Here is a 71,556-nt window from a genome sequence, read left to right as displayed (position 1 = left end):
TAAAGAGTTAGACATGGATTTGGGCATGGTCACTGAGATAGAGCCAAGGTCTAGGATGAATAAATTTATCAAAAAGAAGTGCATTGGGGAATGGAGGTGGTGGCTGAGGGCTACAGCTGTGATTGTTAGGAGATTCGCTGTCAGGGCTGCCAGGTATGCTGCTAGGAAGAGGAGGAAGTGTAAGATCTGCAGCTCCCGAGTGTCAGAAAACCCCAGAAGGAGGAATCCTGTCCCTGCAGTTCTGTTGGACATTTTTCTCCTTGGTGCCTTGTACAAGGCTGGTGAAGGGAGAACAAAGGTAGCGATCAAGGTCAGAGCAACAAATGTACAAGGGAAGCTCACATCAGTAGTAACATCTCGACCAAAATGTCAAAGGTGCCCACGTGGGACTGCTGGGAACAGTTTAGTGGAAAGCAGCTTTTCTGGTTTTCACTTGTTGCGACTTTCTGTAAAAGTCGTTGCTTGTGACTGTACCTCTATAAACACCAAGGCATCTAAAAATAATATTTCAGGGAAAAACAGAGCATTTTATATTTTTTTTAATTGATCCTGTAATGCTTCATGGAGCATGTTATTTCATTGCCTCATTTCCCCTTCTCCTCCAAGGCATCACTATGAATAAACCCATCTCCCCTCTACAGACTGGAACACTGATGGGATATAGCCAGACCCGGGAACCAGCTGGGAAAGAAGAGCAGTGGCCTGAGGTGTTGAAACACTCAGCTATGAACCATCAGAAACAGCATTTCCAAAACAACCATCCATATGCTCTTTTTAGCAGGAAATAATTCTGCATTTGATATTTCCCTAACAGAAGCAAAAGCAAGAACTACAGCAACAATTAGTGGCCCAGGAACAGCGGTCTCTCATTACACCGAGTAGGGCTGTTAATTTTGTGAGATGTCTCCACAGCTCCTCACCATCAGCATGGATTTTACCAACTGGGATACTGAGTATCTTGTGGGAACACTGAGAATGGCCATTTAGCCCAACCCTTTGTTTCATGACATTTAACCAGATATACCCATGGGACTTATCATTTTATTCCTACTATCTTTTCTATCAAATTCCAGGGATAGAAGTGAAAAAACCTTGGGCTGTAGTTCCCAAGACGACTTCTGGAGCCCTTTTTTGAAGTTGGGTGTTGTGTTGTCAACCCGAAACTCTTCTGGTACGGAGGCCCTTGCTAGGTGACATGCTATGAACAGCAGCCCTGCAGTTTCACATATAATTCCTACACAACTCTCAGGAAAGATGATCAGGTCCCAGTCACTTGCTTACTGTTTTAATTTATGGATTTGCTTTTAAACCTCCTCCCTTGTCACTTCATTTTAATTTCTCTGCATTTATATAGCGTGGATCTAGCATGGGCATCTCCCCAGTATTTTCTACTGCCCAGTTTACTACCCAGCTTCTGATATACTTTTAAACAATTCTTCGTTCTTTCACAAAACACTTTTCAAATTCCCTTTTGGCCTACCTTACTATGCTTTACAATTGACCTGCTAGAATTGGCATGCTTTTCTGTTTTCCTCCTTGGGCCACAGCCCTACTCGAACCTCTCTTGGGTCGGAGTAGCTGCTGCTTAATATGTTTTCTCAACACAGTATTTTAAAGCATTTGTGTTTAGCTGGTAGTGCTGTGCTCAACAAAATGCTAACTCAGCCTCCTTTCCTCTTCCCAGGTGCATACAGCAGAGCTACAAGTAGCATCTAAGTGTCACCTTGTCCTTGCCACCTATTGTCACCCATCACCTCTGATCCTCACCATCAAGCAGTTGCATTTTCACAGACCTGCATTTTACACACTGGTTTCTATTCCATCCAGGGGAACAGAAAACACCATCACACTCTCCCTATGCCTGAAGAAAGGTTTTGTGCCCAAAAGCTTGCAAAAAAACATTTTTTTCAACTATTTAGTTGGTCTAATAAAAGGTATTACAAAGGACCTTGTCCAGAATGATTTATATTGAGCTCCATGTGCAGACCGCCTGCCACCTGGTTCTAACCCTTTACGTGATCCCAGCCCAACCGGAGTGCTAGCTGTGTGCCATCCCTGCCTAGTACCATCCCTCTGGTCCCCTAGACTCTGTCTCATTCATCTTTGCCATTTCTGTACAAGGATGGTAAACTGTTTTGGGAAAGGAGTGCATCTTACTATGTGTTTGCTCAGCGTGCTTCTTAGGTGCCCCCTGACACAGATTTTGGAGGCACTATGAGATGTAAAATAAATTTTGCTGGATATCAACAGTGCCGGTCCCTCCTCTGTTCTCCCTGCAAGCATTATTCTGGGGAACAAGAGATAATGCATGGAGGGGGTTGGAATTGGGCTATTTCTGAGCATTGCTGAGGCTCTCAAATCGGGCTTTGAATATAGAGCCGGAGGTCTGTTTCCATTAAAGTTTTCTGCTAAAAAGAAGTATTTTTCTAAACCTAGTCTTTGTCACAGTATTTCTATTTCTTCAAAACTATTCACTTACATAGAAACACTAATATTAAAACATAAAAAGGTTCAAAGAAGGAAAGAAGAAAATTTGATTTAAAATGTTATTTCTGCCAGTTTTGCTTGAAAATATCCAGTTGTCAAAAACTGAAATAATAAACGGATTCTTGGTGAAAAATTGAAATTTTCTGGGGGGAGGTTTTTTCTGGTTATTTTGTTTCATTTTGATAATTTTTCCCCCTGCCCAGCTAGAGCATTTTTAATACTTTTACATTGTCCTCTACGTTTCTAGGTTTAACTCATTTTCAAGTCCCTAAATGACGTGGGGATGGACACACACACACACACACACACATACACACATCTTTTAACCACCCAAATACATTTTGTTGCAATGACAAACTGCCTGCAGCTTACTTACTCAGGTTTTTCCTGGTTTGTGATCTGATTATCTAGACCCAGGAGTCTTTATTCACTTTCCTTCGATCAATCTATATAATTTCCCTTTTCCCTAACACAGTCTTATCTTGGTGTTAAATGCTCAGATATCTTACCTTCACTCCGTGGCTGACAGAACTAGACCCAAACCAGTTTGTCACTAGAGAGAATAGAAGACCTGAAGCTGCATGAAGGGGATTTAACCACGTCTCTCTTGGGCCACATGGGACCATTCCCTGGAATCCAGCTTAGCTTTGAAGCAGAGAACCAGAGGGAAACATTCCCAGATTGATATATTTAAAAAGTTTTAATTTTAATCTTTTGGTTAGACTACTATGTAGTTGTTTGTCCTGCTTTCGGGCCAAGATCTGTATCATAGGGAGGCCAGACTATCAAAGATATTTAGGCACCTAACAATTCAGAGGCACTCAGACACTTTCAGGAAATGTGTATTTTAGGCCCATCATCACCTCTGGTATACGTGGCTTGGCATCTTCCCTCTTGCCTTTTATGCCATGTGCTTCTTGGTGTTTTAATAAACATGTCACTATGTCCACCTTGTTCTGTCTCAAACTCTGGTCTTCTTGACTTTCAGATGAATTGTGAGATTAGCAAAGGATAGACAAGCCTGAGAAATGCAGATCTTCATTGCTGTGTTCCTTTAGACTCCATGAATGCCCTGTGCAAAAATGGCAACAGGCAGACAGAGGAAAAAGGCACTAGGGAGGACAGATAAAGATGGCTGCGACTCCTCAAAGCTGCCTATAACTCTTCAGCTAGCTCTTTTCAACTCAATAATGCAATTTTGATAACTTTCTTTGGGAATCTTTTAACTGTATGTTAACATAGCTGTCATCTTTAATTCAATGCCCCGTGTCTCTGATAGAGGCCAGGATCAGAAAATGGACCTCTTACAAACTAGACCATGGGCCATGGAACAGGGTGGGCCACCTGGGCCATGGCCAGTTACAAAAAATAGCTATACAGTTTTAACCAGTGGGACAATTGTGCATTTGTGGGTTATATAAACTAACATGCTAAAAGTTGGTCTGGGTGGCTCACCCCATTCTGCAGCCGATAAACTGGACCAGCTCCTGTAGAGATGCCTTGAATTGTATTCAAGGGTTATCTAGTGAAGGTGTTGCATGCAACTTGTGTTGTGGACTGGCCACATCTTCTCCTTGCAGCACGTGTAAACCTTTATCCCTGTGCGCCCCATGCAGCACAAACCCCTCCCCAGCACCGTGCACAGCATAAGTTGTGTGGGGCCAGTCCGGCGTATGTGCTGCACACAGAATGCAGGGCCTGTGTGGGGTGCATACTGCATGCAGCATTTGCACCACACTGACTGTGCACACTGGATCCTGCATGTAGGGTGGGTCAATGGGCCCAATCCAGAAAAACTCCCAAACAAGTACAGAGTGCTGGCCTGGCACAGGTGCCACATGAAACATCCTTCCCACTGCAGCCTCATGCCATGTACCGTCCATGGCAGGCAGGCTCCACAGGGAGCATCACGGCAAAAGAGACTCATTCATGGACCTGATTTCTCTTGATCCCAACCTGACAGGTGCCAGAGCCTGATGTGACAAAATGTGTCCCTTGCATTCAGCATCCATGCTAACATCCTCATCTGGGGTCTCCCAATTGGGCCTGTGGTAGGAGTCCAGCAGCTCGAAGGGAGAAATTTAAAGATATCCACATTTCCCAATTCCAGAATCAAGACCCTTGGAATTTGTTCACAAAAACAGAAGTCCCAAAATACATCTTTTTGACTTGATCAGTTTTGTCTGGGCTTTCTCCCAGAAGTTGGCAATCTATGGGCTTTGTGCACACAACATTTTTTGCCCTACAAAACCTTTGGCTTTGATCCCACAAAGCCATTGGCTCCAGCCTGTAGAGCAGGGTCTTTGTCTGCTTTTGATAACATGGGGCTTTACTTGTACTGTGCTGCGCTGTACTGCAGCTGGAAAATCCTGCTGACCCCCTGCTTTATCATATTGGCTTGTACATTATGTTGGTCACATGAATTACACAGACATCCCATAAGTCGTCCTTGCAACCTTCCAGGGAAAAACAGTTTTGATTTCCTAACGTGAAAGCCACCACTGACCATTCAGTGAAAGGCAGGGAGGTAAATGACTTCTGGTTTAGAAGACAGTTCGTATCACATGTCTTTGGATTGAAGGTTAGAAAGGCCATTCTGGTCAGTCTCCTCTAGGGATTTCTGTATTAAAAACACTAGACACATTTAATCATTCCTTGCATAGCCTCAGCTATAAATTAGTACCTACTTTGACCAACAGTTCCTATCCAGCTCCTTCCCTCATCATTCAAACCAGCTCTCACACCTGCACCTGCAATACCCATTTAGCCCCTCCCCGGTGATAGCCTTACCCCTTGCTCACAGCACCATACAGTTGGGTAGCCCCACCGTTGCCAATGCAACTCTCAGCATGTAAGACCCCTCCAGCCCATCTAGGATCAATCCAATCCCTGACACCTGGAGATCTCTAGTCATCAGCATTTTGTTCTGGAATAAAAAGCACGTATTCTGTGCAGAAGTTGCAGATAGAAAAATGAATAAAAGATAGTGTAGAGAGTTCTCTGTACACATTACAGGGTTTAATCCTAATTGACTTACATAGGTTTATAAATTTTAAAGTGATTCATACTGGAGCATCACATCAGTGTTTGCATGCACTGGGTTTTTGAAAAAATTAAACCCAGTCCCTGGCCGGTGCCATAGGAGAGTGAGACGGTTCTGGCTGCCCCACACTAACCCGGGGCCCCCAGCCCATGCCCTACCATGCAGCTGTGGGAGCAGGGGTCTGGCACATGGAAAAAAAAAAAAACAAACAAACAAAAAAAGCTGCAGCAATTCGAAGGGGTGAACTACAGAGAAGTCACTCCACCATCTGGTGGACCAAAAAACTTGTTTTATGTCATTGAGTGCCTTTGTGTTTGCAGTCTGCTGTTTTGATCCACTACATATTAGTGACTCATTTTAAATAATTACTAGCAAATTGCCCATTAAGAATGACGGGGAAGGGGGGCCAGTGGGAATGGAGCTCCCCATCCAGCCCCGCGCCCCGCGCCCCTAGCCTCACTCTCCACACTCTCCTCAGCTGGCCCCACCATTTCTAAAGGGTTCATGTCAATTTATTATTTTTTTTGCTTCTGTGGAGTTGGGGTGGAGGGAGCCACTGCACCAGAGGCTGCAGGAGAAGGTGGCACAGGAAAGGGGCTCCTGTTTTAACTCAGCTGGCCCAGCCCCTGGATACCCAGCCAATCGGCACATGCACAGTAAGGCAAAAGCTTTATGGATAGGCAGACAGACAGACAGATTAAGCCTTTTATTATATTAGAACAATAAAGTCAAAGGGTTAGAAGGGTCCTCAAGGGGTATGTGGTCTAAGCCCCTGTAAAAATGCAGGAATGTTACTCCTAAACCATCCCTGATGAGTGCCTATCCAGCTTCTTTTTGAAAAACTCCAATGAGGGAGACTCCACAGCTTCCCCAGGAAGTCTATTCCACTTCCTCACTATTCTAAAAACAAGGGTGCTTTTTTTCCCCAAAGTTTAATCTACTTCTACTTTGCTGTAATCTGAAGCTTGATATCCTTCCTTATGCAGCAAGGGAGAACAGCTGTTCACTCTCTTCTTCTTGGTAGCTTTTCAGATATTTGAAGATTGTTATGAATAGCTGCTTAATTGCCTTTTCTGCAAGCTAAATATGCCTAGTTCTCTTAACCTCTCCCTGCATGACTTGCCTTCCAGCCCTTTAGCATTCTTGACACCTATCTCTGAACTTCTCTAACTTCTCCATATTCCTTCTTAAAACATGCAGGCCAGAACATCACAAAATAGTTTAGGTGAAGCCTAACCAGCACCATGGAGAGTGGCCGCTGCAACCTCCCATGTTTTCATCTAATACCTCTGTTGTGGCAGCTCCAAACTGCATTCAGTTTTCTGCAGCTACATCACATTGCTGCCTCATGATGAGTCTGTGATCCGCCAGACTCCCCGGATCCTGTTCAATACTGCAGCCACCCAGGCATTTATAACCCAACCTGTATTTTGGCTTTTGATTATTCTTTGCTAGATGTAGCACCTTACATTTCTTTCTTTACAATTCACCCTGTTGTTTTTCGCCCATCTTTACAATCTATCCATATCTATTCTTATCCTACAAAGTGTTTGCAGTTCATCCCAGTTTCAGCTCAGTAGGATATTTACCTATATATTCTGTCATCCAAATAATTGATTATATCAATTAGTAAAATCAATCCTACAATTCTCCATAATTCTGGGACTTGGACTAGATTGGGGTTCTCAATCACTGGGCTGTGGCTGCTGGTCTGCAGCATGTTTGGCTGCTGGACCGGAAGTAGCCACAGACCGGCAAACCATGGTCCCCCCAGAGATCCCTTCAAATGCTAATTCCTATGATTCTCTGTCATTCTATGACCTTGCAATTGGTGGGGTTTATTTTTGGTGGGACAAAAAAAATTTGATGTATGGGATATTAGTTTTCCATTTCAAAACTGTTAATATAAAATGATCTGTGTAAAGTGTCATTGTCCTTACAATGTTACAAAATTTAGTCCAACAGCTTTATTTTTATAAGCAGGTTTCACACAATAGTATGAAAACAGTTCATCACAAAAATGTATATATAAGTAAATTGAAGGTCATGAAACAATGATGGACCTATTATTTCTGCAGTAGTTTCCACAAAGAAGCTTGGATCTCCTTGTTCCTCATGCTGTAGATGACCGGATTCATCAATGGAGGCACCACTGAATACAAAACAGCTGCCAGGAGATCCAGAGGGGACGGGGAGTCAGAGACGGGCTTCAAGTAGGCAATGCCGCAAGTGGAAAGAAACAGGGAGACCACAGTAAGGTGAGGAATGCAGGTGGAGAAGGCTTTCTGATGGCCCTGCTGAGAAGGGATTTTCAACACCGTGGTGAAGATCTGAACATACGACACAACAATGAAAGCAAAACAGCCTAAACATAAACACACACTGAAGGCAAGAGCTGCCAACTCTCTGCAGTATGTGTCAGAGCAGGAGAGCTTGAGCAACTGGGGCACTTCACAGAAGAACTGGTTGATGGTATCTGAGTGGCAGAAGGGGAGACTAAAGGTGTTCCCAGTGTGCAATGCAGAGTACATGACACTAGCAGCCCAAGCACTGGCAGCCATCTGGATGCAAGCTCTCCTGTTCATTATTATCCCATAATGCAGTGGCTTGCAGATGGCAACATATCGGTCATATGCCATAATTGTGAGAAGGGATAAATTTGCTGCCAAGAAGCAGAACAGACCAAAGACTTGGACAACACATCCAGAGTAGGAGATCGACCTGGTGTTTAATAGGGAATTAGACATGGATTTGGGCACAGTCACTGAGATGGAGCCAAGGTCCACAATGGACAAATTAATCAAGAAAAAGAACATGGGAGAATGAAGTTCACAGTTAAGAGTTACAATTGTGATGATGAGGAGATTTCCCATCAGGGCTGCCAAGTATGCTGCTAGAAAGATAACAAAGTGTAAGATCTGGAGCTCTCGAATACTGGAAAATCCCAGGAGCAGGAATTCAGTCACGGTGGTTTGGTTGGACATTTCCCTCTTCAGCACATTGTGCAAGGTCTGTGAAGGAAGGACAAGAATAGTTGCCAGGATCAGAGTTACAATTATAACAGGAGAGAATCTCATATTAGATACAGCTCATGAACCAACTGTCAGTACTGTCTATCTTGAAGTGCTGTAAAACTGCTAGTGGAAAGTATTATTGCTGGAAATACGGTTTTTCGAGTATAAAGAAATTCCACAAAAGTCCTAATCTGTGTGTGGTGGGGGTGGGGAGTGGTGGTGTATGTATATATGTGTGTGTGTATATATATATATATATATGTGTGTGTGTGTATTTAAATCACCCAAAAGTTAATATTTCACAAGAAAACAATGTTTATAATTATGAATATTGTTTATGCAATATCTCAGACAGTTTGCCTTTTAATTATTTCATGCTCTCATTCTCCTCATTTCAGATCTCACTATGAAACCATCTCCCTGCATCAAGTTGGCAGACCAGAGTGTGATATTTTGTATCTGATTTTTAAGAGCAACAACAGGAAAAGCAAGAAGCTCAGCAAACTTCAAGGTGAGGCACAGTGAACACAGCACTTGTGACTACAATCAGATGCTGGTTAATTAAATGCTAGCACATCCCCCCCTTCCTTCTTCCCTGGTATATACAGCATAAACATAGACAGCATCCTAAGTGTCACCTGGTCTGAAATGAATCTATAACATGATTATTAGCACATTTATACAGTCCCCATCCCCATCTGGACAGTCATCTCTATGCCATGATAGACCAATACCATTCTCCTGCTATGTCCACATTGTGTCATTGATCTTTGTCATTTGGGTACAAGAACTTTAAACTCTTTTGAGTAAGGGATGCTTCTCACTACGCATTTGCTCATCATACTTTGTTGGTTCCCCCGACCCTAATTTGAGAGGCACTCGGATATGTAAAAAACATTTTCAGGGGGATCAACTGTGGGGCTTACTGATTTCTCCCTTCTCCAGTCATTTTTTCTGGAAAAATGACAAAATCTGGATGCAATGACTGAGGTGGGATTGTAATTCAGGTGTTGTTGGGCAATACTGAATCTCTGCCATGGGGTTTAGAATTTAAGCCTAGAAAGATGTTTCTTATAAAAATGTCTTCTGCTAAACATATACTTGTTCACAATACATTTATTTTTTTGAGAACCATCAATTTATGGAGAAGAACTATCAATACAGGGCTGGAGGGATAAGTGGTGTAAATGTGCAGCCTCCAGGAGCTTTTGATTGAAAACTCTCAAGTTGTCAAAGCTGATCTATCTAATTTCTCCCTCTGCTGATCTATTTAATTTCTACACACATCCCTCTTCTTACCAACCACCCACAATTAATTTGAATAATAAACTTACAGCAATGTGAAGTTTTTCTCAGCTTGTGATCTGATCCTCCAGTGCCAGGAGTCTTTGCTTATTTTCCCTCTACTGAGCTATCTAATTTCCCTTTTCCCTGCCACTACCATATCTTCACAAGTCAAAATATCTTAGTAGGAGTTTTCTCTCCATGTCAAGACCGACCTGACAGAAGTAGATCCAAACCAGTTTCTCTCTGCAGAAGACGGTGAACTTCACTGGCTTGGAAGAACTGATGCTGCAGGAAGGTGATTTATCCACATCTCTCTTGTTAGGGCTCCTGGGACTTATTCCCTAGAGCCCAGCTTACCTCTGAAGCACAGAATCAGAAACAAGCCTTTCTAGATTCATGTCTTTTAAAGCAAAAAGTTATGTTTTGACTCTTTATTTTCATCATCTTTTATCTATTGTTTCCTATTTCTGGGCCAGGATTTGTATCATCTGTGGTAAACCTGTGTGAAGTGGCTAGTATTCACTTTGGATTAGGATTCATCCGGTTCTGGGGACAGTGATTCTATTCAGTGATTCAAATCACTGTCCCAAATCGTTTCAGCCAAATCTGATTTGGAGATTTGACCGCTGCCAAATTGTCCGAATCTTCGAAGTGAACAGACACAATCTCCCACCCACTCTCCCAGCCCCATCAATGGCTTCCCCGCCCAGCCCCAGCATCCTGGCACCTTAAATAAAAAAGAAGCAAAAAGCCCCGCACTCACTGGCTCCTGCCAGGCAGGGGGGAAATCCCCACTGCCCCCCACTACCCCGCACTAGGTGGGGGCTCTGCCATGAGGCCCCAGAGGCTGCGACAGCCGCTGCAGCAACTGATGAATGCAGGGCTTTTTTTAATTTTTTTTAAGTGTCAGTTAACCTAGAGCTTACTGTGCATTAAAAAAAGGGCCCAGTGGGTGCATCTACACAAGACTGCACTGTGGTTACTGCATATCTACTTAGTGCGTGTATAAGTTATGTATTAAATAAAAGCACAGTAACCAGAGTTACTAAACAGTAGCACCAGCAAACACCTTTTATGTGATGCTACTGTGCAGTAGCCTAATACTACAGTTAATTTCGCCGGCGCACTAGGCCGGGTGATATGCCAGTTTTCAGAGCCTTAAGGTGCCAGTAGCCCTGAGCCCTGGGACCTCCCTCAGGCAGATCTGCTGACTGGGGTGTGGCCCTCACCCTCACCATCCAAGCATTTACTTCAAACTCAATGAATGGATTGATTTCTTTATTTTATATATATATATATATATATATATATATATATATATATATATATATATATATACACACAGGAAGAGAGACAGATTAATGAAAAAGAAGGCATATATACATATATATATATTATCAATAGAGAATAATAAAACCAATCATTTGAATACAATCTAGCAATGTAAGTGTAATTGAATATTTCTTACACAGGGGATTGTTTCCTTTCTGCAGACTCCTGCACTGATAACGCTCACTTGGTCATATCCTTTTGATTAAAAAAAAAACAAACAGTTTCCTTTTAGAATTAAACCTCCCCTCTCATTGTAATAAATAGCAATACATTTATTGCTAGGATCTGCCAATAGATGCTGTGGACACAGCTCCTGTTATTTATGAGGCTCTGAACCCACTTCTGGGAGTGCTGTGACCATTTCCAGGAGTGCTGTGGCTGCTTCCCAATTGACAAGATTGGCTGTGTGGGGCCCACAGACCTCAATTGGTGAGACTGGCCATGAGGGGACCTCCACCCCCCGCAGTCACAGACTAGTTGCTGAGGGGGCATGTGTCCCCCCAACTAAGGTGACACCAGTCACCCATGCCTGCAGGGTTCTGACCTGGCAGCTCCCAAACAGCCTACCAGCTGAGGCTGGCCGTTCCCTTTCCTCTTCTCCTGGGGACACCTGTGTCCAGAAGCTGCACAGCTCCATGCCTGGTGAGGAGATTAGCTCCTGGTGGTGCTATACATGCTCTTCCTTGTCCTGATGTTGGCTTCCAGAGCAAGTCTCAGTCCCCGTTCCAGTGAGGGAGTGGGGGTATGTGCCTCTTCCCCTCTCTCTCAAAGTTGGAATTGGATCCTCCTCTCCTCAAGCAAGCACAACAACCAGAGCCCTCAGCTCACAGCGGGGGCTCTGATTACATTGCAAATGGTCCAATAAAAAGCATGCATGGTGCAAAGTGTATTTTCCTGCTTGGAAAAGCCATAGCACCCAATCATTTTCTGGCTTTTCTGCAAAGGGTACTAAACATGGCGCACCCACCGAGCTTGCAGCCCAGGAAGCTGTGCAGCTGTTACAGTCCTGTGCAGTAGCATCTCAGAACAATGTGGCAAAACAGTGTTGTCTGGTAAAAACTGTCAGCCTGCTGAACTGCACCTGGGTAGGTGTATACATATGCACCTGCATCAGGAACAGACCTGCTCCCAGTGGGAGCAGTTGAGTGCAGGGCTGTTCCTACCCTGCAGCAGCCAAGGGGAGCTCCAGGCTTCCCCGGTGCCAGCTCTGGGCTGGCAGGGGGCACAAGGGTCAGGCCTGAGTTTTGGAGACAAGGGGGAACTGTCCTGAAGTGAAGAACAGCTCCCAGTTGCATGGATCTTGGGATCCCAGGCCTTGTGATGCCCTGTGCCTGGCAGTGGGGCTAAGCAGCAGCGGGACTGCAGGGAGAGCATGGAAGTGGGTAAGAAGCTGGAAAACATATGCACCTTGTACTGCATGCCAGAAAACATAATTAGAGGGCTCTGAGCTGGGGCAAAGCCCTTGTCTTCTGAGCAGATCTGAAAGCAGCAGAAGCTCACATGTCCCTGCTGCAGGGGGATACCAAAATCAGCCTTCCCTTGAACGGGGCTGGGAACAGCTGGGGGCGGCACCCTGTGTATGTATATGCCTTTAAATGGAGCAGTGCTGCAGTGGGAAGCGGAGGAACCAGGCTCAGGCCCACCAGCCAGTTGGGGGACCTCATTTAGCAGGACGAGGGCATGATCCCTTCCTGACCCACCCTCCATGAGTCTGGCCTTCGATCCTCTTCATTACATGTGATCTTCATTTCCCACCTAGGCATGCTGATGGCGTCTCTAAGAAACGCTACAGGAAAGGCCTGGTGCTGCTTCCCCCTCATGTCTCCCCTCTCTCCGGTCCCACCAGTGCTTACCATCCCCACCCGCCTGCCCCCTCTGCCCCGTGCTCCCCACACTCAGGCTCAAGGCATCATCCTAAGCCAGCACCATCGAGCTGGACTGAGATCCTGATCTCCACACAGGAGCTATGGACAGGTCTCCCACCCCACCCCCTGTCCTTTGTGGCCCCCACTGCCTAGGGTGACTGGGAGCAAATTGCTAATCTAATGCCATCTACTCTAATTCTGCACCCAGGAACAAGAAACTCCAGCAAGAACTGTGCTGGAGTTCATTCGGCTGTGCTAATTGCATGAATAGATGCACCCAGAGAACAGCATTCTTGTATTAGGACCAAACAAATCATTGGAGGAGGCAATACTCTCCCTTCCAGTCCTAGGATCTTATGAATATTTTGAAACAGGCAAGTGAGTTTGAGACCTTTAAAGTAAGCACCTAACTGCCTTTAGGGAATTTTCTTAAAAACCACAACTTCTTTGAGCAGTGGTGAACAGATATCTATGGCCCTGAACCTTTTTTCCCTGATGATGTGGTATCCCTCCCTTACTATGATCAAAACACAGTAATGTGTTTTGTGATCAGTAGCAAAGTTGATCAGGACATTTCCTTAAAACTTGTTTAGAAAGTGCTGTGTTAGTATAACCGGAAAAGTTCACAAAACTTAGTCATGTCAACTCAAGTTCCAGCCCTTCACACATGCATGAACTATTAGGAGGACTAGTACCCATCTGTCTGCCTACTTTCCAAAAGGAAAAAGAAAATAAAAAGAGATTGCATAATAAACTCACAGTAACCCTACTGTCTCAGTGTCCATTCACTTGCAGTTGACTTTTTTAATCCACTGTATATTCATGATGCAATTACAATGACAATAATAATAAACTCATAGGGTTAGAAGGGATCATGTGGTCCACCCCCTGCACAAATGCAAGACTGTTAACTCCTAAATCATCCGTGAGCAATGACTATCCTCTTTTTGAAAACCTGAAATGAAGGAAACTCCACAACGTCCCTGGGCAGTCTATTCTACGTCCGCACTGATCTTGAAGCAAGGGTGCTTTTCCCTCTGAAATTTAATCTAAATCTACTTCACTGTCATATGAAGCTTGATGTGCTTCCCTATTCAACAGGGGAGAACCATTGTTCACCTTCTTCTTTACAGCAGTTTTTCAGGTATTTCAAGACTGCTCTGATTTGCCTCTTAATAACTTTTCTGCAAGCTAATATGTCTACTTCTCTCCATCTCTCCTTAACATGGCTTGTCTTCCAACCATTTATCATTTTTGTCACCTATCTCTGAACTTCTCTAACTTCTTCATATTCCTTCTTAAAATGTGAAGCCCAGAAATTCACACAGTAGTTTAGGTGAAGCATAACTAGCACCATGTTGAGTGGTTCTATCACCTCCCATGTTTTACATCTAATACTCCTGTTGCTGCAGCACAAAACTGCATTAATGCTTCTGTAGCTACATCAAATTGCTGATTCATTTTGTGTTTGTGATCCACCCAACCCTGCAGATCCTTTTCAGCATTCATACTACCAAACCATTTATAACCCAATTTGTATCTGTGCTTTTGATTTTTCTCTCCTAGGTGCAGCAACTGCATTTCTTTCCTTGGACTTCATCTTGTTGTTCCTAGCCCAGCTTCCCAATCTATCTGGACCCAACTGAATTCTATGCCTGTCCCCTAAAGTGTCTGCGATTCATCCCACCTTCCAGAATCTGGATATTTGTCTATATCCAAATAATGAATTAAACCAACTGGTAGACAAAATCTTCAATTCCTTATCTTGCAATTGGTGGCATTTATTGGAGGTGGAACAGACCATAAAATTGATGCATGAAACATTACTTTCCCGCTTCAAAATTTTTAACACAAAATGACCCACGTCAAGTGTCATTGTCTTTATGAAGCTACAGAACTAACCCACCACCTTCATTTTTTGTAAATAGGCTGCACACTATAGTATAAAAACAATGATTTCATGAGTTAATTATACAAGAAACTTAAATAAAGGAAAGTCATGAAACAGAGATGGGCCTATTGTTTTTGGAGAGGATCAGCCTGTGGAGCAGATCCTCAGGGTGGCTTGGATCTCCTTGTTCCTCATGCTGTAGATGACTTGGTTCATCAATGGAGGCACCACACAATACAGAACAGTTGCCAGGAGATCCAGAGGGGACGGGAAGTCATGGATGGGCTTCATGTAGGCAATGCTGCCAGTGGAAAGAAGCAGGGAGACCACGATAAGGTGAGGAATGCAGGTGGAGAAGGCTTTCTGCCGGCCCTGCTCGGAGGGGATAATCCACACTGCGGTGAAGATCTGAACATATGACACAACGATGAAAACAAAACAGCCTAGAAATAAAAACGCACTGAAGGCAAGAGCAGCCAGCTCTCTGTGATATGTGTCAGACCAGGAGAGCTTGAGCAGCTGGGGTATTTCACAGAAGAACTGGTTGATGATATTTGAGTGGCAGAAGGGGAGACTAAAGGTGTTCCCAGTGTGCAGTGCTGAATAAATGACACCAGCAACCCAAGCACTGGCAGCCATCTGGGTACAAGCTCTCCTGTTCATTATTTTCCCATAATGCAGTGGCTTGCAGATGGCAATGTATCAGTCATGTGCCATGATAGTTAGGAGTGCAAAACCAGGTGTACAAAAAAGGAACAAGTAAAAGACCTGGGACACACATCCAGCATAGGAAATTGTCCTGGTGTTTAAGAGAGAATTGGCCATGGATTTAGGGAGAATGACAGAGATGGATCCAAGGTCAAGGACAGACAAATTTGCCAAAAAGTAGTACTTGGGGCTGTGGAGGTGATGGTCCGTAGTTATAGCAGTGATAACAAGGAGGTTCCCCACCAGAGCTGCCAGGTACGCTGCCAGAAAGATGACAAAGTGTAAAATCTGCAGCTGCCAAGTGTCAGAGAAGCCCAGGAGGAGGAACTCGGTTACAGTGGTGCAGTTGGGCATCTTCCTTCCCAGGGCACCATGTAAGTCCTGGGTATAGTAGAACAAGGGCAGTGGTAAGGACGAGAGTAACCAACACAGTGGCTGTGATATTCCCATCAATAACATCCCCAGATTTCATGCTAAGAATGTAAATATTCCATTTTTTGCCTCATGGAAAATTTGATTTTAGTAAATTATTTTTCCCTGGCAAGATTCTACATAAAATAAAATATTTTGATATTCCATTTAGAATGTGAAGAAAATGTTAGCCCAGTCACAACTCAGGATTTTTTTTAATTTTTTTTAATCCAAAAGTCTATAATTTATCCATCTGACCTAGAAAATGTATGCTGGAAACAAATACAAGTGAAATAAATGATATATAAAATTTGACTTCCTTAGAGGTCCTATTCCCACCCCACCCTCCATCAGACTCCCAATAAGCTGTATAACTTTATCTGAATTAATAGCAAAAACAGTGAAATATTCTTCATTCACTCTTGTAGCTTTGAGTATATTATACATAAAATGCAGTATGATTTCTGTAGCCAGGTTTTCCAACTTGCATGTTTTTAATTGTCCTCTGCATCTTCCTAAGACACGACACTTCACTGATGCAGAAAACTTATTGAAATTGTTTCTGTGGAAGTTTCCTTATCTCTTGTGTCATAAACAGGCTTCCCCTGCAGAGATCCTTGCTCTTGTCCAGTTGATCTCTCAGATTTCCTCTGCACCAACCACTAGTCTAGGTCCCCAGAAGCACAGCTAACTCAGAGGTCTTTCTCTGCTCCCTCTGTCACTGAGCAACTGGAGTAAATCCAACCAGGTTTCTGGCTGTGCAGCTGACCTCAACTATGCCTTGTAGAAAAGGAGTGAAGCAAGACAGCAATTTTGCCCTTGTTTTCTTCCAAAGGCTCCTGGGACTCATTCCCTGGAGTCCTGCACAGCTCAGAAGGAAAAGCCCAGGTGAGGAATGCAGGTGGAGAAGGCTTTCTGATGGCCCTGCTCAGAGGGGATTCTCCACACTGCGGTGAAGATCTGAACATACAGCATGGGGAACAGCAAGGGTAAGGGGAGATCCTAACAATATAGCTGCTGACTTGTCCAAAAGCAATGCAGCAGCAGCTACAGCACGCAGGCAGGTGGAAATCCTTGTGCAACAGGATCAAGCAAGGAAGAAAAATAAGCAATTGGTTTGTGAAAAGAACCAAAAGGTTGAGTGAGAACTCCAGAAGCAACACCTTCTCTTTCATGACAGTACAAAGTAAAGGGCTTATCGTAGTCAGGGCGTCCCAATGCTGGTGCAGAGGCTAGGGCTGCCTTTAAATCAACAAATGCCTGTTCGTGGTGTTCGGTCCACGGGAGAGGATTATCAGCAGAATTGTCCTAGTAAGCTCGTTTAAGGGTTTTGCCAGTAAGGAAAAGTTGGGTGTCCATTGTTGACAATATGAAGCAGAGCCTAGAAACCCTCTGAGTTGTTTCTTGGTAGTAGGTTTGGGGAGAGAAAGAACAGCATAAATGCGCTCTGTGGTTAAATGTCTATGCCCCTTGGAGATTTCGTGCCCCAAATATATAACTTTTGGCTGGCAAAACTGCAACTTGGCTTTGCAAGCTTTATGACCTTGTTGGTCTAAACATTTTAGAAGGTGAACTGTATCTATAACACAGGTGATTTCAGTTTCTGAAGCAATCATAAGATCATCAATATACTGAATGAGTACTGAATTACAAGGTAACGTGATAGTATCTAAATCTTTCTTTAGCGCTTGAGAAAATATGGAAGGGCTTTCAGTAAACCCTTGAGGCAATCGTGTCCATGTATATTGCCTTCCTTTGTAAGTGAACGCAAACAGAAATTGGGAGTTAGGGTGTATGGGGATAGAGAAAAAGGCAGAACATAAATCAACAACAGAAATGAAAGCAGCAGAGGCAGGAATCATGCTGAGGATAGTAGAAGGGTTTGGCACAACAGGATGAGAAGGAATAACAAATTGATTAATTTTTGTTAAATCTTGTACAAAGCGATAAACAGGTTTTCCATGCTTGTCTAATTTCCCGGGTTTGTTTACAGGTAGGATAGGGCTGTTACAGGGAGAGCGAATTGGAATCAAAACACCCTGTTGCAACAGTGCATCTATGACTGTACCGGGGCAATACCTACCTCAGCTTCTCGGGAAAGGGGATACTGATCTACAGCAGGAAAAGGTTTGTGTGTATTATAAGTCAATTGAACTGGCTCAGTGTTCAAGAGCTTCCCCGTTTCACTGAGGTGGGAAGCCCCCAAGGACTCTGGAACATCCGAAAGAGATGGAGAGTTGGAAGAGTCACCATCTATTTGGTTATTCTCAGGTTCTGTAGAGAACAAGAGCATTAAATTTTGGGTCTGATCAGAGGGCAGATCTAAATACACACCCTCAGGGGAACAGTAGATTGTGGCACCCAATTTACACAACAAATCTCTTTCTAATAGATTTACTGGAGCAGTAGGACTTAACAAGAAAGCATGTTCAGCAGACAATGGCCCAATGTTGACTGTAGCTGGACTAGCATATTTATACGGAATGATTTATCCCCTACTCCAATTGCATTGACTGTTTCATTGGTGCATATTAGTCTTTCAGCTTCTTCACATTTTATAGTAGACATAGAGGCCCCTGTATCTACAAGGAAACTATGAGATTTGTCATTAACAGTCACAGTTACGCTGGCATCTTTAGAGGTTTTGATGAGAGAATGCAACGCAGCACATCCTGGCAACACAGAGGTCGTGCTGAACCGTCATTGAGTAGAGCTTGAGGGACAGGAAACAGATGGGCCATTACGCTGGGGCCAGTCTGGGCAATTATTTTTCCAGTGTCCCTTTTGTTTACAGTAATTACAAACATCGTCAGGACGCGGTCCACGTTGGAAAAAAAAAAGGAGGTACATTTGATCTTGAGTTAACTTGTGAATGAGGGTTTTGATCAGACACTGGGGCCCCAGGATAAAAGTTTTTGCGAGGTTGGACGTATGGGCGAGAACCAGTACACTGTTTTTGTTCTAAGTCTTGGATTTGCAAAGCCATAAAGCTAGTTTTAAGTTCTTTTCTTTTTTCCTTTTCTGCCTGCTGTTGTTCCCATAAATCTACACAAGCCTGAACAATCTCAGCCATGGTTTTACCCTTGCAGCCCAGGACTAAGTGCTGTAGTTTATCTTCTAGGTTTGACTGTAAATTCTTTACATAAGTGGTAACTATTAACCCTGGCATATTTTCTGCACCAGGATCAATGTCAGTATGTCTTTGAATTGCTGCACAAAGTTGATTTTGAAAATCGGCTGGATGCTCGTCAGGATTTTGTTTGCAATTTTCTACCTTTGTCCAAGCTACATGATTCTGAGCTACTTTGGTAATGGTGTTTAACAGAGTGGCCCTTGCATTTTGCAAATCTTGCAATCCCTGATTGTTCTCGTAGTTGTAATCATTTTGTGGCCACGGAGTGCCGTTCTGTATGTTTCGGGTTTCAGCAATAAGAAGCCGCTTTTGCTCTGAGTTTAAAAGACTGTTTAAGAGCCAATCAACATCTGACACAGTGGGATTATAGATATTAAAAACTTGTTGCAACTTTTCTCTAAAGTCTGAGGGACTTTTTCTCAGTTTTGGAAAGGTATTGCAAAAGGTGGTGATGTCACTAGCAGTCCAAGGAACATGAACAATAGTCCTTTGGCCACCGTGCATTTGAGGCGGGTATTGTCACAATGGGCAGAGAACAGTTGATTTAAAATACCAAGGGTCTCCGAAGGTGGTTACAATCAATCTTCCTCCCTCTTGGGCATATAGGGTTATTACAGTCTACCTATTTGGACCCCTTTCGATATTTTTAATGTCATACAATGGTCTTAGTTCAGACTTTAAATTTTTCTTAACATCATGGACAGTGGGCAGGTCATCCTCATATGAACTTGAGTCAGTAGAAGGTGGGGGAGAGAAGGGAACAGTTGGTGTTTTAGCAGAATTTTGTCTGGCGCTGCTTTCAGAGGTAACGGACCCCTCTGCAGGAACTGGAGGTGGAGGTGGAGGAGCTTGACTGGGTACCCAGGAGTCTAGCAAAACTTCTGTGTCTTCTGGAGTGGTATCGTTGGGCACCGGAATACTGGGGTACAGTTTTTTATAGGTAGGAGGATCAGGTGGGGGAATGCTAGGGCTGGATTTTGCCTCTTTTAAAGTAGCCAATTGTTTTTTCAATTTTTTGTTTGAATCTCTGAGACTAGCCTCAATTGATTTTTGTTTTCTTTTAGAAGCTTCATTATCCCATAGGTACCAATATTCCATTTGCTTTGGATTGGGTATTTCTAGGAAACCCCTCAGATAATTTAATTTGTCAGGGTCAAAGGTTCCTTCATCAGGGAACTGTAACTCGGGGTTTTTGTAAGTATGCCCATTCCAAGCATGTGCCAATTCAACTAAGTGCTTTTGCTTCTTGGAACCCAGTTGAGTTCCATAAGTCTTACACATATAACCCAAGGGTGTTTTTGGGTCCAGGCAAGAGGATCCCTGACCCATTTCTTTTGTCTTCAGTTAAGGAAGAGAACGGGAACTTAAATATAATAATTGTAACCAAGAGTAGTACACAAAGCGGCGTTTTATGTTTACCCGCTGACTAGTCAGACAGCCCGTTCATGAATGAGGAGAAAGGAAAGGGAGGAGAACCTGTCCGCTGGATCACGAGGTTCGAGCTGAGCCCCCTTGCTTTCAAGTCTGCTTTGTGGGCAGCCTTGGGGCAGCTAGACTCAGCCTTAGTCTCAGATCTGGTCAGCAGCTCATTATCATTTTAAAGGATAGCACTGAGGCATGGGGTTCAAGAAATTTTTCTTTAGTCCCAGCCTTGGTCAGCGAAGGTATGGATAATGTTCATAGTACTTTCGAGTATTCAATATCCCTTAGTCTATAGTAATCTAATATAAACCCGGTTCCCCACTACACTTGTAGAAAGATAACAAGTTTGTTAAATCAAATTTTAGCCTGAGGACAGGAACTGCTAAAGCCAGTAGGCAAAGGGATAGGCAGAGAAGAGTCCGGGCGTCCCCATCCAAGTCAGAGTAGTCTACCTGTCAGGGATCCCATATATTCAGTTTCAGATAAAGTATCCTGTTACAAATTTCAGTCAGTCAGATAAAGAAAGTCTTAAACTCTACATCAATAACGTAGGGAGCGCTTACTGCCAAGAGACGTAACTCGTCCAGGCTAGGGAGCACTGAGACCCGTTAAGTGAGATTTTTCAATTAGGATCTCTTACCTCTGTGTTTGGCGCCACGGGTGTCAGCTGTGTCCTCAAACTGTTCAAGCCGTCAGCTCGGTGTTCCGCCACATCCCAACGCTGACACCCGAAAACTGTTGGGGAAAACGTGTCCCCGGGTTCATTAGGAGGAGGCTCAGACGAACAACAACATAAGTTTAAAGACTTGATTTATTAAAGAATGCATTCTGAACAGGCAACTGCCCCGAGAGGAAACTGTCTGTTGTTCTACTTCGCGCGCAGCTTGATTATATAGCAAGTATGATATAGGAAGTATGACATCATATGCATAGTAACAGATGAATCAATCTATTTAATAGCCACACTCTTTCTATACCAGTATCCTGTTTTTACTAAACTAAAATTGTTCCAATTTGTGCTTAGCCTAGCAGTTTGGGGTCATGCCCTTTGACTTCCTCATAGCTTAAGCTGTGTACGTGACCTGCTCGCTTACACATAATGGCGATTGACTCCGTTCTGTTCCCCTTCACATATACACAGTCGAATTGTGGCACACTGTGACCTGCCGGACAGCTGACTCCCCAGGTACCTCTGCACTTTTACCTGAGCTGCTACATCCCCCTATTCCCCCCTCTCCCAACCCCAGTCTGTCCCTCACCCCCGGACACCTCCATTTCCATTTTCAATGACTGACTTTCTTGCCTGCGTTGCATGCCAGGCCAGCCTCCACCTTTGTTTTTTATATGTAGGATTCACACAATACTATGAAAAAACTCATATTTTTCTTTTATAATTAATTCAGGAAATAAGTAAAGCAAAGTCATGAAAGAAAGATAGACATATTGTTCGTGGAGCGGATCAGCCTGTGGAGAAGTTGCTTGAGGGCAGCTTGGATCTCCTTGTTCCTCATGCTGTAGATGACTGGATTCATCAATGGAGGCACCACACAATACAGAACAGCTGCCAGGAGATCCAGAGGGGACGGGGAGTGAGAGATGGGCTTCAAGTAGGCAATGACAGCAGTGGAAAGAAACAGGGAGACCACGATAAGATGAGGAATGCAGGTGGAGAAGACTTTCTGCCGGCCCTGCTCTGAGGGGATTCTCCACACTGCGGTGAAGATCTGAACATACGACACAATGATGAAAACAAAACAGCCTAATGCTAAAAATATATTCAAGACAATTGCTGCCAGCTCTCTGCGGTATGTGTCAGAGCAGGAGAGCTTGAGCAGTTGGGGCACTTCACAGAAGAACTGGTTGATGATATTTGAGTGGCAGAAGGGGAGACTAAAGGTGTTCCCAGTGTGCAGGGCAGAGTTGATGGCACCAGCAGCCCAAGCACTGGCAGCCATCTGGATGCAAGCTCTTCTGTTCATTATTATCCCATAATGCAGTGGCTTGCAGATGGCAATGTATCGGTCATATGCCATAACTGTGAGAAGAGATAAATTTGCTACCAAGAAGGAGAAGAGACAAAACACTTGGGCAACACATCCAGAGTAGGAGATCGACCTGGTGTTCAGTAGGGAATTAGACATGGATTTGGGCATGGTCACTGAGATGGAGCCAAGGTCCACGATGGACAAATTAATCAAGAAAAAGAACATGGGAGAATGAAGTTCACAGTTTAGTGTTACAGTTGTGATGATGAGCAGATTCCCCATCAGGGCTGCCAAGTACGCTGCGAGAAAGATAACAAAGTGTAAGATCTGGAGCTCCCGAATATCAGAAAAGCCCAGAAGCAGGAATTCAGTCACGGTGGTTTGGTTGGACATTTCCCTCTTCAGCGCATAGTGCAAGGCCTGTGAAGGAAGGACAATGATAGTGGTCAGGATCGGAGCTATGAATATAACAGGAGGGAATCTCACATCAGAAACAGCTCATGAACAAACTGCCAGTACTGTCTATCTTTAAGTGCTGTAAAATTGTCAGTGGAAAGTATTATTGCTGGCAATATGGTTTTATGAGTATAAAGAAATTCCACAAAATTCCTTATCCGTGGGTATATTTCAATATATATATAATCAAAACACCCAAAAGAGAATATATCAGAAGACAATATTTATATATGAATATTCATCATGCAATATCTCAGAGGTTTCGCCTTTCAATTGCTTCATGCTCTCATTCTCCTCATTTCAGATCTCCCTTTGAAACCATCTCCCTTCATGAAGTTTCAGACCAGAGGGTGGCATTTTGTATTTGTTTTTTAATAGCAACAACAGGAAAAGCAAGAAGCTCAGCAGACTTCAAGGCCACAGCAAGATCAGACACACTGAACACAGCACTTGTGACTACAATAAGATGCTGATCAATAAACGCTAGCACACCCCCCTTCCTCTTCCCTGGTATATACAGCATAAGCATAGACAGCAATCTAAGCGTCACCTTGTTTGAAATGAATCTTATTGAGTTCTGCCTGCCACGGGGTTATTAGCTGATTTACATAGTCCTCATCTGTATCTGGACGGTCATCTCTATGCCATGATAAGCCAATACCATCCTCCTGTTATCTCCACATTGTGTCATTGATCTTTGTCATTTGGGTACAAGAACTTGAAGGTATTTTGGGCAAGGTATGCTTCTCACTATTCATTTCCTCATCACACTTTGTTGGTCCCCCAATCCTAATTTGAGAGGCACTCGGATATGTCAAGTACATTTCCAGGGGGATCAACTGTGGGGCTTACTGAGTTCTCCCTCCTCAAGGAATTTTTCTGGAAAACAACCAAATCTGGATGCAATAACTGAGGTGGGATTGTAATCCTGATGTTGCTGGGCAATACTGAATCTCTGTCGTGGGGCTTAGAATTTAAGCCTAGAAAGATCTTTCTCATAAAAAGGTCTTTTGCTAACCATATACTTTTTCACAATACATGTATTTTCTTCAGAACCATCAATCTATGAAGAAGAACCATCAATACCAGGGTGGAGGGATAATCTGGTGTAAAAGTGCAACCTCCAGGAGCTTTTGACTGAAAAAATCTCAAATTGCTGAAATGCTACAAATCGGAACTTCCTACCAAGAACCCACACATTTCAAAGGGAGCTGTTTTCTTTCCTTTCTTGCCTTTTTTTCCTTTGACCAGTTAAGTATTTTGAATACCTTACTATTAAGATGCTGAGAGCTTTCCAGCTGAATGTCATATTCAGGTTCTTCAATACCCCACACATCGCCCTTCTTGCCACCCAACCATATTTAATTGCAATTAAAAACTTACTGCAGCATTCCTTTGGAAGTTTTTCTCAGCTTACGAGAGATCCTCCAGATTCTTAGCTTATTCTCCCTCTACTGATCTATCTAACCTCTACACACGTCCCTCTTCTTACCAACCAACCACAGTTAATTTGACTAATACACTTACAGTAATGTGAAGTTTTTCTCAGCTTGTGATCTGATCCTCCAGTGCCAGGAGTCTTTGCTTATTTTCCCTCTACTGATCTATCTAATTTCCCTTTTCCCTGCCACTACCAAATCTTCAGAAGTCAAAGTATCTTAGTAGGAGCTACCTCCACTCCAAGACTAACCTGACAGAAGTAGATCCAAACCAGTTTCTCGCTGCAGAAGACAGGGAACCTCACTGGTTTGGAAGAACTGATGCTGCAGGCATGTGCTTTATCCACATCTCTCTTGTTAGGGCTTCTGGGACTTGTTCCCTAGAGCCCAGCTTACCTCTGAAGCACAGAATCAGAAACAAGCCTTCCTGGGTTCATGTATTATAAAGCAAAAAAGTTTAGTTTTGATTCTTTACTTTGATAATCTTTTTGGTATTGTTTTCTACTTCTGGCCCTGGATATGTGTCATCTGTGGTAGGCCTGTGCAAAACGACTAGTATTCACTTCGGATTCAGTTTTGTCCGGTTCAGGGGACAGTGGTTGGATTCAGTGATTCAAATCGCTGTCCCAAATTGATTCAGCCAAATCTGATTTGGAGATTCGGTCGCTGCCAAATTGGCTTAATCTCCGAACTGAACAGGCCTGATCTTCCATCCATTCTCCCACCCCATCTGTGGCCACCCTGTCCGACCCCAGCATCCTGGCACCTTAAACAAACAAAAAAAAGCCCCACACTTACTGTCTCCTGCCAGGAAGGGGGCAATCCCTACTGTCCTACACTACCCCATGCTGTGTGTGTGTGTGGGGGGGGGGCTCAGCCATGAGCTCCCAGAGGCTAGACAGCTGCTGCAGCAGCCAATGAGTGCATAGCTTTTTTTTTTTTTAATTGGTGTTTAATGTGATCAGTAGAAAAGCTCATCAGGAAATTTCCCTTCAAATCCTTTTTGTTTGGAAAGTGCTGTGTTAATATAACCGGAAAAGTTCACAAAACCTGAGTCATGTCAACTCAAGTTCCAGCTGTTCACACATGCATGAACGATTAGGAGGACTAGTACCCAACTGTCTGTATACCCTCTAAAAGGAAAAAGGAAATAAAAGATATTGTGTAATAAGACATACAGTAACCCTACTGTCTCAGTGTCCATTCACTTGCAGTTGACTGTTTTAATCCACTGTATATTCATGATGCTATTACAATGATAATAATAATAAACTCATAGGGTTAGAAGGGGCCTCAAGGATCATATGGTCCACCCCCTACACAAATGCAAGACTGTTACTCCTAAATCATTTGTGAGCAATGACTATCCTCTTTTTGAAAACCTGAAAAGAAGGAAACTCCACAACTTCCCTGGGCAGTCTATTCCACGTTCGCACTGATCTAGAAACAAGGGTGCTTTTCCCCCTGAAATCTAATCTAAATCTACTTCACTGTCATCTGAAGCTTGATGTTCTTCCCTATTCAACAAGGGAGATTAATTGTTCACCCTCTTCTTCTTGGCAGTTTTTCAGCTTTTTCAAGACTGCTATGATCTGCCTCTTAATTATCTTTTTTGCAAGCTAAATATGCCTACTTCTCTCCATCTCTCCTTGACATGGCTTGTCTTCCAACCATTTATCATTTTCGTCACCTATCTCTGAACTTTTTTAACTTCTTCATATTCCTTCTTAAAGTGTGAACCCCAGAAATTCACACAGTAGTCTAGGTGAAGCCAAACTAGCACCATGTGGATTGGTACTATCACCTCCTATGTTTTACATCTTTCTTAGCAAGCTTGCTGGTTCATATTGAGTCTGGGATCCACCTTTTCAACTATGATACCACCCAGGCATTTATAATCCAAGCTGTATTTGTGCTTTTTTTTTATTCTCCCCTATGTGCAGCAACTTGCATTTGTTTCTAGGCCTTCATCTTATTGTTTCAGGCCCAGCGCCCCAATCTATCCGCATCCATCTGAACTCTATCCCTGTCCCCTAAAGTACTTGCACTTCATTCCAGTTTCACGTCATCTGGAGAGTTGCCTGTATATTCTGTCATCCGAATAATTGATTGCACCAATTAGTAAACAAAAGACTAGAATTCTTCATTATCTTGCAATTGATTGCTATATTTTAGATGGTGCAAAAACGCGAAAATTGATGCATGAAACATTACTTTCCCACTTCAACAGTGTCAACGAAAATGATAAAAGCCAAGTCTTTGACCTTACAAAGTTACAGAATTAACCCACCACCTTCATTTTAAATCTGTAAGATTCACACAATACTATGAAAAAAACTAATTTCATGTGTAAATTAGAAAAGAAAAATATATGAAAAGGAAGTCATGAAAGAAAAATGGACATATTGTTCTTGGAGGGGATCAGCCTATGGAGCAGTTGCTTGAGGTCAGCCTGGATCTCCTTGTTTCTTATGTTATAGATGACCTGATTTATCAATGGAGGCACCACACAATACAGAACAGCTGCCAGGAGATCCAGAGGGGACGGGGAGTCAGAGACGGGATACCACAGTCAGATGAGGAATGCAGGTGGAGAAGGCTTTCTGCCGGCTCTGATCAGCGGGGATTCTCCACACTGCAGTGAAGATCTGAACATATGACACATCACATTGAAGGCTCATGTTCATCTTGTGGTCAATCATGACCCCCAAGTCCCTTTCATCTGTAGTGCTAACCAGCAAACTGGTACAAACTGCAATGGCTCAGTTGGTGTTGTCTTAAGTGTAGCTGCCTTCCTCACAAAAGTATGGTCTGGGTATGGCCACCATTTTGAAAGAGATATGTACATTGCCATCTTCATCCAACTGTAAGAGATTTGGGATTCCAAAACATGTCATCACAGCAATGAAAGGGTCTGTGACACTTAGGGGCATGTCAGGTGTCCTAAAACTATGCATAATGGAGAAAGAAGAACCCACCTCTTTTCCAGCAACCTAGTACTCAGAGCACTTTCTCATTACTCATCCTCATACTCAGTTGCCTTGGAAAGTGAGAGATCTGCTTCCAGAACCATCTTGGCCACAGGAAGTTTGAACCCATATGACCCTCTTCTTGGACATGTATCCCATCATTACTAAAAGTTTATGTGCTTCATTTTATCAATCATTGAACAAATACATTGCTCAAAATCAGAACTCTTTAAAGAAAATGGTCGCTCCCAACAACATCAACAGGATCAACATGTAATATTATTCTTCAGTCATAGGTTGTCTTAGGAAATACTGTATGTCCTTGTCTTCCAAAATGCCTTTCCATCATGCTAAAATTGACACAGCATGCATGTATTTAGCCACTTGGGTTTAACAAGAGAAAAGGACACATATGTAAGATTGTAGGTTCATATTAACACATGGCTAAACATGCAGTAAGGTCCAACCAGCATTAATATAGTCTTTTAACTGGAGATGTGCCCATCCAGAAACCTACAGAAACTCTTTTCTTGATATTTAATATTGGAAGGAAATACTGATGATGTCATTCTTTAACCCAAGGATGCCATGATATTTACACTAAAATCGACAGGGCATGAGTGGACAATCACTTGTGCAAGCCCTGGAAGAATCAGGGCAACCACAGAATCAGGAGGTCAGGTAACACAAAGGCTCTCACTCCTACCCCAGCCCTAGGATGAGACTCTTCTAAGAGCACCAGGAATCCCAGAGCTTCCGATGGCAGGCTTAGCTTCCTGTACACAACTGCCAGGAGCATGGGGTCAAACAGGAGAAACTGGCCCTTTTGGTAACCAAAAATGAATATGATCTCATAGGGATAATGGAGGAGGGGCAGGGGTGTAGCTCTCTATGTGAAGGAGCAGTACACTTCACTACAGGCAGAGATTGGCACTCAAGGAGTGTGACTTGACACCCTCTGGGTTACAATACGGGGAGACCATGGTGCAGGTGTTATAACTGTAGGAGTCTATTACAGACCTCCTAACCAGGAGGAAGAGCTTGACCATGAATTTGCTAGGGAACTGGCAGAAGCTGCACATTTTCAGTGCGTGGTCATCATGTGTGACTTCAACCACCCTGACATCTCATGGGAAGAGCATTCAGCCAAATCCGATCAGTCACAAAGCTTCCTCACTTGCATTGAGGAGCTCTATTTGACTGAAGAAGCCTACGGGCTGACAAGAGGTCCATTGTTTAAATCCCCTACCTATTAGTGATGCAATTAATAATACTAGAATCACAAGTCTATTATTCTAATAATTTTAATAATAATAGAATCTCAGTTAATAACAATAGAATAGAAGAGGCCTCAAGAATCATGTGATCTCATCCCTGCACAAATGCAAGACTACTACTCCAAAATTATCCCTGGCCAATGTTCATCCAACCTCTTCTTGAAAACCTCCAATGAAGAAGACTCCACAACTTCCCTGAGAAATCTATTAAATGTCCTCACTCCTCTAAAAACAAGAGTGCTTTTTTCCTCAAATCTAATCTAAAATTACTTTTCTTTAATTGGAAGCTTGACATCCTTCCCTATGCAGCAATGAAGAACTGTTGCTTTCCACCCACTGTTGCATGGCACTTATTCAGATATTTCAAGACTGCTGTGATGTGCCCACATAATTGCCTTTTCTGCCACCTAGATATGCCTAGTTCTCTCAACCTCTCCTTGCATGGCTTGCATTCCAACCCATTATCATTCATGTCACCTATCTCTGAACTTCCCTAACTTTCCAATATTTTTTCTTACAACATGGAGCCCAGAACTTCACATAATAGTCTAGATGATGCCTAACCAGGAGCAGGTCGATTGACTGTATAGAGCCATAGAAACATAGAACTGGAAGGGACCTGTAAGATCATCAAGTCCAGTCCCCTGCCATGGGCTGGAAGTTTTTGGACTCAGATGTGCTCCTTTCCAGCCTCATCTTGAATACCTCCAAGGAGGTTGACTGCACCTGGTGACCCTTACAGAGAAGAAGTTTTTCCTTATGTTCAACCTGAAGTTACCCTTTATTAATTTATGCCCATGAGTCCTCATCCTCCCTTGAGGTGCCCTCCTGAATAGTCACTCTCCTACTTCTTGATGCTCCCCCCGATGTGCTTGTAAGCAGCTATCAAGTCAGCTCTCAGCCTTTTCTTACTCAGCCTGAACAGGTCCAGTTCCCAGAGTCTCTCCTCATAGGGCTTACCCTCCATGCCCTTACCCAAATGAGTGGCCCTTCTTTGTACCTTCTTGAACTTATCCACATTTTTCTTGAAGTGTGGTGCCCAGAACTGGCACAGGACTCCAGCTGAGGCTGACTAGAGATGGAGGAGCCCCTTCCTGGATCTATTGGCCACACATTAGTTGATGCATGCCAGAATTTTGTTTTACCTTCTAGCAGCCTCAACACACAGTTGGCTTATATATGCTCGTGTTCCAGTTGATTGTGACCCCCAGGTCTGATTCAGATGCTGTGCCAGCCAGTGGACCACCACTCATTGTATAGTTGTGGTGAGGGTTCTCCCTACCCAGGTGAAGGACCTTGCACTTCTCCCTCCCTGTTAAGCCTCATCTGATTTTGTTCCACCCATAAATCCAGTCTTCCAAGGTCATCCTGACCTTCACCCTATCTTACAGTACATCCGTGTATCTGAACAGCTTGGTATTGTCTGCTAACTTAATCATTGAGCTTTCCACCCCCTCGTCCATATAATTAAAGAATATATTGAATAGCATTGGTCCAAGCACTAATTCCTACCACCTCCCATATTTTCTAACTAATACTCCTGTTGTTGCAGCCCAAAATTGCATTCATGTTTTTGTGGCTACATCAAATTGATGACTCACGTTGAGTCTGTGAGGCACCAGATCCCGAGGATCCATGTATTCATAGATGCTAGGGTCAGAAGGGACCTCAACAGATTATCAAATCTGACCCCCTGCCTAGGCAGGAAAGAGTGCTGGGGTCTGATAACCCCAGCCAGATGCCTATCCAGGGTTCTCTTACAGACCCCCAAGTTAGGGGAGAGCACCACCTCCCTTGGAAGCAATATCCAAAGTTTGGCCACACTTACCGTTCAAGATCCTTTTCAACAATGCTGCCACACAGTTATTTATAACCCAGGTTGTATTTGTGCTTTTAATTATTCTTCCTTAGATGCAACAACTTGCATTTCTTTCCTTGGACTTCATTCTGTTGTTTCTAGCCCAGCTTCCCAGTCTATCCAGGTCCATCTGAATTCTGTGCCTGCCCTCTAAAGTGTCTGCAGCTCATCCCAGTGGCACAGAATCTGGATATTTGCCTATATCCAAATAATGGATTACACCAACTTCCATTCATCATCTTGTAATTGATGGCATTTATTTTAGGTGGCACAGACAGTAAAATTGATGCATGAAACATTACTTTCCTGCTTCAATGATGTTAACACAAAATGATCCAAGTCAAGTGGCATTGTACGTACAAAGCTACAGAATTAACCTACCACCTTAATTTTTTGTAAATAGTTAGCACATTATAGTATGAAAACACTAATTCCATTAGTTAAGTATAAAAGAAACATAAGTAAAGCAAAGTCATGGAAATTTTGTTCTTGGAGTGGATCAGCCTGTGGAGCAGTTTCCTCAGGGCAGCATGGATCTCCCTGTTCCTCATGCTGTAGATGACTGGATTCATCAATGGAGGCACCACACAATACAGAACAGCTGCCAGGAGATCCAGAGGGGACAGGGAGTCAGAGATGGGTTTCAAGTAGGCAATGCCACCAGTGGAAAGAAACAGGGAGACCACAATCAGATGAGGAATGCAGGTGGAGAAGGCTTTCTGATGGCCCTGCTCAGAGGGGATCCTCCACACTGCGGTGAAGATCTGAACATATAACACAACAATGAAAACAAAACAGCCTAGAACTAAAAACATACTTAAGACAATTGCTGCCAGCTCTCTGCGGTATGTGTCAGAGCAGGAGAGCTTGAGCAGCTGGGGTATTTCACAGAAGAACTGGTTGATGGTATTTGAGTGGCAGAAGGGGAGACTAAAGGTTCTCACAGTGTGCAGTGCAGAGTAGATGACACCAGCAGTCCAAGCACAACCAGCCATCTGGATGCAAGCTCTTCTGTTCATTATTATCCCATAATGCAGTGGTTTGCAGACAGCAATGTATCGGTCATATGCCATAACCGTGAGAAAGGATAAATTTGCTACCAAGAAGCAGAAGAGACAAAACACTTGGGCAACACATGCAGAGTAGGAGATTGACCTGGTATTCAATAATGAGTTAGACATGTGTTTGGGAATGGTCATTGCAATAGAGCCAAGGTCCACAATGGACAAATTAATCAAGAAAAAGAACATGGGAGAATGAAGTTCACAGTTAAGAGTTACAGTTGTGATGATGAGGAGATTCCCCGTCAGGGCTGCCAAGTACACTGCGAGAAAGATAACGAAGTGTAAGATCTGGAGCTCCCTAATATCAGAAAAGCCCAGGAGCAGGAATTCAGTAACGGTGGTTTGGTTAGACATTTCCCTCTTCAGCGCATAGTGCAAGGCCCGTGAAGGAAGGACAAGAATAGTTGCCAGGATTAATGTTACATATATAAAAGGAGGCAATCTCATATCAGATACGGCTCATGAACTAACTGTCAGTACTGTCTTTAAGTGCTGTAAAATTGTCAGTGGAAAGTATTATTGCTGGGAATACGTCTTTTTGTGTATAAAAGAGCTTCACAAACATCCTTAACAGTGGTTTTATAGATATAAAACCAAACCACACAAAAGAGACTCTTCCAGAACAAAACAAGTTTTATAAGTATGAATATTGGTTATGCAACATCTCAGTGGGTTTGCCTTTTCATTGCTTCATGCTCTCATTCACCTCATTTCAGATCTCACTATGAAGCCATCTCCCTTCATCAAATTGGCAGACCAGAGTACAGCATTTTTATTTGATTTTTAATAGCAACAACAAGAACAGCAAGAAGCTCAGCAAACATCAAGGTCAGGCAACACAGCACTTGTGACTACAATAAGAAGCTGGTCAATAAACTGGTAGCACACCCACCTTTCCCCTTCCTTGGTATATACTGCATATGCATAGACACCATCCTAAGTGTCACCTCGTCTGAAATGAATCTGAGTAGTGCCTGCCATGTGGTTATTTGCCAATTTATATGGTCCCTATCCCCATCTGGACAGTCATCTCTATGCCATGATAGGCCAATGCCATCCGCCTGTTATCTCCACATTGTGTCATTAATATTTGTCATTTGGATACAAGAACTTGAAAGTATTTTGAGCAAGGGATGCTTCTCACTATGCATTTCCTCATCTGACTTTCTTGCATCCCCCAACCCTAATTTGAGAGGCACTCAGATATGTAAAAGACATTTTCAGGGGGATCAACTGTGGGACTTACTGAGTTCTCCCTCCTCCAGGCATTTTTTCTGGAAAACAACCAAATCTGGATTCAATGACTGAGGTGGGATTGTAAATCTGGTGTTGCTGGGCAAGACTGATTCTCTGCCATGGAGCTTAGAATTTAAGCCTAGAAAGATGATTCTTATAAAAATGTATTCTGTTAAATATATCCTTTCTCACAATACATGCATTTTCTTCAAAACAATCAATTTTTGAAGAAGAACTATCAATATGGGGGTGGAGGAATACATTGGTTTAAAATAGGCAGCCTCCAGGAGCTTTTGATTGAAAAAGAAAATCTCAAGTTGCTGAAACACTGCAATGTGTGGGTACTTGATGGCAATTTCAGCTTTCTAAAGGGAGCTGTTTTCTTTTCTTTCTTTTCTTTTTTCCTTTGACCAGCTGAAGAATTTTGAATACCTTGCTATTAACATGCTGAGAGCTTTCCACTTCAATGTCATTTTCAGGTTCTTAAATACCCCACACACCGCCCTTCTTGTCAACCAACCACATTTAATTGCAATTAAAAACTTAAGCAAAGAATCTGGAGGATTGATCTTAAACTGAGAAAAACTTCACAAAGAATGTTGCATGATTTTCCCTCTACTGATCTATCTAATTTCCACACACATCCCTCTTACCAACCAACCACCCACATTGCTGTAAGTTTATTATACAAATTCATGTGAAGTTTTTTCTCAGCTTGTGATCTCATCCTCAAGTGCCAGGAGTCTTTGCTTTATTTCCTTCTACTGAGCTGTTTGCTTTCCCTTTTCCCTGCCACTACCAAACCTTCACAAGTCAAAATATCTTAGTAGGAGCTTTTTCTCCGCTCCAAGACTGACCTGACAGAAGTAGATCCAAACCAGTTTCTCTCTGCAGAAGACGGTGAACTTCACTGATTTGGAAGAACTGATGCTGCAGGAAGGTGATTTATCCACATCTCTCTTCTTAGGGCTTCTGGGACTTATTTGCCTTGAAAGACATGAACCCAGGAAGATTTGTTTCTGATTCTGTGCTTCAGAGGTAAGCTGGGCTCTAGGGAACAAGTTTTGTTTTGGTTCTTTACTTTGATCATCTTTTATCTATTGTTTCCTACTTCTGGGCCAGAATTTGTGTCATCTGTGGTAGGCCTGTACAAAGCGGCTAGTATTTACTTTGGATTCGGATTCGTCCGGTTCCGAAACAGTGATTCAATTCAGTGATTCAAATCACTATCCTGAATCAATTCAGCCAAATCTGAGTTGGAGATTCAACGGATGCCATCTTGGCCAAATCTCTGAACTAAACAGGCCTGATCCCCTACCCACTCTCCCAGCCCCATCAATGGCCGCCCCACCTGGCTCCAGTGTCCCAGCACCTTAAAAAAACCCCAAAATAACCTGCATTCACTGGTTCTTGCCAGGCAGAGGGGCAATCCCCAGAGCTCCACCACTACTCCACGCTCTATGTGTGTGGGGGAAAGGGGTGGGCTCTGCCATTAGCCCCCAGATGCTATGACAGCTGCTGCAGCAGCCAATGAGTGCAGGGTTTTTTGTTTTTTTTTTACGTGTAGGTTAACCTCAAAGTTACTGTGCATTAAAAAAAGGTCAAGTGGGTGCATCTACACAAGACAGTACTGCACAGTGGTTACTGAATATTTATTTAGTGCTTGTATAAGTGAAGTAATAAATAAATTCACAGTAACAAGAGTTACTACAGAGTAGCACCAGCAAACACCTTTTAAGTAACACTGCTGTGCAGTAGCCTTATACTACTGTAACCTTTGCCGGCGCACTAGGCTGGGCGATATGTTAGATTTCAGATCCTCAAGGTGCCAGTAGCCCTGGGATCTCCCTCAGGCAGATCTGCTGATGGGTGTCCATGAGAGCGGGTTTGGCCCTCACCCTCCCTGCCCAAGCATTTATTTGAAGCCCAATGAACAGATGGGTTTCTTTATTATATATATAACTATATACAGGAAGAGAAAGAGATTAATCAAAAAGAAGGCTTATACACATATATATATTATCAATAGAGAATATTAAAACGAATCATTTGAATACAATCTAGCAATGTAACTGTAAGTGAAAAATTGTAATATAGGGGGTTGTTCCCTTACAGCAGACTCCGGCACTGATTACACTCGCATGGTCATATCCTTTTGATAAAAACAAAACAGTTTCCTTTTAAAATTTAACCTCCTCTCTCATTGTAATAAATAGCAACACATTTATTGTGAGGATCTGCCACTACCTGGTGAGAACACAGCTCCTGTTCTTCTTGAGGCTCTGAACTCCTTTCATCAGTGCCGCAGCCACTACCAGAAGTGCTGCAGCCACTTCTAGGAGTGCCATGGCTGCTTCCCGGTCAATGTGATCAGCCATGGGGAAATGCTCCCTTCCTCTCACCCCACCCCCGTCGGCAAGATTGGCTGTGAGGGGACCCCCACTCCACCTCCCAGTCTCTGACTGGTCACTGGCGTGTCAGTTCCTGGAGCAAGCCTCAGATCCCATTCCAGTGGAGGAGTGGGGGGCTGCGCCTCTGCCCCTGTCTCTCTCAAAGCTGGAATTGGATCCTACTCTCGACCTTTCCCACATTATGGGTGCTTTAAAGCACAAGCACAGCCAATTGGAGCCCTCAGTTTGCAGCAAGGGCTTGAATTACATTGCAGATGGTCCAATAAATAGCATGCATGGTGCATAGTGTATTTTCCTGCTTGGAAAAGCCATGGCACAAAGGCAAGCATTTGCCGGCCTTTATGCAAAGGGTACTAGACATGGTGCGTCCACCAAGCTTGCAGCCCAGTGAGATATACAGATGTTACACTGCTCTGCAGTAGCATCTCAGCACAATATGGCAAAAAGTGTTGCATGGTAAAAACTATCAACCCACTAAATTGCACCTGGGCATGTGTATAAATATGCACCTGCATCAGGAGCAAATCTGCTCCCAGTGGGAGCAGTTGAATACAGGGCTGTTCCTGTACAGCTGCCCTGCTTCCCCGGTGCCAGCCCTGGGCTGGCAGGGGGCACAGGGGACAAGCCTGAGTTTTGGAGAGAGGCGGGAACTGTCCTGAAGTGGGGGACAGCTCCCAACTGCACGGATCTTGGGATCCCAGGTCCTCTGATGCCTTAGGCCTGGCAGTGGGGCTAAGCAGCAATGGGACTGCAGGGAGAAGATGTGAGGGGGTAAGAAGCTGGACAACATCTACACCTTGTACTGCATGCCAGAAAACATAAATAGAGGGCTCTGAGCTGGGGCAAAGCCCTTGTCTTCTGAGCAGATCTGAAAGCAGCAGAAGCTCACACGTCCCTGTTGCAGGGGGATACCAAAATCAGCCTTCCCTTGAATGGGGCTGGGAACAGCTGGGGGCGGCACCCTGTGCATGTATACCCCTTTATATTGAGCAGTGCTGCAGTGGGGAGAGGAGGAACCAGGCTCAGACCCAGCAGCCAGCTGGGGGACCTCATTTAGCAGGATGAGGGCACGATCCCTCCCCGACCCACCCACCATGGGTCTGGCCTTCGATCCTTTTTGTTACATGGGATCTTCATTTCCCACCTAGGCATGCTGATGGTGTATTTAACAAACCCTACAAGAAAGGCCTGGTGCTGCTTCCCCCTCATGTCTCCCCTCTCCCCAGTCCCAGCAGTGCTTACCACCCCTGCCCACTCCCCACACTCGGGCACAAGGCATCACCCCAAGCCAGCACCATCGAGCTGGACTGAGATCCTGATCTCCACACAAGAGCCATGGACAGGTCTCCCACCCCACCCCCTGTCCTCTGTGGCCCCACCACTGCCAAGGATTATTCAGAGCAGATTGCTAATCTAATGCCATCTACTCTAATTCTGCACCCAGGAACAAGAAACTCCAGTAAGAACTGTAAGACTGCTAATTTCATGAATAGATGCACCCAAGGCTCAGCGTTTTTGTATTTGGACCATATTATAGGAGGAAGCAATACTCTCCCTTCCAGTCCTAGGATCCTATGAATATTTTGAAACAGGCAAGTGAGTTTGAGACTTGAAATCTCATTTAAAGTAAGCACCTAACTTCCTTTAGGGGTTTGGCTTTTTTAAAATCTCAACCTGTTTAAACAGTGGTGAACAGGTATTTATGGCCCTGATTTTTTTTTTTTTTTCCAGTGATCTGGTAACTCTCCCTTACTTTGATCAAAACACAGTACTAAGGTTTGGAGCTAATGAGACAGCTGTTTCCAAACCAGCCAAATGTAGTTAGGCACCCAACAATGCCAAAGCACTTTTGAATGTGCTAGCCCTCTAAACACTGGATCTCAAGGCTTTGGTGGAAAATGATGTGCTCTAACACAGATTAATGAGAAACTGTTCATCAATAGTATGCCTTCCTCAGCCTTGAATCACTCCTTTTCCCATTTGGAAAAAAAACCCTCTGTCTGCATCACAAATAAAAATGTCCCCATAAGCAGATCTATATGAATGTTCTCCTTGGGTATCCTCTTCCCTGTGGTGCAAAAAAGGTTTGTTTCATGGCTTACTATGGGCCCAAACTGAGCTTCCTAATGTCTGTAGTTCTCATCCTTTCTATGAAACCTTGCAGTCAGAGCCTGGAGAGAAAAAAAAAAAATGAAGGAGCGCTTGGGAGATATGGGCAAGGTATCATATTCTGAGATGGAAAGAGAGCTTTGCCATACCGAGGTTTAGACAGGGTATTTCTGTATTCAAAGCTTATTTACAGTAGTTAAGACACGGGTTAATTCCAGAAAGTTTTGTGTGATCAGTAGCAAAGCTGATCAGGACATTTCCTTTAAAACACTTTTTATTTGGAACATGCTGTGTTGATATAACCCAGTGACTGGGGAGATGGTGGTCCAATTGCCCAGGGATCCTGCTGCTCATTAGCCAGAGCAGGGCAGGAAGCAAACAACAGCACACACTGCTCGCAGAAGCTTTATTCAGAACAGAGATGGCTTTGGGCGAGCTCCCTTACTGACCGAATACGGGGAGCAGCCCCGAACAACAGTTCTTTTCAATATTTATACATCTGGTCTATACATATTTCCACCCATGACCTTCCTTTGGTTCCACCCATTTCTCCTCCCATCTCCAGCTCCACCTGTTTACTGTTTGCCTCCTTAGCTTGGTATTGCCTATGCATTTCATTCATTTACATGCTAAGAGCACATGCATAAAACTTTTGACCCCTATCTTCTTCCGGTCACTTTGCAGTTTCTCACCGGTTCTTGCTGGTTTTCTTGCTGACTTCTCCATATCCAAAGCTGTATCTTTGCTGTTGTCTCCTGGCACTAGTTGCTTAACACATCATGTACTTTGCACTCTATCCTGTTGTTAAGAATCCGCTTACTTAAACACTAGCTAAATTGGTTGCTTTTAATATGTCAGCTAGCCTTGTGACCACTAGCTTTTCCTGAGGTTACCTTTGAATATATCAACCAATCTTGTGTCCAGCAGCTTTTTGCTGAGACACAGATAAATGCCTTCATTCAGCTGCACGCTCAGCACTCCCCAAATTCCCTATCGTTACTCCAGCATCCAAAATCCATATTGTTACCCTAACAATGTCAACTCGAGTTCCAGCAGTTCACACGTGCATGAAATATTAGGAAGACTAGTACCCATCTGTTTGTCTACCCTCTAAAAAGAAGGTGCGTGCTCTTCCTGGCTTTTAAACCCAAATGCTTGCTATGAAAAATGTTTCCAAATATTTAAGTTGGTCTAATGAAAAGTATCATATTCATGCTAAGTACCTTGTCTGCCTGTGTCCTTAGACCAACACGGCTACAACCTACACCCTTGTTTTACATCTAATACTCCTGTTGTTGCAGCCCAAAACTGCATTAATGTTTCTGTAGTTGCATCAAATTGCTGGTTCATATTGAGTGTGTGACCCACCTTTTCAACCATGATACCACCCATTTATAACCCAAGCTGTATTTGTGCTTTTGATTATTCTCCTCTCTGTGCACCAACTTGCATTTATTTCCTTGGCCTTGGTCTTATTGTTTCAAGCCCATCTTCCCAATCTATCCACATCCATCTGAACTCTATCTCTGTCCTCTAAAGTACTTGCACTTCATTTGAGTTTCACATCATCTGGAGATTTGCCTGTATATTCTGTCATGTGAATAATCGATTGCACCAAGTAGTAAACAAAACTCTTTTTAATTCTTCATTGTCTTGCAATTGATGGGATATATTTTAGATGGTGCAAAGACAGTAAAAATGATGCATGAAACATTACTTTCCCACTTCAACAGTGTCAACATATAATGATAAAAGCCAGGTCTTTGACATTACAGAGTTACAGAATTAACCCAGCAACTTCATTTTATATATGGAGGATTCACACAATACTATGAAAAAACTAATTTCATGTGTAAATTAGAAAAGAAAAACATAAGTAAAGCAAAGTCATGAAAGAAAGATGGACAGACTGTTCTTGGAGCGGATCAGCCTGTGGAGCAGTTTCCTGCCCAGGGCAGCTTGGATCTCCCTGTTCCTCATGCTGTAGATGACTGGATTCATCAATGGAGGCACCACAGAATACAGGACAGCTGCCAGGAGATCCAGAGGGGACGGGGAGTCAGAGACGGGCTTCGTGTAGGCAATGCTGGTAGTGGAAAGAAGCAGGGAGACAACAGTAAGGTGAGGAATGCAGGTGGAGAAGGCTTTCTGCCGGCCCTGCTCCGAGGGGATTCTCCACACTGCGGTGAAGATCTGAACATACGACACAATTATGAAAATAAAACAGCCTAAACATAAAAACACACTGAAGGCAAGAGCTGTCAGCTCCCTGCGGTATGTGTCAGAGCAGGAGAGCTTGAGCAGCTGGGGCACTTCACAGAAGAACTGGTTGATGATATTTGAGTGGCAGAAGGGGAGACTAAAGGTGTTCCCAGTGTGCAGTGCAGAGTTGATGGCACCAGCAGCCCAAGCACTGGCAGCCATCTGGATGCAAGCTCTCCTGTTCAATATTATCTCGTAATGCAGTGGCTTGCAGATGGCAACGTACCAGTCATATGCCATGAAGGTGAGGAATGAAAAATCAGCTGAAGAAAAGAGGAAGAAGAGAAAGACCTGGGACACACATCCAGCATAGGAAATTGTCCTGGTGTTTAAGAGAGAATTGGCAATGGATTTAGGGACAATGACGGAGATAGATCCAAGGTCAAGGATGGACAAATTTGCCAAAAAGTAGTACATGGGGCTGTGGAGGCGGTGGTCGGTAGTTACAGCAGTGATAACAAGGAGGTTCCCCACCGGAGCTGCCAGGTACGCTGCGAGAAAGATGACAAAGTGTAAGATCTGCAGCTGCCGAGTGTCAGAGAAGCCCAGGAGGAGGAACTCGGTTACAGTGGTCCAGTTGGGCATCTTCCTTCCCAGGGCACCGTGCAAGTCCTGGGTATAGTAGAACACGGGCAGTGGTAAGGAGGAGAGTAACAAACTCAGTGGGTTTGATATTCCCATCAATAATGTCTCCAAATTCCATGCTAAGAATGTAAATACTCCATTTTTTGCCTCATGGAAAATTTGATTTTAATAAATTATTTTTCCCTGGCAAGATCCTACATAAAATAAAATATCTTAATATTCCATTTAGAAAGTGAAGAAAATCTTAGCCCAGCCACAACTCAGGAATTTTAGTTTTTTATTTTTATTTATTTAAATCCAAAAGTCTATAATTTATCCAGCTCACCTAGAAAATGTATTCTGGAAACAAATGTATGTGAAATAAAAGATATATAAAATTTGCCAAAATCTGAACATACGACACAACTCCCAATAAGCTATATAACTTTATCTGAATTAATAGCAAAAACAGTGAAATATTCTTCATTCACTCTTGTAGCTTTGAGTCTCACCTAGAAAATGTGTGCTGGAAATAAATGCACATGAAATAAAAGATATATAAAATTTGACTTCCTTAGAGGTCCTATTGCCACCCCACCCTCCACCCCACCCCCAATAAGCTGTATAACTTTATCGGAATTAATAGCAAAAACAGTGTAACATTCTTCATTGACTCTTGTAGCTTTGAATCTATTATACATACAATGCAGTATGACTTTTGTAGCCAGGTTTTCCAACTTGAATGTTTTTAATTGTCTTCTGCATCTTCCTAAGACACGACACTTCACTGATGCAGAAAACTTACTGGAATTGTTTTTGTGGAAGTTTCCTTGTCTCTTGTGTCACATTCAGGCTTCCCCTGCCAAGATCCTTTGCTCTTGTCCAGCTGATCTCTCAGATCTCCTCTGCCCCAACCACTAGTCTAGGTCCCCAGAAGCACAGCTAACTCAGAGGTCTTTCTCTGCTCCCTCTGGCACTGAGTGACTGGCGTAAATCCAACCAGGTTTCTGAGTGTGCAGCTGACCTCAACTATGCCTTGTAGAAAAGGAGTGAAGCAAGACGGCAATTTTTCAGGTTTTTTTTTTTTCCCAAAGGCTCATGGGACTCATTCCCTGAAGTCCTGTACAGCTCAGAAGGAAAAGCCCAGATGTAAACAGTCTGAGCTCTACAGATGGTAGCGGAAAAGCAGAGCCGTGCTCTGGTTTAATCTCCCTCACAACACAAGTCATGAGATCTCTGAGAAGGCCCTGAGCTTCTCTATCTGGCTCTGTTGTCCCAGTTAGCCAGCCTGGGCACCTTAGCATGCAGGGAGGCACCAAGTTGCAGTTGGGTTACTTCCTATGTAGTTTTGCATAAGAACATAACATGAGAATAAAAGTCAGGTTGTCAGGTGCAAAAAAATAATTCTGAATATAATTAACGTATTCCATGACTCAGACAAACAAGCTCCATTGCAAGGCATCACATTGAAAAAATATTAGGTCAGCAATCATTAGCAAGGTCATGATTCTGAATCTACTGTCATGAATATGACAGCCCCAAGGACCACTTTCCCCTGACTCGTCTATCCCAGGTCCCAGCTCCCCAGCATTTCTTCCACCATCAGCTTCCCCTGAATGCAGCGGTGTCAAACACAGATGGACCCCATCTGCCAGGTCAAGCCCACAGGGGTGGTCCAGTGGAGGCACTGCATGCAATGTGCATTGTGGGCTGGCTACATCTGGTGCTTGCACCATGTGTACAGCCGTAGCCCTGCACACCACACGCAACACAACCCGGCCCCAGCACCATGCACAGCATAAGATGTGAGGAATCAGTTTGCGGCACATGGTCCCCACAGCAGGTCAGTGGGGTGCGTGTTGCATGTGGCATTGGTGATGCGTAGGGGGTATATGTGGGAGCACATGCACCCCCTGACAATGGCAGTTCTCCCCATTTAAGAAACACCACTGGTGCCTGTGGGCAGTTGCCACTTGCCAGTTCCCACCCCCCCCCCCCCCCCTTCCCCGACTGCCAACACTGCCGACAGTATCTGCAGACAGTCACTCATCGCCTCTGGCCACTTCCAACATTGCTGGTGATGTCTGCGGGTGGTTGATGACCACTGGTCACTACTTGCCACTCCCCTCGCCTCCGCTGCCAACACTACCATGGCTACCTGGAGGTGCTTCCTATTTGCTGCCACCACCGCCACCTGCAGGTAGTCGCCATTCCCCGCCAGCTTCCACGGGCACGTGTCGCTCATGGCATGTGGCATTTGCATCAGGCTAGGTGTGTCTATACGATATGCTAGGTCACTGCAGCGATGCGTTACAGCGATATCATTCATCCCAACATAGCATTCACGGGCACTAACTATGATGCCACTGCTACTGTGCAGTAGCAATGAGCTCCTGAGCATTACCTCATTGGTACTGTGTAGTAGCATTTGAAATGACCTGTGCACCTTCAGGACTGCGCAGTCTTGTCAGGTTCTGGGCATTCATTTAGTTCTCGTTAAAGCAAGTACTACGTGACTGCACAGTAAAAACTGCCCAGTGGGGCAGACATGTAGCTGACTGTGCACGCTGGATCCTGCATTCAGGGTGGGTCAATGGGCCCAATGCAGACAGACTCCCTGTCTAGTACACAGGGCTAGCCTGGCACAGGTGCCACATGAAGCATACATCCCCATGCAGCCTCATGCCATGTACAGCCAATGCCAGGCAGTCTCCACAAGGAGCATCAAGAGGTCAGAGACTCATTCATGGACCTGATTTCTGTTGATCTGAACCTGACAGATGCCAGAGCCTGATGTGACAAAATGTGTCTCTGTCCTTCAGCCTCCATGATAATTTACTGTACTGGCAACTCCCACTTGGGACAGGGGTTGGTTGGAGTGCAGCAGCTGGAAGATTTGTGGTGTTTGGAATTCACTCTCTTCATGGATGTTCCCATGGCCAGAAACTATGATCCCGTCATGAGAGAAATATTAAAATATCAGCTTTCTCAATCCCCAGTTTGGGATTTATTTTACTTTTTCATGAACCAAGCAGTCTGAAAATATTTAATTTTGACCTTATCAGTTTTGTTTGGACTTCATTACAGCAGTTGGCAATCTAGAGCCCATGACCCCATTGTATCCACCCTTTGAAGGAAGGTCTTTTGCTAACAAAGGCCTTCTCTGACCCTGCGCTGTGCTGTACTGCAGCTGGGCAGCAAAAAGAAGCAGCACTGAGGAAAAGTGGTAGTAGTCACCTGGTTTTGGTATCAGCCTAGTTTTCCCCTGAGCTGGGTCAATCTTGCCTAAAAATGGAAAATGTTGGTGATCCCCTGCTGTATCATATTGATGTGTCCAGTACATAGTGTTACACAGATATCCCAATAGCCCTTCTTGCAACCTTCAAGAAAAAAGTGGCTTTGTCTTCCCAATGTGAAAGCCATAACTTTCTGATGGCATCTCTGATTGGGAATCTCCTTGATATCATGGTTATCATTCTTGACCACCATCTCCACAGCCCCATGCACTTCCTCCTGATGAATCTTTCTATCCCAGACCTTGGAACGATCTCTGTCACCAGCTCAGTATCCTTAGCCAATTCTCTGCTGAACACCAGGTCCATGTTCTGTGCTGGATGTGTCTTCCAAGTCCTTTTCTTCTTGTTCTTCCTTGCAGCTAACTTCCCTTTCCTCACTATCACAGCACATGATTGATGCACTGTCATCTGCAAAACACTGCACTATGAGACAATCTTGAACAGGAGAGCTTGCATCTAAATGGCAGCCAGTGCATGGATCTGTGGTTTTCTATATTCTGCCCTGCACACTGGTAACACCTTTAATGTATCTTTCCAGGAAGCTAATATCATCAACCAGTTCTTCTGTGAAATCCCTCAGCTAATCAAGCTCACTTGCTCTGACTTGTACCATACACACCTTGAGATAATTGCTGTTGGTGTTTGCATAACTTTAGACCTGTTTACTTTTCATAATGGTATCTTACATTCAGATCTTCAACACAGTGCCCATCTGAGCAAGGACAGCACAAAGACTTCTCACCTTCCTCCCTCACCTCATTCTGGTCTCCTTGCTTATAAGCATGTGTACCTTTCCCTATATGAAACCTATCTCCAGCTCCCCATCAGCTCTTGACTTCATAGAAACCATAATCTATTCCATGGTGGATCCAATAATCAATCCAGTTATGTACAGCAGTGGGGTGGGGAGAGGTGGGAGGGCTGTTGGTGGGGGCAGTGGGAGCAGTTGAGTGCAGGGCTGTTCCTGCCCATCTGCCCCACTTTGACCCCTGCAGCAGCCAGAGGGAGCTCCAGGCTGGGAATGGCTGGGGGCTGCACACACTGTACATATTCCCCTTTAAATTGAGCAGTGCTGCAGAGGGGAGAGGAGTAACCAGGTTCAGACCCACCAGCCAGTTGGGGGACCTCATTCAGCAGGACCAGCCATGACCACTCTGCCACCCACCCACCCTCCATGGGTCTGGCCTTCAATCCTCTTCGTGACTTGTAATCCTTGTTTCCCACATAGGCATGCTGATGGTGTCTTTAACAAACCGTACAGGAAAGTCCTGTTCCCGCTTCCCCTTCATGTCTCCCCTCTCCCCAGTCCCGGCAGTGCTTACTGCCCCCCTCCCCAACTCCACACACACTCGGGCACAAGACATCACCCCAAGCCAGCACCATTGAGCTGGACTGAGAACCTGATCTCCACACAGGGGTCATGAACAGGTCTCCCACCCCACCCCCTGTCCTCTGTGGCCCCTCCACTGCCTAAAGTGACTGGGAGCAAATTGCCAATCTAATGCCATCAACTCTAATTCTGAACCCAGGAACAAGAAGCTCCAGCAAGAAGTGTGCTGGAGTTCATTTGGCTGTGCTAATTGCATGAATAGATGCACCCGGAGAACAGCGTTCTTGTATTAGGACTGAACATATCATTGGAGGAAGCAATACTCTCCCTTCCAGCCCTAGGGTTTTATGAATATTTTGAAACAGGAAAGTGAGTTTGAGACCTTAAATCTCATTTAAAGTAAGCACCTAACTTTCTTTAAGGATTTTTTTAAAAAAACACAACTTGTTTAAGCAGTGGTGAACAGATATCTATGGCCCTAATTTTTTTTCTTTTTGTAAAAACGTATTTACTTGTCTGACAAACTGAAGAAATGTTATTACATGGAGAATAAAACTCTCAAACAATTCTTAATTGTCATTTATATTTCTGTTCCAAATGTTCCTCTGTCTCAATACCCAAACTTATTGAATTGAATATTTTACTTACTGTGCTCGTCTTAATGGTTTTGTCTTTGGTTTCCTACATTAGATCCTTGAACACCAGGACGGTTTGGTTACTGACTGTCTTCTACTGTATCTAATCCCTTGTCCCCCTATCACTACACTAGCGAGATGCCAGGGGCACGGGTTTTGCAGTCATCCACCCCTCACTCCATGAGAGAACAGAGAGGGGGAGATCAACATGATTTCTCTCTGAGAAAGAGCTCTGGGTGCAGCTCACATGGAGCCTTGCTGGAATAAAAGGACTGAAGCATCAGCGCAGTGATTTCTCTATGAATCTTTCCTAAGAGCTCATGGGACTCGGTCCCTAGAGCCTTGCACAGCTCACAAGCAGAGACCAGGGACAAACACCCTTGGATTCACTGATTAGACACGGATTCACCGAGTCACTGGAATAGACTCCCCCTGTTGTGGTGCAAGCACCAGCTCTGAACACTTTTAAGAAACATTTAGATGCTTATCATGCTGGGATCCTTTGCCCCTACCTTTGTCCCTTGGGCAAGGGGCTGGACCCGATGATCTGACAAGGTCCCTTCCAGCCCTAATGTCTATGAAATCTGTAATTTTGAATCCAGAAGGAGTGTCATGATTATCTCATTTGACCTACTGCTGACCACACGTCAGAGGACTTCACTCTGGCTTCTAACTTAGGCCGTGTCTATCAATGGGCCAATGTTTCTGGGCTTTGCTAATAGCCGCAAGAGGCTGGTGAGGATTTTTCCTCCCTCCCATTGCTACAAGTGTTGGGCTTCACTTCACCCCACAATCCTGCTTTCTTCACAAGCAGTCAGTACTGGCTGCTAATTGGTAGTATTTAGCCATACCTAAAAGGTCTACCCTCCCTGCCTCTGGTCCACTCATATTCATGCCAGTCATCACATTTGAGATCAGGAGGGAATTTTATTGCAGAGTGGGATTGGTGGAGACTTGTGGGGAGACGGGGGTCCTTGCTCTGTACTACAGGGCATGGCTGCCTTACGTGCATCTCCTGAAGGTGTTTTAAACCCCTTGCAGCAGCAGGACACGGAGAGTCTTCATCTCCCTCTTTTACCTGTGGCAGATTTCAGTTGTTTTAGTGTGTGTGGGCAATATACCTTGTAGTAGTGTGACAGGGAGACTGCAAGGTTTTAAAAACAGTTTAAATAAGGTTACATATGTGATCGTTTGGATAGGGAAGATGCTGCCTTGAGCAGGAAGCTGGACCTCCAGAGCTGCTTCCAGTCCTAGGTTTCTGCTACTCTGTGATTTATCACATTTGGCTTGTACATGGGACCATCCCGGGATCTATTGTCCAATGTGGACTCTAACTGAGACTTCTCCTGGGAGCGAGATGGTGTTCATCTTTCCAGTTCTCTTTGCTTTTTCTTCATAAGGACTGCAAAGGAGAAGAGCCCACAAGCCCAGGAGGATGCAGGTGTGGAAAGAGAGGGTACAATGGCATGGCAGCATTTGGTAGACGAGCAGATGAGGGTGGCACATAATGACCGGAGCTGGGGGGAAAGGTGGGATGATGTCCACTTACATGTTACTATGGGAGATCTGAAGGAATGGGGGCAAGGGCTGGGGGAAGCAGGACAGAGGGGAGAAGAGAAGGGGAGAAGAGAGTGAATCCATAACACTGGTAAAGTAGGTTTAGATTGGGTATCAGGACCCTCCACTCAGGGTCAGATGAATCCCTGTATTTGGGATCAGGGAGGAATTTCCATTTATGGTCAAATGGGGAGCACCATGGCAGGGTTTCCCATCCTCCAATGGAAGGGGGTTGCTAGTGCACTTTTAGTAAAAATTTAGACAGGGTTTGGCTTTGAATAGCGATGGTCCTTCTTCAAGCAGACGTTTGGAGTAGATGACATCCAGGGGTCCCTTCCAGCTCTATTTTTCTCTGATTTTAGGAGAACTCAGGAGGGCCGTCTCCTTCTCCAGCTTCCAACACCTGCGGTTTGGGCGCTTTCTACAACTACACGTTTAGAACCGCCACCTCTCCATTCAAATACCCAAGGAAGCCTGTTTCTTTGCACAGCTCTGCACATCAGCCAACCCCGTCCCCACCCTCAGGTGCATTTGTTTCTGGCCCCATGGACTTGTACAGGTCCAGCTTTTCTAAGCAGACCCTAAACTGAACTTTTGCCAGTATTGGCTGCTCATCTTCTCCCCAAAATATGCTGACAAGTGCAACAGTCTGGGAGCTGACATTGCCTGTGGAGACTGAAGTCAAAAAAGGCATTGAGCACTTCAGCCATTTCCACATCATTGGTCACTAAGTTGCTTCCACCACTCAAAGGGCACCAACGCTTTCCCTGATCTTCCTCTTGTTGCTGACATACTTGTCAAAAATCTTCTTGTTTCCTTCCTCATCCCTGGCTACCTGCAACTCCAACAGCACTGTGCCCTTCCTGATTTCAGCCCAGCTGGCCTGAGTAATACTCTTATCCTCCTCCCTTGCCATTTGTCCACATTTCCACTTCTTTTAAGTTTCTTTTTGGGTTTAATAATTAATTGGTCACTGTTTAGGTGGCAGGTGATATCCAGTGGACTGTCCCTAGGGTTGGTCAATATTTTCATCAAAGACCTGAAAGATGTGATGGAGTCACTCCTCATGAAGTTTGAAGATGACACCAAGCTGTGGGTAGTAGTAGATAAGCTGGGGGGTAGGCAAGGATTCAGAGACACCATGACAAATTGGAGGATTGGACCAAAAGAAATATCATGAGGTTCAGTAAGGACAAGTGCATAGAAGGACAACGTAGAAAATTATGCTTGGAAGGAAGCTGAGGAGGTCTTCTAGTTCAACCCCTTGCTGAAAGAAGGACCATCTCCAATTGGATCGTGCCAACCATGACTTTGTCCATCCAGGTGTTAGAAACCTTCAAGGATGGCAATTCCACAGCCTCTCTCCATTTCAGCTCTCGATAGGAGTTCCTTTTCTTGTATTTCTTGTATGTAAACTACATTGCCAGAACTAGCTGCAAATTGCCCAAATTGGATGAGGGGGTGGAAATCACGCTGTCCAAGTTTGCTGATGACACTAAGATGTGGGGCGAGGTGGACACACTTGAAGGGAGAGAGAGGCTGCAACTAGATTTAGACAAACTACAAAAATGGACAGATGAGAATAGGATTGAGTTCAACATAGACAAATGCAGGGTGCTGCTCCTTGGGAGAAGGAATCCACAGCATACGTGCAGGCTCGGGAGTTCCCTTCTTGAAAGCACAGAGGTGGAAAGGGATCTTGGAGTCATTATTGACTCCAAGATGAACATGAGCCGCCAATGCCAGACCGCAGCCAGAAAGGCCAGCCAGACCTTGTCATGCATCCAAAGGTGCACCTCAAGCCGGTCCAGAGAGGTGATCCTCCCCCTCTATGTAACTTTGGTCAGGCTGCAGTTGGAGTACTGCGTCCAGTACTGGGCACCGCACTTCAGGCCAGCCTGGAGAGGGTTCAGAGGAGGGCCACCCACTTGGTAAAAGGGCAGCAGGACAGGCCCTACGAGGAGAGGCTGAGGGACCTGAACCTGTTAAACCTGTTCAGCCTCAGTAAGAGGAAGCTGAGAGGGGACCTGGTGGTTGCCTACAAGCTCATCGGATGGATCAACAGCAAATAGGTAGAGCCCTTTTCTCCCCAGCACCACCTGGGCTGACAAGGAACAATGGTAATAAGCTGATGGAGAATAGGTTTAGGTTAGAGATCAGAAGGCAATATTTTACAGTTAGGGTGGCCAAAATCTGGAACCAACTTCCGAGGGAAGTGGTTCTCGCCCCTACCTAGGGTAAATTCAAGAGGAGGTTGGATGTTCACCTGTCTGGGGTCTTGTGAACCCAGCATTCATTCCTGCCTGTGGCAGGGGGTCGGGCTAGATGATCTGTTCAGGTCCCTCCTGACCCTAGCTACTATGAAACTATGAAACTATGTGTCCATATCAGTCAAAACAATCCAATTCCTTACTCTCAAAATTGCCCTTTTTAGTGTCAGTTCTGGACAGTTCTCTAAATTGCTAGAAGTATTTTCATGGAGAAGAAACTTTTTCTTCTACTTTTCTTTGTTAGAAACTCTGTTTTCACTGGGGAATGTTGATTATTCTATCTGATTTGAAAGGAAAACACAATTCATATTTTGCAAGATTTGGGGTGGAACAGCAATCCCAATTTCCATGTAGTTGTACAGTACCAGATCCTGGTCTCCACCGAGTTTGCTGCTTCATCATTTCTAAGAAAGGCCACGCTCCTGGAATTATTGGATTCCATAGGATAGGCTGCTTGTTGGAAGGGAGAACTAATTGAGGGACTGGCAGCTTGAAAGCCATTTTGGCTTGACATAGTTAAATCACCTTCCAAAATCCCCAGGCTCACCTATCTACTTTTTCCAGGTGGTGAAATAGAAGGAAAACCTAAATCCAGCATCACTACAGTCACTATTTGTAAAGAAGCTCAAGTGAGTAGACACTTAGAAGAAATCATTCCCAACCCTTCAGTATGGTGTGGAAGAAACCATTAGCTCCGTGCAAAACCTGTACAAGGAAATCATGATTAAGACTCCCAGCACCAGAGTGATCACTGACACCTCCTATCTAAAAACTATTATCACTCCCCTTTAAACATTCTCCTACCCTCCTTCCAGATCTCCAATAATCAAACCTCAAGAAAAAAAAAAATTACACAGAAAGGAGAAAGATCTCATGATATTCTCCAAGAGGGATTTTTGGAGATATAGAAAGTATATACAAGGTGTTGCAATAGTGCAGTAACAAATGACAATATCAGCATAAAAGCTGAATTTCAAACAGACAGTGAGACAGTAGCTAGGGCAGAGCAGCATCTTAAAGATTAAGTAGTTCAAGGAGACATAAGCTTCAAATTAAATACAGAGATTACTTTAAATGGTGTAGCACTAAAGCAACAAAATGGGAATTGGTGGAATTAATCTATATTAATAACACAGTTGATTGTTTCTATAAAGAAGTTCAGTGAAACCACAGTCACTGAAAAATAAATAAACCACTTCCATCTCACCAGTTTCCACAGAGCTGCTTTGATGTCCTTGTTTCTCATGCTGTAGATGACCGGATTCATCATTGGTGGGATCATGGAATAGAGAACAGACACCACGAGATCCAGAGCTGATGGGGACCCAGATGTGGGCTTCATATGGGCAATCATCCCAGTGCTTCCCAGCAAGGTGACAACAATGAGGTGGGGAAGGCAGGTGGAAACTGCTTTATGCCGGCCCTGCTCAGAGGGGATTCTCAGTACAGTAATGAATATCTGAATATAAGACACAAATATAAACGCAACGTAGCCAGCACTTAAGCATGCACCAAAGATAAAGACCTGAATTTCACTAGTAAACACTTCTGAGAAAGATATCCTAAGGAGCTGTGGGACTTCACAGAAGAACTGGTTGATGATGTTGGAGTGGCAGAAGGGCAGCCTAAAGGTGTTCCCCGTGTTCAGGGCAGAGTACAGAAGAGCCGTGCTCCAGGCCATGGCTGCCATTAGCAGACAAGCTCTCCTGTTCATCACTGTCACATAGTGCAGTGGTTTGCAGATAGCAATGTATCGGTCGTAAGCCTTGACAGTAAGGATGGAGAGGTCTGCTACAATGAAAAAGAGGACTAAAAAAACTTGGGTGACACATCCAGAATAGGAAATCACCCTGGTGTTCAGTATGGAATTGGCCATGGATTTGGGGACAATGACAGAGATGGATCCGATGTCGAGGATGAACAGATTGAGGAGGAAGAAGTACATCGGGGTGTGGAGGTGGCTGTCAACGGCTATGACTGTGAAAACAAGGAGATTGCCAATCAGGGCTGCCAGGTATATTGTTAGAAAAGTGGCCAAGTGCAAGATGTGCAATCCCAGGGCATCGGAGAACCCCAGGAGCAGGAACTCAGTCACCGCGGTGCAATTGGACGTCATCATCCACAGTGCCTTTTGGGATGCCTGTGGAGGGAATGGGAAAGACTGCGTCAGGAGAAGAGGAAGCAAGAGAATAACCCCTCCATTTCTGTCTGCAATTGTGTATAACTTCATTTTTAGAGGGCCTCCTTATTTTCATTTGAAAGGCAGTTTTCTGATGAAAGATAAGGGTTCCTAAAGTAACTACACTTTTCATGAAACGTTTTTCTCACTTCAGAATATTGTCACATTACATTCAAAAATGGGCAGGAGAAGTGTTGTTCTAGTGCTTTTGTGGAGATCTTGTTATGCCCCCTGACTAAACCTTATGCATTTCCCGCATCTGTGAAAATGGAGAAGTTTTCAATGGATTGTCTGCTCTTTCATCCTAAGTACTGCAGTAGAGGAGAGCACACAAGCCCAGGTGGAGGCATGGGTAGAAAGAGAGGGACCAATGACATGGTAGCAAGTGGGAGACGAGGAGATGAGGCTGACACATACTGACCTTAGCTTGTGGGAAGTGGGAAGAAAGACAAAAAAACCCATATTTCTTATCCACAATTGTCCATGACTTGATTTTTTTAGAGGTCTGCCTTATTTTCAGTTCAAAGGGAGTTATCTGTTAAAAATCAGGGCTCCCAAAGTGACAATATTTTTCATGATACTTTAAAAAAAATTCAGATTATAGAGACATTGCAGCCAAAAAGCAAACAGGAAAAGTATTTTATCCGAGCTTTTGTAGACACCTTGTCACTGCCACTCACTAGTGCTCATACATTTCCCACGTCTGTGAAAGTGGAGAAGTTGTCAGTGGATTATCACACTGGCATAAACTGGCCTAGCTCCTTTCTAGTCCAAAGGGCCATGTGAGTTCACATCAGGTGCAGGTCCATTGCAAGTCCATGTGACCTGGGAAAAGGGAATAATTACAACCCCAGATTCTATCAATTCATGAATGTCGGTGCCTGAATCTTACCCATGGGCAGCTGAGCATGAAATTATGAAGTCAAAAAAGTCATCCCATAGTGTTTCCATTTTTGTAGGGACATACAGCCTAGACACAACCAGCATCTTATGGTCTAAGTCATCTGGAAAGATTGCAATCAAATGGCTGGCAGGACGTGCACAAGGCTGTGTGTTCAAACTGGCTTCAAGTCTCAGAAATATATGTAAGCATGGGTTGTCAACATCCCCGCATGGTTTCTATATTTTGTAAGTCATGTATTTCAAAGATATTTGACCTTTTCTTTATTAGTTTAGTCTGAAAATCTTCAGTGGGCAGCAAACTAGATGACTCTTGGTACTTCAGGGGTTACTGATAAAGCGGGAGACATGCTAGCAGGGCAGCTCCAAGCCCAGGGCAGGCTGTGATGCACAGGGCAGCTCTGCCTGCCATGCTGCTGACCTGTGGTCATGGAAATTTCCATCCCCTCCACAAAGGCAGCTCCTTGGGCTGCTGTCCTGCTTCCCCGCTCAGCTATATTACTGTAGAAATGGTAAACATTTCAGGACAGAAGTATGCTATTGTTCATGCGAATATTTCTATCCTTAATTTTTCTAACTGTAGAGATGTTATTAAATGGAGAATAAAGTTCTAAAATAATTTTAAATATAACTCATTATCATTTCTATAAAAGATCCTCTCTATTAAAAGCCACACATTATGGAATTGAATAAATTACTTACTGTGCTTGTTTCAATGTTCTTGTCTTCAGTTTCCTACATTAAATCCTAGGGCAGCTTGATTACTGATCATCTACTTCTGTCTCCAATCTCTTGTCCCCCCATCACTGTGCTATCTAGATGCCAGGGGTACATTTTTCTCATGGTCGTGCACTTCTCACTCTGTGGGAGAACTGAGAGGAGGAGATCCAAAACGATGCTGCCTTGGAGCTTTACTGCAATGGAGGGTCTGAAGTCACAGTCAGTGAGTTCATAGAATCATAGAATCAGACGTAGGGTCAGAAGGGACCTTGCAGATCTTCAGGTCCAACCCCCTGCCTGGGCAGGAAGAAAACTGGGCTCATATAACCCCAGCCAGGTAGGCATCAAGCCGCTTCTTAAAGATCCCCGGGGTAGGAGCCAGTTGTCTATGTATATGTTGGGAGGTCTTGTGGGACTATTTCCCTAGAGCTCTGCACAGCTCCGAAGCAGAGTCTGTAGGCAAACATGCTGGATTCACAGATATTGAAGGCAGAAGGAATGTCCAGAGTCTCTCATTGGACCCACTGCTGAACACATGTCAGAGGATCTCACTGTGGTTTGTAACAGGCTGTGTCCATCAGTGGGCCAATGTGTCTAGGCTTTGCAATGTCAGGTTGGGAATAATTTTTCCCCTCTCCTGTTGCTAACAGTGTTAGGGCCCCCCTCTCCTCACAACCCTGCCTTCCTCAACAGCACTGGGGGTTGGCTGCAGCCCAGGATAAAGTGTTTTCCCTGTTCCCCCAGAGACCTGCCAATCATCACATTTGGGAGCAGGAAGGAAATTTACTGTAGAGACAGATGGGTAGAGACTTATGGGGGAAGGAGGGTCCTTTCTGTGTAATGGGGTGGAGTAGGCTGGTGCCTTATTTCTATATCCCAAATGTGATTAAAACCACTTACAGGAACAGGATGCTGACAGTCTTCATTTCCCTCTTTTTCCTGCAGGAAATTTTGGTAGTTTAAGTGATTGTGGGCAATATACCTTGTAGTGGTGTGACAGGGTGTCTACATAGTTTTAGAAACAGTTTAAACAAGGTTTCATAAGGGATAGCTTGTATAGGTAAGATGATGCATTGGCTAGGGGGCTGGACCTCCAGAGCTGCTTCCAGTCCTACTTTTGTATTAGTCTGTGATTTATCACTCTTACCTTGTACATGAGACCATCCCCTGGTCAGCTCCCAGGTTTGGACTCTAACTAAGACTCCCCTAGGAAGTGAGATGATGTTCCTCTTTAGAGTCCTGTCTGTTTTTTAAGTACTGCTGTGGAGGAGAGCACACAAGCCCAGGTGGATGCATGGGCAGAAGGAGAGGAACCAATGACATGGTAGCATGTGGTAGAAGAGCAGATGAGGCTGACACATACTGACCTTAGCTTGGGGGAAAAGTGCAATGATGTCCACATACATGTTAACATTGGAGATGTGAAGGCATGGGGGCAAGGGCCAGAGGGAAGCAGGACAAAGCTGAGTAGAGACAGGGAGAAGGGAGAAAATCCAAAACACCAATATAGTAGGGTCAGATTTGTTATCAGGAGAACGTCTTAATTGATGGACCAATGGGGCAGTGGGCTAGACTGATTAGAGCTGTTGTGCAATCTCCATCATTGGAGGTGTTCAAGGGGATGGATATGTATTGGTCAGGCATGATCTAGGAATAGCTACATCCATGTTTGTCTCTGGTTATTTCCAATTCCTCTGGTCTTTGCTGTTTGCTGCACGGGATCAGGAAGGATTTTCTCCCCCCTCCTTTTGCTACATGAGTCATGGGGTGGGGCGTTTCTTCTACCTTTAGAAACATTTGGTGCTAACTGAAATCAAGGTTGGGGATTTTGACTGATATGCCAAAGCTCCTGTCAGACTATACCCCCAAGATCATGAGCTAGAGAGACTTGCCCCACCACTATAAGTCAGAAAAAAACCCTATACTTGGGATCAGGAAGGAATTTCAACTTATGGTTAGACATGGAGGAGTGGGGTGGAGAAACCTGGTTCTAAATTGTCTATCTGGCAGCCAGAAGCAAGTGGAGTGCTCCAGGGGTTTGGTCCAGAACCAGTTTATTTTCAATATCATTGTCGACAACTGGGAAGATGGCATAGAGCACACCCTTAGCAATTCTGCAGATGAAACCAAGCTGGGGGGAGTAAAAGATATGCTTGAGGGCAGGGCTATGATTCAGAGAGACCTTGACAAAACAGAGGATTGGACCAAATACAATCTCATGAAGTTCACTAACAAGTGCAAAATCCTGCATGTAGCATGGAACAATCCTATGCACTGGTACAGACTGGGGACTGACTGGCTAAGTAGCAGGACCTAGGAGTTAAAGTGCACCAGAAGGTGAATATGAGCCAACACTGTGCCCTTGTTGCAAAGGTCAATGGCAATTGTGCTGCATTACCAGGAGCATAACCAGAAGATCAAAGGAAGTGATTCTTCCCGCATGTTTGGCATCAGTGAGAGCACATCTGGAGTACTGTGTCCAGCTGTGGGCCTCCCACTACTGAAAGGATGTAGACAGACTGGAAAGAGTCTACTGGAGGGCAAAAAAAGTGGATAAGGTTACATGAGTTATGAGGAGAGGCTGAAGGAACTGGTCTTATTTAGTTTGGAATAGAGAAAACCAAGATGGTGTTTAAAACCAGCCTTTAACTCCCTTAATGGAGATTACAAAGAGGATGGAGTCCAATTGTTCTCTGTGCTGGCAGATGATTGAACAAAGAGCAATTGTCTTGAGTTCAGTTTAGGTATTAGGAAAAAAAATCTTATCAGCAGGGTAGTAATGCACTGGAACAGGCTACCCAGAGGGGTGGTGGAAGCTCCATCCTTGGAGGTTTTGAACACCCAGATAGACAAAGCCTTGAGTGACATGATCAAGTTTAGAGCAGCCCTGCTTTGAGGAGTATGTTGGACAAGGTGATCTCCCGAGGTCCGTTCCAACCCTTATTTTCTATGACCCTAAGATTAGTCATTTGTTTAGAGCAATGTTAGCTCCAGGAAAAACATCCCTCAGAGTTTTACAACACCACTCCTCTCATATAGTGATAGAAGCATAGAAAATTAGGGATGGATGGGACTTCAGGGCGTGATCTAGTCCAGCATTGGGTGTTGGCTGAAATCAAGGTTGGGGATTCTGAATGAAATGCTGAAGCTCCTGCTCAAATTAAAGCCCCAAGATCATGAGCTAGGGAGTCTTGCCCCAACACTCTGGGTCAGACAAATCCCTATGCCTGCAGTCAAAGAAAGACTGTCTCCAGTTGGCTCATGCCAACCATGGCTTGGTCTAGCCCAGTCTTAAGAACCTCCAAGGAAGGAGATTGTGCCACCTCTCTGCCTTTCAGCTCGACGCAGACTTCTCCTTGCTTCTGTTTCTTGTATGAAAACCACGTTGCCTGAACTAGCTTCAAATTGCCCAACAGTATGAGTCACTATCACTCCAAATAATCCTATCCATTACTTTCAAAATTCCCTTTTGGGTGTCAATTCTGGACAGTTATCTAACTTCTCAAAAGTAATAAACTGGAGCTGATATTTTTCTTCTTTTTTTTTTTTTCTTTCAGAAGATGCTGTCCTCTGGGGCATTCTGGGAAATGTTGATTATGTTTTCTGATTTGCAAGAAAAACACATTTTTGACCTTACCTGATCTCCCATGGAAGAGAAGTCCCAATTTCCAGGAAGTTGTATGGTAACAGATGGTGGTTTCTACTGAGTTTCCTTTTACATCCATTCTAAGCCAGGTCACACTATGTGCATTATTGGAGCTCTTGGCATAGGCTGCTTGTTGGAAAGGTGAAAGTATCCGATACCGGTCCTGAAAGGATTTAGGGACTAGCAGCGTGAACGTCATTTGGGCTTGACATAGTTAAACCTGGCGATGTTGGCAGCTGATTTAACTATCTATAGCTTCCCTATAGTGGAATAAAGCAACAACCAGTATCCAGCATTACTACAGTCATGACGTGCACAGGAGCTCTAGTGTGTACACACTTACTACAAATCATTTCCATCTCTTCAGGGTTGTGTGGAGAAAAACCCTCAGTGCCCTTGCAGACCCATACAGGAAAGCATACCTAAAAGTCCAGGACCCTGAGGAAAGACTATCTAAACCCCATTATCACTCCTTTTTAAATATTCTCATACCCTCCTTCCAGATCTCAAATAATCAAACCTCAAGACAACTTTTTAACCCAGACAAGACGAAGATCCAGTGATGTTCTCCACCAAGGCACCTTATAAATATTTAAGGTACATGAAAGCTGTTGCAACAATGCACTAAGAAATGACAGTATCAGCATCAAAGATAAAATTTAACACGTACAAAAAGATCATCAAGGACAGAGTGGTATCTCAGAGACAAAAGGTTCAGTGAGATTTAGGGTGAACATTAGATAGAGAGGTTATTTAAAATGGTGTAAACCTAAAGAAACAAAACTGACATTAGTTAACTTAATCTGTATGAATAACACGGTTGACTGATTCTATAAAAACCCCACTACTGACACCGGTGGAGTTAATTTGTATTAAAACAGCTCAGTTTCTATAAAAAAGTTCAGGGGAACCACAGTCACTGGAGAATAACTGACATCTTCATCAGAATAAATCACTTCCATCTCAGCAGTTTCCACAGTGCAGCTTTGATGTATTTGTTTCTCATGCTGTAGATGACCGGATTCATCACTGGTGGGATCATAGGATAGAGTACAGACAGCATGAGGTCCAGAGCTGATGGGGACCCAGATGTGGGCTTCAAATAGGCAATCATCCCAGTGCTACTCAGCAAGGCAACAACAGTGAGGTGGGGAAGACAGGTGGAAACTGCTTTATACCAGCCCTGCTCAGAGGGGATTCTCAGTACAGTAGTGAACATCTAAATATAAGACACAAATATAAATGCAATGCAAACAAGACCTAAACATACACTAAAGATAAGAATCTGAATTTCACTAGTAAACACCTCTGAGAAAGAGATCCTAAAGAGCATTTGCCGGCACCTTGTGACTGCCACTCACTAGTGCTCACACATTTCCCTCGTCTGTGAAAGTGGAGAAGTTGTTAGTGGATTATCACAATGGCTTAAACCACTCCATCTCCTTTCTAGTCCAAGGGGCCATGTCAGTTCACATCAGGTGCACGTCCATTGCAAGTCCATGTGACGTGGGAAAAGGGAATAATTACAACCCCAGATCCTATCAATTCATGAATGCTGGTTCCTGAATCTTACCCAGGGGCAGCTGAGCATGAAATTAGAAGTCAAAACTGTCATCCCATAGTGTTTCCATTTTCCTAGGGCCATAGAGCTTAAGATGCTGGCTGTGTGGGGGGTCCAGGTCACCTGGGAAGATTGCAATCAAATGTCTGGCAGGATGTGGACAAGGCTGTGTGTTCAAACTGGCTTCAAGTCTCAGAAATATATATAAGCATTGGTTGTCAACATCCCTACATGGTCTCTACATTTTCTAAGTCATGCATGTCAACGATATTTGACATTTTCTTTATTAGTTTAGTCTGAAAATCTTCAGTGGGCAGCAAACTAGATGACTCTTGGCACTTAGCACTCTTGGTTATTGATAAAGAGGGTAGCATGATGGGCAGCTCCAAGCCCAGGGCAAGAAGTGATGCACAGGGCAGCTCTGCCTGCCATGCTGCTAACCTTCGGTCATGGCTATTTCCCCCCCTCCATAAAGGCAGTGCCTTGGGCTGTTGTCCTGGTTCCCCGCTCACTTACATTACTGGAAAATAGGTAAAAATTTCAGGACAGAAATATACCATTTCTCATATGAATACTTATATGCATACTTTTTATGACAAGTGTCAAAATTTTATTAAATGGAGAATAAAGTTCTGAAATAATTTTAAATGTAATTCATTATAATTTGTATAAAAGATCCTCTCTATTAAAACTTAAACATTATTGAATTTAATATATTACTTACTGTGCTCGTTTAAATGGTTTTGTCTTCAGTTTCATATGTTAAATCCTAGGGCAGCTTGATTACTGATCATTTACTCCTGCCACCAATCTCCTGCCCCCCATCACTGTGCTATCTAGATGCCAGGGGTGCAGGTTTCTCAGGGTCATGCACTCCTCAATCTGTGGGTTAACTGCGAGCAGTTGATCCAAAATGGGTCCCTGAAGAAGAGCTGGGCATGCAACTGCCTTGGAGCTTTACTGCAATGAAGGGACTGAACTCGCAGTCAGTGAGTTGTCTATGTATACGTTGGGAGGTCTTGTGGGACTGTTTCCCTAGAGCCCTGCACAGCTCAGAAGCAGAGTCCATGGGCAAACACACGGGATTCACAGATATTGAAACCAGAAGGACTGTCCAGAGTCTCTCATTGGACCTACTGCTGACCACATGTCAGAGGATCTCACTGTGTCTTGTAACAGGCTGCGTCTATCAGTGGGCCAATGTGTCTAGCCTTTGCTAATTACAATGCTGGGATGGAAGTAATTTTTTCCCTTCTTCTGTTGCTAACGGTGTCAAGGCCTCTCTCTCCTGACAACCCTGCCTTCCTCAGCAGCACTGGGTGTTGGCTGCAACCCAGGCTAAAGGGTTTTCCCTGTCCGCACAGGGACCTGCCAAACACCACATTTGGGAGCAGGAAGGAAGTTTCCTGTACAGACACATGGGTAGAGACTTGTGGGGGATGAGGGTCCTTTCTCTGTAATGGGGTGGGGGTGCTGTATTCTTTGTGTATCCCGTGTTGTAGTGGTGTGACCAGGTGACTGCATACATTTAGAAACAGTTTAGAAAAAGGTTTTGTATGGGGTAGTTTGGATAGGGATAATCGTGCCTTGTACAAGGGGCTAGATAACCAGACGCTGCTTCCTGCCCTAATTTTCTATTAGTCTACAATTTATCACACTTGTCTTGTACATGGGGGCATCCCCTGGTCCATTACTGGGTTTTGACTCTAACCAAGACTTCCCCAGGAAGTCAGCCAGGAATAAAGAACAAACAGAAATGTAAAGATATACACTAAGTACTGCAATGGAGGAGAGCACATCAAGCCCAGGTGGGTGCATGTGTGGAAAGAGAGGGAACCATGTGGTAGATGGGCAGATAAGGGTAACACATAATGACCACAGCTTGGGGGACTGGTAGAATGATGTCCACAGACATGTTACTATGGGAGAACTGAAGGCATGGGGGCAAGGGCTGAGGGGAAGCAGGACAGAGGGGAGTAGAGAAGGGGGGAAGAGAGAGAATCCAAAATACCAGTGAAGTAGGTTCAGATTGGGTATCTGAGGAACTTCTTCACTGATGGACCAATGAGGCAGCAGACTAGACCACTTAGGGAAGCTGTGCAATCTCCATCACTGGAGGTGTTCAAGGGGATGGATAAGCGTTGGTCAGGCACTGTCTAGGAATAGCTACCTCCATGTTCTTCTCTGGTTATTTCCCATTCCTCTGGTCTTTGCTGTCTGCTGCATGAGATCAGGAGTATTTTCTTTCCCCTTCTTTTTGCTACACGAGTCACAAGGTTTTTTTTCTACCAGCTTTAGAAGCATTGGGTGTTGGCTGAAATCAAGGTTGGGGATTTTGGCTCTGTACGAAGGGAGTTCCCTGTTTGCTTTTATTAACCTGTTAGACATGACTTTTAATGTGGATAGCTATGATCCCGCCTTAGGTAGAGGGTTGGTGTAGTTCTATAATTTCATAGTTTCTAGGGTAGGAAGGGACCTGAACAGATCAAGTCCAACCCCCTGCCTTGGGAAGGAATGAGTGCTGGGATCATAATACCCCAGCTAGATACATATCCAACCTCCTCTTGAAGTCCCCCAAGGTAGGGGAGAGCGCCACCTCCCTTTGGAGCCCGTTCCAGAGCCTGGCAGCCTGAACCATAAAGTAATGCCTCCCCATATCAAGCCTGAACCTGCTCTCGATCAATTTCTTGCTGCTCTTCTTTTTTATCCCAGGTGGTGCCCAGAGGAACAGAGCCTCACCTATTTTCTGTTGGCTCCTGGTGATGACTTTATAGACTGTCACCAGATGCCCTCTCAGTCTTCTCTTGGGGAGGCTGAATAGATTAAGGCCCTTTAGTTTATCTTCATAGGGCCTGGCCTGATGCCCCTTTACCATGTGAGTGGTCCTTCTCTGGACCCTCTCAATGTTAGCCACATCCCTCCTGAAGTGCGGTGCCCAGAACTGGATGCAGTACTCCAGCTGCGGCCTGACCAGCAACACATAGAGCAGAAGGATCATCTCCCTGGACCTGCTTGTGATGCATCTGTAGATGCACGACAAGGGGCGATTAGCCTTACTGACCGCTTCCTCGCATTGGCGACTTATGTCCATCCTGGAGTCAACAATGACTCCAAGGTCCCTTTCAGCCACTGTGTTGTTGAGAAGGGTGTTCCCCAGCCTACAGGTGTGTTGCAGGTTCCTTCTCCCAAGATGCAGCACAAAGCACTTGACTGCATTGAACTCCATCCTATTCCATCCACCCACCTCTGTAATCTGTCCAGATCTAGCTGGATTCGGTCCCTCCCTTCCAGTGTGCCCACTTCTCCCCATGTCTTTGCATCATCAGCGAATTTGGACAGTGTGCTTTCCATGCCTACCTCCAGGTCTCTCATAAAGGTGTTGAATAGCACAGGCCTGAGGACTGAGCCCTGGGGGACTCCACTGCCCACATCCCTCTAGGTCGAAAATGACCTGTCCACCACCACTTTCTGGGTGCAACCATTGAGCCAGTTTGCCACCCATCTGACGGTGTAGGCATCAATGCCGCAGTTGCATAGTTGTTTTTTTTTGTGAGAATGGGGTGAGAAACAGTGTCAAAGGCCTTCTTGAAGTCCAGGTAGACAGCATCCACCTCAACGTCTACAATCAAGGACTTTGTGACCTGATCAAAAAGGGAACAAGGTTAATCAGGCCGGCTCTGCCAGCAATGAACCCATGCTGGTTGCCCCTGAGCATTACCTCCCCTGCTGGGCCCCTGCAGATGTGCTTCTTGATAATTTTCTCAAAGGTCTTCCCAAGGACCGAGGTCAGACTAGCCTCCAGTTACCCGGGTCCTCCTTTCTCCCTTTCTAGTAAATGGGGACCACACTGACTCTTTTCCAGTCCTCTGGGACCTGGCCCGAGCACCACAAGCTCTCATGCAGACATGCCAGGGCCTTTGCTATGACCTCCACCAATTCCCTCAGAACCCTGGCATGAAGAGCATCCAGACCTGCTGATTTAAACACATTCAGCCCCTCCAAAAGTAACCTAACAGGAACTGCGTCCCTGACCCTAGGCATACCGTTGTGTCCCCTGAGCTTGTCTGTAATTCTAGTGCGGGAGTTTCCCTGGTCCCTGCTTGGAAATATGGACGCAAAGAACTCATTGAAGAGGTCAGCCTTTTCTTTTGTTGCAATCACTAGATTGCCAAGCCTGTCCTATAGCGGCCCCACATTACCCGGTGCCTTTGTCTCACTCCCTATGTACTTGAAAAAGAACTTTTTATTATCTTTAATTCTGGTTGCCACCACTAGATCCATCTCTGTCTTGGCCTTCCTAACCACCTCCCAGCAGTCCCAAGCAACGAAGGTGTAATCCTCCTTGATAACAGCCCCTTGCATCCACTGATTGTATGCCATCTTTTCTGCCCTTAGGCCTGGAGTAAATGACATCAAGACGTCCCTTCCAGGTCTACTTCCCCTGATTCTGTGAGAAGGGAGGAGGGCTGTCTCCTTCTCCAGCTTCTAACATTTGTGGTCTGGGTGCTTTCTACAACTACAAGTTTGGGACTTCCCCCATCTCGTTCATATACTTGAGAAAGCCTGCTTTTTTCTGCAAACCTCTGGATATAAGCCAGCGCCCATCCACACTTTAGGTGAATCGTGTCCAGTCCCTCAGACTTGTACTCATGCAGCTTTTCAAAGTAGCTCTTAAACTGATCTCTTGCCAGTGTTGGCTGCTCACTTGCTCTCCAAACTGTGCTGCCCGGTGCAGTAGTCTGGGAGCTGACCTTCCCTGTGAAGACTGAGGTAGAAAAGGCATTGAGCACTTCAGCCATTTCCACATCATTGGTCATTAGCTTGCCTCCCCCATTCAGCTAGGAACCCATACTTCCCTCCATCTTCCTCTTGTTGCTGACATACTTGTACAAAGCCTTCTTGTTACCCCTCATGTCCCTAACTAGCAGAAACTTCAGCTGCTTCTTGCCTTGTCTGATTTCATCCCTGCAGGCCTGAGAAATACTCTCAATCTCCTCCCTAGTCATTGATCTAAGTGTCCTCTTCTTGCAGCTTCCTTTGGTGGTCACTGAAGAGTTCACTGCTGAGCCATGCTGGTCTTCTACTATGCCTGCAAGCTTCCAGGTACATCGGGATGAGTTGCCTCAGTGCCCTCAGTAATGTTTCCTTAAAACAAAGCCAGCTCTCTGGGGCCCTTTCCCCCTCAGTCTGGCCTCCCAGGGCATCCAGCCATGAGTTCCCTGATGGAGTCAGAGTCTGTTTTCCCTATTCCACTTCTCTCCATCCTTCCTTTCCTCAGGATCCCGCCCTCAATCATTTCATAGGCACTGCTGCCCCAGTTGCCATCCTCTACTAAATTCCCCACCACTTCTTCCCCGTGTCTGAGCGGCATATCAGGAAGAACACAGCCACTAGTTGGTCTCTCCAACCCTTGCTCCAGGAAGTTCTCAGCAACATTTTCCAAAAACTTCCTGAATTGCCTGTGTGCTACTGTATTGCCCTCCGAGCAGATGTCAGGGTGAAAGAAGTTCCCCATGAGAACCAGGGCTTGTGATCAGGAAAATTCTCTTAGGTGTTTGAAGAAAACATGCACCTCATGCTTATGGTCTGGGGGTCTAGAGCAGACCCCCGCCATGACATCACCTTTCTTGATCCCTGCTAAGCCTAACGCAGAGACTTTCAACAGGCCTGGTCTCCAGTTTCATACTGAAGCTCTGAGCTATCGTAGGGATCTTTATCATATAGCACCAATCCTCCTCCATTTCTCCCCTGCCTGCCCTCCCTGAACAGTTTGTACACGTCCATGGCAGTGCTCCAGTCATGTGAACTCCCACCAAGTCTCTGTTATTCCAATCAAGTCACGGTGCCATGACTGACTGAAGACTTCTAGTACTTCTTTTGTCTTTCCCGGGCTCCATGCAGTCATAGATTCATAGATTCATAGATGTTAGGGTCGGAAGGGACCTCAATAGATCATCGAGTCTGACCCCCTGCATAAGCAGGAAAGAGTGCTGGGTCTAGATGACCCCAGCTAGATACTCATCTAACCAACTCTTGAAGACCCCCAGGGTAGGGGAGAGCACCACCTCCCTTGGGAGCCCGTTCCAGACCATGGCCACTCAAACTGTGAAGAAGTTCCTCCTAATGTCCAATCTAATTCTGCTCTCTGCTAGCTTGTGGCCATTGTTTCTTGTAACCCCCGGGGGCGCCTTGGTGAATAAATCCTCACCAATTCCCTTCTGTGCCCCCGTGATGAACTTAAAGGCAGCCACAAGGTTGCCTCTCAACCTTCTCTTGCGGAGGCTGAAAAGGTCCAGTTTCTCCAGTCTCTCCTCATAGGGCTTGGTCTGCAGGCCCTTGACCATACGAGTTGCCCTTCTCTGGACCCTCTCCAGGTTATCCGCATCCTTCTTGAAGTGCGGCACCCAGAATTGCACGCAGTACTCCAACTGCAGTCTGACCAGTGCCCGATAGAGGGGAAGTATCACCTCCCTGGACCTATTCGTCATGCATCTGCTGATGCACGATAAAGTGCCATTGGCTTTTCTGATGGCTTCGTCACACTGCCAGCTCATGTTCATTTTGGAGTCCACTAGGACTCCAAGATCCCTTTCCACCTCTGTGCTACCCAGCAGGTCATTCCCTAGGCTGTAGGTGTGCTGGACATTTTTCCTCCCTAGGTGCAGCACTTTGCATTTCTCCTTTTTGAACTGCATCCTGTTGTTTTCTGCACACCTGTCCAACCTATCCAGGTCTGCCTGCAGCTGTTCCCTGCCCTCCGGTGTGTCCACTTCTCCCCATAGCTTTGTGTCATCTGCAAACTTGGACAGAGTACATTTGACTCCCTTGTCCAAATCACTGATGAAGACATTAAAGAGTATCGGTCCAAGGACCGAGCCCTGCGGGACCCCACTGCCGACACCCTTCCAGGTCGAAACCAACCCATCCACCATGACTCTCTGGGTGTGACCCTCTAGCCAATTCGCCACCCACTGGACTGTGTAGTCATCCACATCACAGCCTCTTAACTTGTTCACCAGTATGGGGTGGGATACCGTATCGAACGCCTTCCTGAAGTCTAAGTATACGACATCCACCCCTCCTCCTGTGTCCAGGCATTTTGTAGCCTGGTCATAGAAAGAGACTAGATTGGTCAGGCACGATCTGCCCACCACAAACCCGTGCTGGTTTCCCCTCAGCATAATTTGCCCTGCCGGGCTCTCACAACTGTGAGCCTTGATAATTTTTTCAAAGACTTTACCAAGGATGGAGGTGAGACTGACTGGCCTATAGTTGCCTCGGTCCTCCTCATGTGCAGACACGTGAGATAACTGATTATCCTACTTTCTCAAGAAGAATTAGAACGCTTCCCCTGTTGTCCCCTTCTGCTTGTGCTTCCTCCAGCTCACCCACTTCCACATTTACATCATAGCTTTGGTTCCCATCCCATGGCATAGCTAGTTTAAAGCCTTCCTTACTAGGTTAGGTAGCCTGTCTGCAAAGATGCTCTTCTCTTGTTTTGTCAGGGAGATCCCATCTCTGCCTTGCTATCTTTTTATTGGTGCAACATCCCATGGTCACTGAATCCAAACCCTGGTGGAGACAGAATCTGCACAGCCATGCATTGATCTGCAGGATGCATCTGCTCCTGCCTGGACCCTTCCCCTTGACTGGGAAAATCAAGAAAAAACACCACCTGAGACCTTTAACCCTTCACCATTGCACCCAGAGCCCTGTAATCCCATTTGTTCTGCTCAGGATCACTCCCGGCTGTATCATTCTTGTCCACACAGATGAACTGCATGAGCTAGTAGTCAGAGAGCAGGATGAGTACCAGTAATCCCTCTGTGTGACTACAGAGCCACTGGCCTTTATCTTTGAAAACTCATGGTGGCTGGGGCATGTCCAAGATAATTAAAAAGGGCAAAAATACTGCATGACTTCAGGAAAGAGAAGAAGGGGAGGAGGAGGATCTGGGAAGTTACACACAGGTCAGGCACACCTCAGTCTGTAAAACAATCATGGAGCAGGTCCTCAAGGAATCAATTTCTAAGGACTTGGAGAAGACAAAGGTGATAAGGAACAGTCAGCATGGGTACACCAAGGGCAAGTCTTGCATGACCAACGTGAGTGCCACTGTGCATGCAAAGAGAGCACTGGACATGATATATTGTCTCCTTCACAAGGCCTTTAATTACAGTCTATGACACTTCGGTGCACTACAATATTCTCACAAGCAAGCCAAGGAAGTATGAGGGTGATGAATGGACTGTGAGGTAGACAGAAAACTGGCTTGAGGATACAAGTGAAGAGATAGTAGTCAAAGGCTCAATGTCTATCTGGCAGCCAGAATTAAGTGGAGTGCTCCAGGGGTTGGCTCCAGGACCAGTTTTGTTCAATATCATTGTCAACAGCTGGGAAAATGGCAGACAGAGCACCTTGAGCAAGTCTGAAGGTGACACCAATCTGGGGGCAGTAATAGATATGCTTGAGGGCAGGGCTATGATTCAGAGAGACCTCAACAAATTGGAGGATTGGACCAAATGCAGTCTCATGAGGTTTAGTAATGACACGTGCAAAATCCTGCATGTAGCATGGAACAATCCTATGCACTGGTACAGACTGGGGGCTGATTGGCTAAGTAGCAGGACCTAGGGGTTAAAGTGGATCAGAAGGTGAATATGAGCCAATGCTGTGCCCTTGGTGCAAAGAAGGCCAATGGTAATTGTGCTGCTTTACCAGGAGCATAACCACAAGATCAAAGGAAGTGATTCTTCCCCCATGTTTGGCACTGGTGAGAGCACATCTGGAGTACTATGTCCAACTTTGGGCCTCCCACTAATGAAAGGATGTATATGGACTGGTGAGAGACTACCGGAGGGCAGGGAAAATGGATAAGGGGCCAGGTTGCATGTGGTATAAGGAGAGGCTGAAGGATGTTTAAAAGCAGCCTGCAACTCCCTCAAGGGTGGTTACAAAGAGGATGGAGTCCTATTGTTCTCCATGCTAGCAGATGAATGAACAAGGAGAAGTGGTCTCTGGTTCAGTTTAAATATTAGGAAAAAAAAATTCTTATCAAGAGGGTAGTAACCCACTGGAAGAGGTCACCCAGAGAAGTGGTGGAAGCTCCAGCCTTGGAGGTATTTAAGACCCCACTATACAAAGCCTTGAGTGAGATGACCAAGATGTGAGTGGCCCTGATTTGAGGAGTGTGTTGGACAAGATGATCTCCCGAGGTCCATTCCAGCCCTAATTTTCTATGACCCGAAGATTAGTCATTGGTTTAGAGCAGCGTTAACTACAGGGAGAACATCCCTCAGATTTTTTCAACACCACTCCTCTCATACAATAATAGAAGCATAGACATTTAGGGATGGAAGGAACCTCGGGAGGTCATCTAGTCCAACCCCAACTAAAAGCAAAACTAAAAGCAAAATCTTCTTCAGTCGGGTCATGCCAAACATGGCTTGGTCTAGCCCAGTCTTAAGACCCTCCATGGAAGGAGATTGTGCACCTCTCTGCCTTTCAGCTTGACGCAGACTTCTCCTTGCTTCTGTTTCATGTGTGAAAAGCACATTGACCGAGCTAGCTTCAAATTGCCCAACAGTGTGAGTCACTATCACTTATAATAATCCTATTCATTACTATCACAATTTCCTTTTTGGGTGTCAGTTCTGGACAGTTTCCTAAACTCTCATTAGGAGAAAAATATCAGCTTGAGTTATTTACTATCTTTTAATTTTGGAAGATGCCTTTTTCTGGGAAATTCTAGGAAATGTGGATTATTCTTTCTGATTTGAAAGAAAAACACATTATATACCTTGCAAGATCTCCCATGGAATAGAAGTACCAATTTTAATGCAGTTATACGGTAACAGATTGCAGTCTCTATTGAGTTTCCTTTCACATCCATTCTAAGCCAGGCCACACTATTTCCATTACTGGAGTTCTTGGCATTGGCCACTTGTTGGGTAGGTGAAAATAGATGCTACTGGTCCTGAAAGGATTTAGGGAATAGGAGCATGAACGTAATTTGGGCTTCACATACTTAAATCAGCTCCCTAAATCCCCAGGTCTAACTAGCTAAAGCTTCCCTATAGTGGAATACAAGGACAGCAGAAAACCAGCATTTCTGCAGTCATGACATGCACAGGAGCTCTAGTGTGTACACACTGACAGGAAATCATTTCCATCTCTTCAGCGTTGTGTGGAGGAAAACCCTCAGCGCTCTTTTACAACCCGTACAAGGAAAGCATGACTGAAAGCCCCAGCACCTGAGGAATGACTGACACCTACTATCTAAAAGCCATTATCACTCCCTTTTAAACCTTCTCATACCCTCCTTCCAGATCCTAAATAGTCAAACCTCAAGAAAACTTTTTAATCCAGAAAAGAGAAAGCTCCAGTGATCTTCTCCACAAGGGAATCTTACAAATATTGAAGGTATGTACAAGGTGTTGCAATACTGCTCTAACAAATGACAGTCTCAGCATCAAAGGTAAAATCGAACAGATACAAGAAGACTAGCTAGGAAAGAGTGGTATCGTAGAGACCAACTAGTTCAGGGAGACAAGCTTAAAATTAGATAAATTATTTTAAATGGTGTAAACCTACAGAAGCACAACTGACATTGGTTCAATTAATCTGTATTAATAACACAGTTGATTTTTTCTATTAAAGCTCACTACTGACACTGGTGGAGTTAATTTGTATTAATAACTCTGTTCCTATAAAAATGGTCTGTAAAACCACAGTCACTGCAGAATAACTGACATTTTCTTTGGAATAAACCACCTCCATCTCAGCAGTTTCCACAGAGCTGCTTTGATGTCCTTGTTTCTCATGCTGTAGATGACTGGATTCATCATTGGTGGGATCATGGAATAGAGAACAGACACCACGAGGTCCAGAGCTGATGGGGACCCAGATGTGGGCTTCATATGGGCAATCATACTAGTGCTACCCAGCAAGGTGACAACAATGAGATGGGGAAGGCAGGTGGAAACTGCTTTATGCCGGCCCTGCTCAGAGGGCATTCTCAGAACAGTAATGAATATCTGAATATAAGACACAAATATAAATCCAATGCAACCAAGACCTAAAAATGCACTACAGATGATAATCTGAATTTCACTAGTAAACACTTCTGAGAAAGATATCCTAAGGAGCTGGGGGACTTCACAGAAGAACTGGTTGATGATGTTGGAGTGGCAGAAGGGCAGCCTAAAGATGTTCCCCGTGTTCAGGGCAGAGTACAGAAGAGTTGTGCTCCAGGCCATGGCTGCCATTTGCAGACAAGCTCTCCTGTTCATCACTGTCGCATAGTGCAGTGGTTTGCAGATGGCGTTATATCTGTCATAAGCCATGATGGTGAGGATGGCGAGGTCTGCTAAAGTGAAGAAGAGGAAGAAAAAAACTTGGGTGACACATCCAGAATAGGAAATCACCCTGGTGTTCAGTATGGAATTGGCCATGGATTTGGGGACAATGACAGAGATGGATCCGATGTCGAGGATGGACAGATTGAGGAGGAAGAAGTACATCGGGGTGTGGAGGTGGCTGTCAAGGGCTATGAGTGTGATAACAAGGAGATTGCCAATCAGGGCTGCCAGGTATATTATTATAAAAGTGGCCAAGTGCAAGATGTGCAATCCCAGGACATCGGAGAACCCCAGGAGCAGGAACTCAGTCACCGCGGTGCAATTGGACATCATCATCCGCAGTGCCTTTTGGGATGCCTGTGGAGGGAAAGGGAATGACTGTGTCAGGAGAAGAGGAAGCAAGAGAAAAAAACCACTATTTCTGTCTGCAATTGTGTATAACTTCATTTTTAGAGGGTCTCCCTAATTTCAATTGAAAGGCAGTTTTCTGATGAAAATTAAGTGTTTCTAAAGTGACTACATTTTTCATGATTTTTTTTTCTCACTTCAGAATATCATCACATTGCATCTACAAAGTGGGAAGGAGAATTATTGTCCTAGTGCTTTTGCAGAGACCTTGTTATGCCCCCTTATTAAACCTTATGCATTTTTCATGTGTGTGAATATGTAGAAGTTTTCAGTGGATTGTCTGCTCTTTCATCCTAAGTACTGCAGTGGAGGACAGCACACAAGCCCAGATGGAGGCATGGGTAGAAAGAGAGGGACGAAGGACATGGTAGCAAGTGGTAGACGAGCAGGGGAGGCTGACACATACTGACCTTAGCTTGGGGGAAGAGTTGGATGATGTCCACTACATGCTAACATTGGAGATATGAAGGAATGGGGGCAAGGGCTGGAGGGAAGCAGGACAAAGGGGAGTACAGAAGGGGAGAAGAGAGAAAATCGAAAACACCAATGAAGTAGGTTCAGATTGGATATCAGGAGAACGTCTTCACTGATGGACCAATGGGGCAGTGGACTAGATTGATTAGAGCTGTTTTGAAATCTCCATCATTGCAGATGTTCAAATCCTACCATTTCATGAATGTCAGTGCCTGAGTCTGACCCACAAGTAGCTGAGCATGAAGTTACGAAGGCAAAAAGGTCATGCCATTGTATTTCCATTTTACCAGGGACATATAGCATAGACACAGCAAGTATTATAGGTCATTTATACACATGCTCCTACAGAGGGGAGGTGGGGTACACTCTAATTTGCACATCTCCAAAGGCTGCTCTAATCAACAGCGCCTGGAGCAGCACATATATCAGCATCCCCATGATGAAAAATGGTGCCAGGAGACTTTGAACTGAAGCTCATCGAATGGGCACCCTTCCGATGTTTTTCAGCACCAGGACACTGATACATGTGATGCTGGAGTCTGCTGGAGCATGGTAATTACCACAGTTCAGCAGTCTTGATTGAAGTCATCTGCAAAGATTGCACACTTGGCTTTGTTATTTGCTTGTCAACTGGCCTCAAATCTCAGAAATATATACAAGCATGAGCTATCAAGTTCCTTCAGTTCTGCTCTACATTTCGTAACCCATCTACTTCAGAAATATTGACCTAGTTTTCATTTGTTTAGGTTAAACATTCACAGTGGCCAAGAAGCTGTATTACTCCTAGTACTTCAGGGGTTATTCAGAAAAGGAAGATATGATAGCAGGGCAGCTCCAAGCCCAGGGAAGTTGTGCTGCACAGGGCAGCTCTTCCTGCCACGGTGCTGACCTGTGGTCATGGCTATCCCGCCTCCACAAAGGCAGTGCCTGGGGCTGCTGCCCTGGTTGCCCCCCTCAATTATAGTACTGTAGTAAAGGTAATAGTTTCAGGACAGAA

The 71,556-nt window shown here is 44.6% G+C and overlaps 4 protein-coding genes across 4 annotated transcripts; all 4 read right to left on the bottom strand.

Moving 5' to 3' along the window:
- Positions 1-7,596: 7,596 nt before the first annotated feature.
- On the bottom strand, positions 7,597-8,514 carry LOC132251867 (olfactory receptor 14A16-like). Its single transcript, XM_059731786.1, has one exon. The coding sequence runs from the start codon at positions 8,512-8,514 to the stop codon at positions 7,597-7,599; it is 918 nt and encodes a 305-aa protein (XP_059587769.1).
- An 11,275-nt stretch (positions 8,515-19,789) lies between these two features.
- Positions 19,790-22,971, bottom strand: LOC132251866 (olfactory receptor 14A16-like). Its single transcript, XM_059731785.1, has 3 exons — positions 22,081-22,971; positions 21,234-21,368; positions 19,790-20,509 (listed from the first exon to the last, which is right to left on the bottom strand). The coding sequence occupies exons 1-3, from the start codon at positions 22,969-22,971 to the stop codon at positions 19,790-19,792; spliced, it is 1,746 nt and encodes a 581-aa protein (XP_059587768.1).
- Positions 22,972-26,947: 3,976 nt separating this feature from the next.
- Positions 26,948-31,599, bottom strand: LOC132251865 (olfactory receptor 14A16-like; the record flags this gene model as incomplete). The annotated part of the gene is made up of 3 exons (XM_059731784.1): positions 26,948-27,015; positions 28,304-28,316; positions 31,153-31,599. Coding segments are annotated over 3 exons (528 nt in total), but the record flags the coding sequence as incomplete, so codon positions are not given.
- Positions 31,600-39,087: 7,488 nt separating this feature from the next.
- LOC132251864 (olfactory receptor 14C36-like) lies at positions 39,088-56,955 on the bottom strand. Its single transcript, XM_059731782.1, has 2 exons — positions 56,748-56,955; positions 39,088-39,922 (listed from the first exon to the last, which is right to left on the bottom strand). Exons 1-2 carry the CDS (start codon positions 56,953-56,955, stop codon positions 39,285-39,287), a joined length of 846 nt encoding a protein of 281 aa, XP_059587765.1. The 3' UTR covers positions 39,088-39,284.
- Between the last annotated feature and the right edge of the window lie 14,601 nt (positions 56,956-71,556).

This window comes from Alligator mississippiensis, chromosome 7 (assembly GCF_030867095.1).
Source record: "Alligator mississippiensis isolate rAllMis1 chromosome 7, rAllMis1, whole genome shotgun sequence".
NCBI classification, from domain to species: Eukaryota; Metazoa; Chordata; order Crocodylia; family Alligatoridae; genus Alligator; species Alligator mississippiensis.
The sequence above is the reverse complement of the archived record's forward strand: the minus strand, read 5'-3'. Positions and strand labels throughout refer to the sequence as shown.

Excerpts from the sequence above, each read along its gene's own strand:
- LOC132251866 (XM_059731785.1), bottom strand. The coding sequence starts at position 22,971 with ATGTCCAACCAAACCACCGTGACTGAATTCCTGCTTCTGGGCTTTTCT. Across the intron at positions 21,369-22,080 it reads GGAACAAGGAGATCCAAGCT|CCTCCTCCTAATGAACCCGG; the intron begins GCCCTCAAGCAA and ends TGTTCGTCTGAG. Across the intron at positions 20,510-21,233 it reads CCGTGGCGCCAAACACAGAG|ACAAAAGAAATGGGTCAGGG; the intron begins GTAAGAGATCCT and ends CCTTAACTGAAG.
- LOC132251864 (XM_059731782.1), bottom strand. The coding sequence starts at position 56,955 with ATGACGTTCACGCTGCTAGTCCCTAAATCCTTTCAGGACCGGTATCGG. Across the intron at positions 39,923-56,747 it reads TCTCTTCCATGGGAGATCAG|CTGATTTTTCATTCCTCACC; the intron begins GTAAGGTCAAAA and ends TCTTTTCTTCAG.
- LOC132251867 (XM_059731786.1), bottom strand. The coding sequence starts at position 8,514 with ATGTCCAACCAAACCACCGTGACTGAATTCCTGCTCCTGGGATTTTCC.